General features: G+C 33.5%; 1 protein-coding gene and 1 long non-coding RNA gene across 2 annotated transcripts; one reads left to right on the top strand and one right to left on the bottom strand.

The window, feature by feature from the left end:
• Positions 1-39,406: 39,406 nt before the first annotated feature.
• Positions 39,407-40,128, top strand: LOC127248391 (agamous-like MADS-box protein AGL62). Its single transcript, XM_051270707.1, has 2 exons — positions 39,407-39,583; positions 39,676-40,128. Exons 1-2 carry the CDS (start codon positions 39,407-39,409, stop codon positions 40,126-40,128), a joined length of 630 nt encoding a protein of 209 aa, XP_051126664.1.
• A 30,527-nt stretch (positions 40,129-70,655) lies between these two features.
• Positions 70,656-72,072, bottom strand: LOC127250204 (uncharacterized). Its single transcript, XR_007838578.1, has 3 exons — positions 71,954-72,072; positions 71,765-71,855; positions 70,656-71,150 (listed from the first exon to the last, which is right to left on the bottom strand). It is a non-coding gene; the product is annotated as an uncharacterized LOC127250204 (long non-coding RNA).
• Between the last annotated feature and the right edge of the window lie 17 nt (positions 72,073-72,089).

Below are 72,089 nucleotides of genomic sequence, written 5' to 3' on the forward strand. Positions count from 1 at the left end.
ATTTAAAACGAAAAAAAAAAATTCAAAGTAAACAAAAAAATCCTGGCATAGCTCGGTTTCAAACCAAGTTGTGCCCGGGCCAGGCTGTGCCTATTTGGACTATTTTAAAACCGGGCAAACTTGAATTGCCACCCCTAATTATACCCCCTGCAATGCTCACCTACTCTATAGTCTTTGGTTGTACGGTTGAACCAAGCCTTATTGATGCATAAACTATGCATACATTTATAAATGACAAATCAAGGACTACAACGTGAACAACAATATCCCTTATTGCAAGATTTCCACTTTGAATAACTTCATTTCTTAAGACCAAAACAAATAATTTTAGCATGAAATTGTATTTATATCCTAGTCAGATACAACTTTTGTAGGAAAATTATTCTCCTGCAGATATTCAATGACTTACCACGACATGAATTTCAAAACATTCTTGTTTCAACTTTCATATGTATAACCTTCTCAAACACCAGTCTCCCCATGAAACACCTACACAATTTATGGCCCCAATATTCTCTCTATTTCTGCTATTTTTATTCATTTATTTAATCGATACTTCTAGCTTTAATTATCTCGTAATTAATAATAAATACCTGAGTATAACCAACACTACCACAAAAAATATCTTTTTGTAACGATCAAATATTCGTAACTAAAACCCATTTTTCGTGCAAAATAGCTTTTTGTGTCGACTTTGTTACGCATTATGACCGCTACGAAAAATCGCAGTACAAAAATTTCGTGTCGCAACAAAATCCGTAACAAATATTAGTTGGTCAACTTTCAAAATAAGCACGTGTTAATTATATTTGTTACGTTTTTTGGTATGTAACAAAAACATCAATCATGTTTTTGAACCGACAAATATCCGACACAAATACTGCGGAACAAAAGTTGAATACTGTCAGAAAAATATTTGTTACGACATATGTCCGAATCAACAAATGCGTTACAAGTGTTTAATCTTGTCAGAAAACTTCTTGTTACAAGATGTGTCCGTAACAACAATACATTACAAAAGGACTGCCCCCTAACAAATAAGTTGTTTGTTATGAAATTACTCCGCAACAAAAAATCATGACAATAGTCAGGCAACCATTCATTACCATTTGTATCGGCCACAATCCGTAACTAAAAATACGCTACAAAAGACGTCCCTGTATGGCATTGTAGTTTTGTCGCCATAAATAAATTCCATTTGTATGTATTATTAATCTGAGAGACAAATAATTTAAAACTTAATCTTATCATAATTGTTTCTAAATCCATCAAAATACTACACATGGTCATCAATACAACGATGTTCATAGTCCAGCCAAAAATAAAATATTAGTCGTCAACGGTGCTAACAAAACATCCCAACAAAACACCAATCCGTACACCAACATAACAACCCACTAAATAATGATACGCAAAACCCAAAAGTAATACGTAAATAGATAATTCTGATATCATACAGAAGTACGATCTTAAGGGCAACTCATAAACACTACTATGAATGACCCAGCTAGTCGAGTGCAGAATCATGGAGGCTGCAATCACAGGCGAAGAACCAACTGCAATGTGTTTTTAATAATATATAAGAATTTATTACATAAATTGAAGTAATTTAATTTCCAAAAGAATAAAGTAAATAAAAAATTGCGTACATCCTGGTAAATTCACTCGATATTATCTCCGTCGAGTACATCACCGAGAATTTTCGCTCCAGCATTAGTTGGAAGGATAAGTGCGGTCTCCGGGACCATTACAGCTGTAACGTACACCTTAACAATGGCTAGGGTATCACCTATATAAATAGGTTAAACGAGCGCTAGTTACGATGATGAATATAATAAAATAAAACTTACGCTTTAGCTTGATCTAGGGACCCTATCTTAAATACAAGTATAATAACAAATAAACTCGAAAAGCACTAATAAAATAGGCTAACCTCTGAACATTATCAAAATAAATAACACAACATGGACCATAGGGGCCAACTCCCCTTACACATATACTAGTAATTATAAATCACCACGATCATAGATGGACAATCCTTCAGTAAAAAAAATGAACACAGCTGTCCAATAGCAACCAAGTAACCACCAATCAAGCCCTACAAATAACGTTCAACCATACAACTACCTTAAACCCAAATAGACATGCCCTACAATGATATAACTAGATGTTAGATATAACAATCTTACACATGATCCATTTTATGTCCATTTCACGCTGTACAATTAAATGGCCTCAAATATTTCTTTACATGGAATATTTGGAACTAGAGCATGATTGCAACACAAACATATAAAATAAAGGGAAAAATTTGTTCAAGAATAAAAATTTTCGTGGAACATATAAGTCAACTAACTATCCTAACGACAAATTTGAGATCAAACAACCACAAACTTATACACAATTACTACAATAAAAATAATTCCATACAACAGAGCAAGCTAAGTAAAATTATGCTATAACAAATTAGTAGGCTAAAAGATCAACATTGCCTAAATCGCAAGTTATAAATTACAGCCAACCTAATGCAGCATTGAAGCAAAACTCCAACAAACCAAAAGTATGTTTGTAGATTATACCGGCAAATCATCCATGGTGGCAAGCACAATTAAAGTGGTTAGCAACAATGAGTTATACAAACAACTAGCTAAACTATTAGACTACAATATCCTAAAGACTCAGAAAATGAACCTAACAACATAACTATATCTATCACTAACCAACAACAACTACTATACTTCTATATAAAAGGATTATACTTCGAACAACTAGCAACCAAACAAGGTCACATAACAAAAATATGCAGCAGAAGGCAACAGAAATAAAAAGTAAACTAGCTTGACTAATTATTCCTACAATAGCAGCAGACAAAATTATACAGAGTTACACTAATCAAATTAATTAAGCTATATATTGACTTAAATCTAGTTTCTCCTATGCTAATATTAAACTACTTGCAAACTATCTGACAAATATGGCTACAACTAACTAAAGTAATGAGAGAACTAATGCTAGGCTAAGGACTGAACCTAGAAGGCCAAAACTAAACCAAATACTAACATAGCATGGCTGAATCTATACTAAATTACTTACTACTCTAATATCTAACAAGCTAATCTAGTTGAACTTACAATGCTAGTAGGATGCAAAATACAGATTAGACTACACTAAGTCTAAATAACTACAACACGAATTATCATAGCCAATATTAGAAATAAATAGCCATACATACTCCCCTTTAAAGATGAACGCCTGTAAGCTGAGAAATTTTATTATTGGGGCTAATCATAATTTCCTCGCACTTGAATTTTTGTCCGCCCTCGAACATTTACAGTTGACACCGAGGAGAAACTACAGTTAAACCAAAAAACAAGTCATGAGTAGCTTTTAATTTTTTCCAAAGAAAAATGCAACAACAGCTAAAAGACATTTAACCAAACATATTTAGCGCAAGGGAAATGGCTAAAACTAATTCCAACATCAATCGAAATAAAGCACACTGCAATCATTAGGTATAGCACAATCTAATTTAACTAAAATCGTAAATGAGAACACCTATAAGCCAATATATCACACAACAACTCAAAAAATATATAAAATCATCATCTGGAATTTTAGAGAGGAATAACTAAAACTGCAAAACTAAATGTAAACTCTTAATAAGTTATTGCGAAATTATATGAAAACTCTTCATAACGAAAATAAAAAATAAAAAGGATAGTTCATCTGTGCATTTTCCATAAAAGAAAACGAGAAAACATAAAATCATTAAAAGTGTGTTTGCAATTACTCACTTTTTTTCTAACCATTTAAAAAAGCAAATTTCACCTAGAAGTGGGAAGACAACGAAGAGTTCTTCTTTCACATAGCTAAGTAGAAAATCAGATATTATTTCAAAGCCTTTAAATTCATTTGAGAAGAGCCATCATTCTATCATTACTCTGTAAGATCCTCGAAATAATTGTTCATTGTGATTTATTTAATAAAGAAACACCTAAAAACTATACAAAATGGATACCAAAGGAAACACTCAGTCACCACCAATGCTTATTCACTTCATTATATCAATAGAAATTCAAAAAACAATAGACAACCACCTCATACCTGCTAACAGAAGGGAAATTGAATTCCATTATAAAATCAATACCAACCTCAAAAATAAACCTCAAATTAAGCCCAACAAAGACAATTTACCTCACAAAAATTAAGTCAAAGTATAATTTAAACTCAAAAGGTTTCATATTTGAATCCACCATCAACAATTTTTGCAACCACAAACAATAATTCAAAGAAGACGACTATATTCAAGTTAGAATTAACAATGCCTATCATTATGAAATATCAATCCAAATCATCGAATATGCCTAAAAATAAGCTGATTTCACAAAAAACATCAACTAGAAACCACAAAACAAGAACAAGAACTCCCAAGAAAAACTAAATTCAATTCGAAGTTGTCACTTAGGCAGTATCAGTCCAAAGCAACTAACTACATGCCCCTATATCACACCAATGTTCTAACCAGGCTGAAATTTCTTAAAAATCAATACCAATCTTAAATCAAACACAATGAGAACAATTAACCTTATAATTGTGACTGAGAAGAGGGGAACAAAAAACGAAATTACACCAAAATTAGTGTCCATAAATAAAGCACAATTGGAACAATTTTACCTGATAATCAATTGAAGGGGAAGATAGAAAAATACCCAAACAAACAATTTTAAATTAGAGGAGGAGATGACGGCATTGGTTGGATTTTTTGGGCTGAGCGAAGGCGCGGCCACGGTGGTGGGGACTGAGAAGTAGGATGGTGGTTCGCGGTGGCCTTAGCAGGAGACGATGGTGGACGGAGAGGTTGTGGTCGTAATGGCGGAACGAAGATGGTCTGGGCGGCGTTCCACGGCTGGGGGTGGTGGGGCATCGGGTTTGGGCAGAGGCAGGCGCAATGGTGAGGGGGAGCAGTGGTGCAGCGTTGACCTGTTGAAGTGTCGCCGACAATTGGACGGTGGTGAGAGGAAGAGAAGTAGATGGTCAAGCCGTCGAGGGCACCGTCGATTGGGGTCTGCGGATGGGAAATAATCGATTTGGGGGAAAACCCTTTTGAATCGATGTGAATTTTGTCTTAGTATACTTTTTCAGTGACTTTATTTTTTTATTTATTTTTTGAATTTTAAAATATATTTATATAGTTTTTAAAATTTTTATTTATAATTATAAGATTAATCTTTTTGTTACAATCTAAAGTGCATAACAAATATAATTAGTTAGGATAATATTTCGTTTAATATGTAGTTGTTACGGATAATTATCAAAACAAATGATTATTTTTTTCTTAAATTTCAAAATAATTTTATATGAATTTTTCTATTTTTATAATTAAAATATTGACTTTTTATTACGGTTTGAATTCTGTAACAAAGACATATAGGACGACATATTGTCATATATGTATTTGTTACGAATAATTTATCGAAGCAAAGAAAAAAAAGTTGACTGCTGAAAATAACTTTTTGTATCGATTAATTTTGCAACAAAAACTTCTTTTTGTAACGAACTTATTGTTACGGGCAGTTTAGGTGCTACAAAAAGTCAATTTTTTGGTAGTGCAAGAAGCAAAATGCAGAGGTGAAGTCATCCTCAATCGAAGAAACTTTGCAATAGGGAGGTATGTAGTTAGCTTTATTGAGACTATAGAGTATGGCCAGTGTGATTGCACTAAATAGCTGACATCATTCTTTTCTTCAATTTATTTTCACAAACTACGACAAAAAAGACATTATAGACTAACTAAGAGTATGCACGATATAAAATTACATGACAGCACACAGAACCTTTAGGCCTACTTTAAAGTCTAATATTATAGTAGACTCACAATCACCACGATAACACAACATACCTAGTAAAATAGGTTTTTCACTTTTGCTGAAATCGGAATTGGTAGCATCAGCTAGTGTTGTAACATAAGAAAGAGAGACACAAAACAAGCACATCCTGAAAAATTTATGTGAAAATTGAAGTCTCAAGACGCCAGTGTGTAGTGCTAAAGAAGGCCATTGTTTAATAAGTTTGTTGTCATTTGATTACAAAAACTAAGAGAGAATTCAAAATTAAATAAACAAATAAATCAGATTGATTTCCAGTAATAGAAAAAATAGAATAGACAAATAAGAGTTGTGAAGTTATCTCACTGAATTAGAAGCTTCATCTGCCACTTTTTCTTAGGTAGGGAATGAATCTCGAACCAGTTGTGGATTACATTTGCAACACTACCACCACCGTAGAGGAGTAGGGTAGGGATCAAAGATTAATTTGTGTATTTGAACCAATTTGCGAGAAAGAGGCGGATCCTCCTGCGCCATAGTTGAATAGAGAAGAAAGCTTATGGAGGTCGTCCTGTTTCCGATCATATTGGAAATTAGAATTCCAAAACTTGGGCGGGCAAGCTTCCTAAATACTGTTTGTAATTGTAGTGCAACTATTGTGTGTGTGAATCGGAATCAAGCCAATGGAAATTGAAATTGGAATTGGAATTGGCGTTATCCTCGATCGATCTTTCTACTGCGGGTGTCCAATCATCATCAAACCTGTGTTGAAGTGATAAGCATCAAATCAAACCCTGACAAAATTCATATTGCAAGGTGCTTGTTTTCATATTAGACTTATTATTATTTAACTAAATTTTATTTATGGCTTTTTCAAGTGCTATGGTAGGGTTTAAAAGAAAAATGGCAGTTTTAAAAACTAGGTTTTAAAAACTATTAAAACAAAAAAATTAATATGTTTTGCAATCAATTTTTTTAATTATTTTTGGTCCTATAAAAAATAATATTAGAATTAATCTCATAAAAAAAATTAATCATTTGGTAACGAAAGTAGTGACATCTAATTTGAATAGACTTTGTTGAAACGGTCATCACAGACATGTTTATGTGCTTTTAAATAAAACACTTCAAACTGCATTAAAAAAAAACAAAAAAACAAAAAAACTGACTTGTTTATTATATTACTCTCTCACCGTCAACATAATTTGCCTTTATTTTTTATTTTTGTCTGTCCACATAATTTATTTTTTTTATTTTTATTTTTAAATATGATTATACATTGTAATCGCAATTTACGTTTCATAATTTATAATTTTTTTAATTTTAATTAAATTACTTAGTTATCTTAATTTCAATTTATAATTTTTTATTATACAATAGTTATTTAGTTACCAATACACTTAGTAACTTACTTAATATATTTTACCCAAATTATTTAGAATATTAAATAGTACTTAAAAATTTGAGAAATAAAATCCTCAAATGCTGCATAATATTTAAGATGGAGAGAGTAGAACACAATATGCTTTGAGTTTTCAATCTTCAGTGGATTGTCTCTTTTTTTACAATATGCTTTGAGTTTTCACTTTCTTACATCTATTTTTTTTTTTTTTTGCTATATATAATTGGCTGATGTCTATTAAGTTTAATATATTACACTTGTGCTCTCTGTACTTGATTGAAAACTGGAGATGTATATTGTTTTTATGCATCTCATATACAGATAAGATGTAATTTTCCTAAATGTGGGAGGAATTTTCTTTTGCTGTTTGTGAATTTCCAGGTTTATGGAATTGCAGTTCCTGTTAATGCATAAGATGCTGAAACAACACCAAGATTACGAGTAAACTGTCTTACAAGAGAACAATTGAGAGAGATTTCTGTTAATTCAGAGATGGGAAAAATATCTTACCGTAGATTGTTATTTCTGGTAGAATGACGTGATCTTATCCATTGTTATATTTATAGATATGATGAATTTAGAAAGATTTGTTATTTTGAAATAAACGATGTATGGCTACTTCATAAATGTAAAAGTCACACAATTAAGTTTTTGTTCATATATTTGTTGGCCGTAGTTATGCAATATACTGAATGCTACATGAGATGTTGATCCATATATGAATTTCTTGGTATACATGTTTCTTCTGTAGTAGGCCTATTTTGTTCGTAATTTAGCTTATTTTAGGTTTGTTCCTTTCAATTTCTATATTGATTTTTACTATTAAACTCTTAGTCTTTCAGAAAAAAAAAATAGATATATATTTTTTTCTTCACAAAACATCACTTCAAATATTATTTTAATAAAAAATTCAAACTTCCAAACCCAGTTCAGATTCGAAAGAAACACACGAGCTTTTAGTGAATTAGTGTTCATGCCTAATTAACCTTCTACAAATGAAAGGAAAAGGGGAACACAGCTTCTTCGTTTGGGATTTTGGTCGCCCCCACATTATATATATGAATTACTATTATGTATTTTTCTAATCTTCTTGTTTTAGATGTGTGCAGATACATATGCATATCTGCATTATTCCATAGTTTCAGATATAGAGAATGAGTTACCAAAAGTCTTTTCATGCACTAAGATCCTATTAGCGTGTTTGTTTTTTTGGTATGCTTCGATGCATTTTGATTTGGTTTTGATGTTTTTAATTTGTTTTGAAATTTTGAAAGCTTTAAGAAGTAATGGTCTAATATGATTTTGATGTTTCTACTGAAAATAAGGAATGCAAGTTAAATTTTCATAAGTGAAAATGGTGAAAGAAATACTGACATTTGAACATTTCGAAGATAAATAAAAGTACATTTGTGCATAACGTATAATTTTGAATCACCAAATTCCCTCAATAGTTCGTAACTAGTTATGCTGAGTTCGAACCTGATAATGGGAAGTGATAGAAGAATTTTGGGAGATTTTTTTTAAAAATATATCTTTTAAGATACAAAAATGATATATGTATAAAATGAAAATAGTGTCATGCGTGTTCGTGTAGTAACTCCAAAAAAATCGTAAAAAATAAAAATTCTCTTTAAGCGGTGAGTGTCCGGGTCGAACTCAAGGAATATGAAAAAGTGCAATAAGTTAATGCAATCGAAGAAACTGAAAAGATAAATTGCAGAAATTAAATTTAACTAAAATGTGATAAAATATACATATCTCGAAGCGGATGGAACGAGGTGTTTGTGTTTGATTTTTGCGTTTCTCAATGGCTAGAATTCCATTGATGAAATGAGCGGGATGACAATGGTGTGATAGCGAAAAATATATGTATAATTGCGGGGTGGCTCAGAGGAAGGAGTGTGATCGCATTTGCTCGCTGAAGCCCGATTTTCGACTCGGTTGGTACATGACCTTAGGGGATTTGCAACAAGGCTTCAGCGACACCCGACGAAGAACATTATAAGCAAGAAAGTCTATTGTCACTAAAAATTCTTTGGCCCAATAGATCCACACTTATGCGTAATTAATTATTCTTCCAAACGTTCCGCTAATGGCTTTACCCCTATGTTACTTCTTTTAATCAGAATCGAATTCAGAACAACAACTAAGTAGGTTGACAAGACTCCCGCGTACTTAGCTACGTTGAACTACCTAAAATAGTCAATTCTTCTATGTTCTTCCACTACCTTGTCGAAATCTAGCTTGAACAATTCGAATCGAACATGAAATTTTTAGGTGAAGGTGAGGTGAAGAAATATGATAGGAATTTTATTAGCTAAAATAGTATGTGGGAATTAAAAAAAAAATGAGGGAATCAGCTTGCTCGCGACACAAAGCCGAAAAAACTCATATTATTAAACTAGATAAAAGTATGGATGAAAAGAAATGGAGAAAATGAAGTGTACGGAATGATGGGTAGTGTGTATGGTTATTTATATAATATACAAAGAGAAGAGATACAGGAGAAGGAAGCTTCTAAACGTTTGGCGGTTACATCCGCCCATAAATAACTACCTCGAAAAATAGGAATTAATAACTATTTATTAACTTACTAATAACTACCTATTTTTTAGAAGATTTTAGAATAAAAAATACACAAAACAACACAAAATTGGCTAAATAATGATGCAAGAATTAAATTAAGAGTGCTGAGAGAATGTTGTGTAATAAATGTAGCAGCTGAGATGCAAGAGATATAAATGTAGCAAAATTCTATGCAAAATTAATGTTGGTTGGCACAGTAAATGCGGTCGCTTCACTTGTTTCTGGTCTCACCTGCTTTCCGTGATAATAAATGTGGCGACTGGCTGTTAATGTTTCAGTGCAGCCGCCGTCGCTTCCAGTGTAGCCATCGCTTTACTCAACTCCATGCATGGCCTTCCGCGTGTAAATGCAGCTGCCGCTTGGTTTTCGCACCCACTGACTTCTGCAGCCGTCGCTGGAATTCTGCACCAGCGTTGACCTTTTTCCATTGACTTTGACTTTTATGTGTTGACTTTTGTTGACTTTTGCGTTGCAACTGCTTTTCGCTCATGAAGCTATTTCTTTCGCTTTTTAAAGTCAATTTTGGGCTTTCAAACCAGTTTTCAAGCATTATTTCACCTGCAGAGATGTTTATTTAAATAAATAATACTTATTAAATAATATTAATTTAGCCAAAATTAAATACTTAAATAGCATGTAAATAATGCTTAAAAATATAATTCAAGGAACAAATCAATTAATTTAATTTATACACCAAATAAATTATAAATTACACCTAAAATTAATAAATTAATATTTTATACAAAATGAAATAAATACAATTATTAGAATAAATTAATATAAATAATATCAAAATTCGACATAAATAAATGATTAATTAAATAAATATAAGTTATAAAATATGGCAAAATCAAGAGTTATCAAACTCCTAACACTTAACCTTTATTCGTCCTCGAATAAATTCAATTAGTGAAATTAAACCAAGTATTTTCTAAACAAGGACTCAATATTGTTGGCAATATCAACGGTGGTGTGTAAACGGATCTTAGCTAAAGTTCAGATCCTTAAGCCATTTATGCATTATTGTTCATCTAAAAAGATTCTAAATTATGTCTCCCGAAATATATTCAAACTCAAGTATTCGGAGTAACTTCTAGAGATTATGCGACGACTTAAAGCTTTAAATATACTGCCGTAATAAATTATATGGTACAATAATTTAAAAAGAAAGGTCGTCCAGCTTTGCTACGGAATAATAAAATAATTTTGGCATTTTATTTTTGCGTCGATTTTGTTTTTTTTTTTTTTTTTTTGCCAAGTCAAGTCGCATATAAAGATAATCGACATCCTCCTCACACTATTCGTTCGTCAATCCTATTTTTAAGGAAACTTAATTCATCATCTCCGAATTAAATAGACGAAAGTTTTAAAAATTAGACTAAGTATGAAACAAATAAAAAGAAGTGGATATCGACCAATTTCATCAAAATCCCGATTTATACTTATACTCAAAAGAATTTTAATTACTAAAAAAATTCGAATTCAAACTCAAATTAAGCACAATGAAGATCAATTGACTCAAGAAAATAACATATTTCACGGCTAACTTTATTTTAAATAAAAATAAATACAATAATAAAAATAATTTAATTCAACATAAATTAGACAACAATAAATTTAAAAAAATAATTTACACAAAATAAATTAAGCAGCATAATAAATAAATAAATATGAAAAAATTAGGCCAAAATAATTTAATCTCATATAAATTAATTAGCACACATTATTTATGTGGCTTAATGAATAATAAATTAACCATGCCAAATTTGAGATTAAATCACCTTGAGGCTAGCCTTCCGGTTCGCTTGCGGATCCGCTCACTCCTCCCGTTTGTTTTCACCGCTTGGCTGATGAAGGAATCGGGAGAATCGTGCAAGTGGAGCCTCCATGGCTTCAGCGGTGGCTTCCAACGGCTTAGGAGAAGACAACGGCCTTCTCATCTTTAGCAGCGGTGTAGAGAGGGCTTCGAATCACTGGTGAGCAGAGTTTACAAGAACATATCCGTTTCAATTTTATTATTGTAAAGGGACGAGCGGATCATCGCGTAAGTGTTAAAGGATATCAACCAACAAAACCGACATGATCAATATAATAAAGGTGGGCCTCAATATGTAAATTTATTGGGTCATGAAGTAGATGGGCTCATAAACCATGGGAACCCAAACCTATATCATCTCTATTTCAATGCGTGAGAAAGGGACTAGTACAGTTAGTTAGAGATTCTCCTTTTTGTTTTTTGCTTTTCTCTTTTATAGACAGAAAGGTAGAAGAGGATTTGTAGCCGAGGAAGATGTATTTTTCATGAGCTCAGCTCATTCTCTTTTTAATAAAATATATCGAAGATCTCCAAAGGATCTTATTTTTGCATTTGTGTTCATGGTATCAGAGCTATTTGGTTGATCCTACTTCTGTCAAAGGTTTGGAGCTCAGATCATGGTAGATGGATTCAATCTTGTTGGAGAGGTCATTCTGCCGCCAAGGACACGTCCAGTTAACCCCCTCAACCTGCTCCTACTCTCATAACTCTCTCAGGGTGACGAGGACGAGTGATTCCATCGGTTCGTGGCTTCTAATCCTTTGCAGTGAGATTTAGCCTATTGTTTGTGTTTTACCTGTGGATTGATTTCAGGTCCGAGACTTATTCTCGTGGTTGGTTATCATCCATACTAATTCACATTCTCTGTACTATCTTTCTTCTTCCTTCTCTTTTCTTTTATACATACTCTTAATCCATTTGTTCTATTGAACTTTGTGGGTAAGAAAATTATGTTGGTTATAATTATACGCGGCAGATACTAAAATCTTTGACTGGAACAAGGTATTTTTACTTAGCTTAGGTGATCATCCTGGATTGTCTCTTACTACCATACTCCTGACTGGGACAAATTATATGCCCTGGAGCAGGAGAGTAATCACGAGTTTACAAGCCAAAAGTAAACTCGGATTCATAGATGGAACTATATTTGAGCCTGAGATTGGATCAACACAATATTACGCTTGGATTGCAAATGATGCAATGCTTAGATCTTGGATTAAGAACTCAATATCTGCTGAACTACAAAATAATTTTGTTTATGCAAGTACATCTAAAGAGTTGTGGGATGAATTGAAGGAACAATATGGTCAATTTAATGGTATGCTAATCTCTCACACCATGAATGCTGTAACAAAATTAAAACAAGGGGACGGTTCTGTTACCGAATATTATACAAAGTTGAAGAATCTCATAGATGAATTGAAGGTGTTAGAACCCCCTCTGAGATGTAACTGTGAGGTTAAGCATCAATATGCTGAAAGAGACAATGGGCACCATGTCATTAAATTTGTCAATGGTCTTAATGACATGTTTGATAGCATAAGCAATCAAATATTAATCATGGAACCATTGCCTAATCTATCCAAGGCATACTCCATGGTTATGCAAATTGAAAAACAGAGAGAAGTTTCTGTGAAGAAAGAATTGGGAATATTTAGTGTTGTGGATGACAAGAAGAACATTTGGTTTAAGAAATCTGGTGACAAGTTTTGGGATAAAAGGAAAAAAATGACTGATAAAAGGAATTAGACGTGTGAATATTGCAAAAGGAGAGGGCATGCCAAGGATACCTGCTTCAAGTTGAATGGAATTCTTGATTGGTACAAGGAGCTGACTGAGAAAAGAAACAATAATGTGAACAATAATAACACAACCTCTAGATCTGAAAATGAAGTGCAGGCTCTTGCAGCAACTGTCGAGAAATTGCAGAAAATGGTGATGGGCAAGATTCCAGACTCTCCCGTTGAATTCTCTAATGTGTTGTGTGATTTCTCAGGTACAACTTCTAATTTGTTTGATTTGAAAGTAGGAGATATATCCTGGATAGTAGGCAGTGGTGCTTCTTGCCACATATGCTCTAACAGATCCTTGTTCAACCATGTTAACACCGCAACCCACTGTCAAGAAATTCTCTTTCCAAATGGTTCCTCCTGCATACCTGAACTGATTGGATCTGTTCCCATAAACCAAAGCCTAACAATTCACAATGTTTATTACATACCATCATTCAAGTTTAACATCATATCTGTCAGCTGCATTATACACCAAGCCAAACTTAATGTCTTGTTCTCATCACATAACTGTGAATTTCAGGACCTGGTTACTAAAAGAATCATTGCAGTAGCTCAGCAGGAAAGGAATCTCTACATCCTCAAATCTCCCCTGCCATCTCTACATGTTAAAACCAATGGATCAGCTCTTCTGTTGCATAAAAGGTTGAGACATGCCTCAGAAGACACTCTATCTCATCTATCATTTTGTCCTAAAACATCTTGTAAGCCATGCGATATTTGTCACAAGGACAAACAACATCGTTCCCCTTTCATTAAAAGTTCTTCTTGTGCTTTGAATACCTTTGATATTGTTCATGTTGACCTATGGGGACCTTACAAACAGTCCACCATGAATGGAAAACATTACTACTCTAGATATTGTTGGGTGTACCTTACTGCTAATAAGATGAACATCCATCAGATTCTTGAATCCTTTATCAAATTCATCAGTACTCGATACAATAAAACAATTAGACAAATAAGATCAGACAATGGACTTGAATTTGTTAACCAACAATGCAGAGCCATTTTCTGAGACTATGGGATCATACACAACCTCTCATGTGCTTACTCTCCTCAGAAAAATGTGAGAGTAGATATAAAGCACAAACACCTCCTTCAACTCACCAGGTCTCTCCTATTTCAAGCTAACCTTCCCACAAAATTCTGGGGTGACTACCTCCTTCATGCTGCCCATCTCTTAAATAAACTTCCAACTGTTGTTTTGAACTGGAAATCACTTCATGAAGTCCTTTTCAACCAAACTCCTGATTACAAATCTCTCAAACTCTTTGGTTGCCTAAGTTATGCCTCCAATCCAAATCCTACCATAAACAAACTTGCCACCCGATCCCTTAAATGTGTCTTTCTTGGGTATGCCACAAATCAAAGTGGGTACAAGTTGTATTATCTTGAGTCTCAATCTTACATTGTCTCTAGAGATGTCATATTTTATGAGGATATTTTCCGATTTGCTGAGATACTGCATAATTCACCAGATGTCCTGAAACATCACAATGACTCTCTTCACTCTTGTGATGATGAAATCATTCCTAAGATTGTTCATCACCTTCCCTCTATTCCCATCTATGACCTCTCCCCTGCTCCCAACTCCCCATTACCCTGTCACAGTCCTTCATTCTCATCCTCACCTGATCTTCCCCTAAACCAAACTCCTTCAAACTCACCTGAATCTGACTCTGCTCCCTCACAAGTTGCCAAGCCTGAACCTTCAACCATAACAAGACCGTCCAGAACCCATAAGAGACCAGCCTGGATGGATGATTATATTTGCTCAACTTCCCTAACCCCTCACCATTCCTTGAGCAATGATGGCAAGATCCCTAACACTGTCTTAAACCAGGAGCCTGTCTTCTACTCTCAAGCTTACAAATGTGCAACTTGGAGAGAGGCTATTAAGTGTGAATTGAAGGCGCTTAACTAGAATCACACATAGGAATTCAATTCTCTCCCTCCTGGAAAGTCCACCATCTCAAGTAAATGGATTTTCAGGATCAAAAGACATCTTGATGGGTCAATAGCTAAATACAAAGCTAGACTTGTTGTCAAAGGATTTTTACAGAAGTTTGGAAGAGACTTTAATGAGAGATTTTCTCCTGTGGCCAAAGTCCCTCAGTTAGAATTCTTCTGGCTGTTGCAACAAAACTCAAATGGGAAGTCCATCAGATGGATATCAATAATGCCTTCTTGCATGGGCATTTTAATGAGGAACTATACTTGGCTCCTCCACCCAGCTGCAATGCTCCAAAGGGTCGCGTTTGTAAATTAAAGAAGTCTCTATATGGTCTTAGACAGACTCCCAGACAATGGTACACAAAACTCTCTTCAAAGATTGTTAACTTTGGCTTCCACCAATCTCAACATGACCACTGTCTGTTTCTAAAGACTTCAGCTGAGAAAATAACAGTTCTCCTCGTATATGTGGATGACATTTTGGTCACCGGAAATTATAAGACAGAGATTCAAAGGATCAAGCTCTACCTTGATACAAAATTCACCATTAAGGACTTGGGGTATGCAAACAATTTTTTGGGCATGGAGATCAGTCAATCTGCTTCAGGTATATTTGTCTCTCAACATAAATTTGTCTTGGATATTCTAGAAGAGGCAAACTTATTGGAATGTAAGCCTTCTAGTACACCATTTCCTATTGGATGCAAACTTAAGAATGAAGAAGGACAACAACTTGCTAAGCTTGAGATCTTTCAAAGATTGTTTGGGAGGCTTCTCTATCTCACTACTACAAGACCGGACATCACATTTGTTGTCCAACAATTAAGTCAATTTATGTCTTGTCCCACGGACAAACATCTCAATGTTGCTACCAGATTGTTGAAATACTTACAAGGTACTCCTAGAGTTGGTCTACACTTTGGAAATGACTCAAACTTTACCATCTCTGCCTACTCTGACTCAGATTGCGGAGCTTGTCTTGATACCAGACGCTCTTTGACAGGTTATTGTGTCTTCATAGGATCCAGCCTCATCACCTGGAAGACCAAGAAATAACCTACAGTGTCCAGATCATCCGTTGAAGCCGAGTACAGAGCCATTGCCTCAACCACTGCTGAACTTCTCTGGATATCCTACATTATGGCCGACCTTCAGGTTCCTTTCTCTTACCCCATTCCTCTCTACTGTGATAACAAATCCACCATTTAGATTATTGAAAATCCTGTCTTTCATGAGAGGACAAAATACATAGGAATTGATGTTCATTTTGTCCGCAAACACTACCAAGATGTCTTTCTGAAACCAGTTTATGTCTCATCTGATGCTCAATTGGCTGACATCTTCACCAAACCACTCAGTGTTGCTGTTTTCTCCTCTTTGGCGTTCAAGCTGAACATTCACTTTCCTCATGCTCACCTTGAGGGAGGGTGTTAAATGATATCAACCAACACAACCAGCATGATCAATATAATAAAGGTGGGCCTCAATATGTAAATTTATTGGGCCATGAAGTAGATGGGCTCATAAACCATGGGAACCCAAACCTATATCATCTCTATTTCAATGCGTCAATGTTAAAATATATTTAGAAACAATATATTATATTTATGGTAATTATCTTATTTAAGAGATTCCTAGGATTCTTCTCTTATTTAGACGATTTATATATCACTATAAATATGTACGTATTCTTATGATTGAAATAGAGAATTTCAGTTTCATATTCTAATATGGTACCAGAGCCAAATTCTCTCCGGGTACCTCCATAACCCATTTTATCCAGTATATATTTTTATATTTTATTAATATATTTGCTTCTATCCATGACCATGCTAATATTTTTATGTTGTCTCCGCCTCTACTACTCCACTGACATAGTCTACTTTCGACTCTAACGCCGTTGAGAGTCTTGTTTTTTACTCTAACTCTATTGAGAGCGAAGGAATCCTGTTTTCGACTCTATTTTTGTTATGAACGAGCGAGTCATGTTTCCAATTCGAGCTCTATAGAGTGAGCGAGTCCTGTTTTCGGCTCTAGTTCCGTTGTGAACGAGCGAGTCTTGTTTCCAACTCTAATGGTATTGAGAGTTCTGCGACTGACTCTGATCTAGTGGACGGCTACACCACTTTCCGTCAATCTTGGCGAAGTCAAATTCGTACGTGGAAGATCTCGACTATATCTTTTTCGGCCACTTCTGACAAACTCAAGTTTGTTTCATCATATCTTAAGTTTGAGGAAGGGTGTTAAAATATATTTAGAAACAATATATTATATTTATGGTATTTATCTTATTTAAGAGATTCGTAGGATTCTTGTCTTATTTAGACGATTTATATATCACTATAAATATGTACGCATTCTTATGATTGAATTAGAAAATTTCAGTTTCATATTCTAACAGTGAAAAAGAGACTAGTACAGTTAGTTAGAGATTCTCTTTTTTTGTCTTTTTCTTTTCTCACAGAAAGGTAGAAGAGGATTTGTAGCCGAGGAAGATGTACTTTTCATGAGCTCAGCTCATTCTCCTCTTAATAAAATATATCAGAAATCTCCAAAGAATCTTATTTTTTTCATTTGTGTTCAGGTAGTCCTGAATGTACATAAAATTATGATTAATACTATTTATTATTACTGTTATTATTATTATTATAATATTATTTATTTATTTATTATTACTATTATTATTATTATTTATATAAAAGAAAGAGGCAGCTCCTGCGCATCAATTTATTTAATTATTTATTATTATATATATGTTTAGAAGTTGTTATTATATTATTTATATTTATTATTATTATATGAATTTATATATAGAAGAAGAAAAACAGAGAAATGTTAGACAACAGAGGCAGAACGGAGGCAATGCTGCAAGCGGTTGAAATTTTTTTGAAAAGGATAGATACTATGCAGGTCTGACTATTGAAGAATATCACATTCTAAAAACTTACAAAGCATACCGCTGATAGATTAGATGTTCAAAACAAAAATAAATTTCAGAATTAAAAATAAATTAGCATTAAACTCAATATTTTCCAATTAAAACAAAGATATTAGACTTATTCCCCGGCAACGGCGCCAAAATTTGATCGAAGAGTTTTGGGAGATTTTAAAAAAAAATATATCTTTTAAGATACAAAAAGTGATATATGTAAAAAATGAAAATAGTATCGTGCGTGTTCGTGTAGTAACTCCAAAAACTTCGTCAAAAATAAAAAATTCTCTTTAACCGGTGAGTGTCCGAGTCGAACTCAGGGAATATACGAATATCCTATATTTAATTAGAAAAAGTGTAATGAGTTAATGCAATCGAAGAAACTGAAAAGATATTGCAGAAATTAAATTTAACTAAAAAACGATAAAATATACGTATCTCAAAGAGGATGGAACGAGACGCTTGTGTCTGACCTTTGCGTTTCTCAATGGCTAGAATTCCATGGATGAAATGAGTGGGATGACAATGGTGTGATAGCGAAAAATATATGTATAATTGCGGGGCAGCTCGGAGGAAGGAGTGTGATCGCATTTGCTCGCTTAAGCCCAATTCTCGACTCGGTTGGTATTTGACCTTAGGGGATTTACAACAAGGCTTCAGCGACACCCGATGAACAACATTATAAGCACGAAAGTCTACTGTCACTAGAAATTCTTTGGCCCAATAGATCCACGCCTATGCGTAATTAATTATTCTTCCAACCTTTCGTTGGTGGCTTTACCACTGTGTTACTTATTTTAATCAGAATCGAATTTGAAAAAACAACTAAGCAAGTCGACAAGGCTTCCACGTACTTAGCTACGTTGAACTACCTAGAATCTGTTAATGAATACGACGCGAAACTAGGCTAAAATAGTCGCTTCTTCTATGTTCTTCTACAGCCTTGTCGAAATCTAGCTTGAACAATTCAAATCAAACATGGAATTTTTGGGTGAAGGTAAGGTGGAGAAATATTATACGATTTTTATTAGCTAAAATAGTATGTTGGAATTAAAAGAAAACGAGGGAATCAGCTTGCTCGCGACACAAAGCCGAAAAAACTCATATTATTAAACTAGATAAAAGTATGGAGAAAAAGAAATTGAGAAAATAGACTGTATGGAATGATGGGTAGTGTGTGGTTATTTATATAATATACAAATAGAAGAGATATAGGAGAATGAAGATTCTATAAGCTTGGCCGTTACATCCGTTCATAAATAACTACCTCGAAAAATAGCTATTAATAACTACTTATTAACTTACTAATAACTACCTATTTTGTAGAAGATTTTAGAATTAAAAAAAACACAAAACAACCCAAAAATTAGCTAAGTAATGATGCAAGAATTAAATTAATAGTGCGGGGAGAATGTTGTGCAGTAAATGCAGCAGCTGGGGGTGCAGGAGACATAAATGCAGCGAAATTCTATGCAAAATTAATGTTGGTTGGCGCAATAAATGCGGCCGCTTCACTGGTTTATGGTCTTGCCTGCTTTCCGTGATAAAAAATGTGGCAGTTGGCTGTTAATGCTCGTTGGTGTCCGTGAAGCCGCCTCTGGAATTCTGCGCTTACTCAAATTTCCGCACAGCCATCACTTGTTTTCCGCACAACCGCCGTCGCTTCCCGTGTAGCCGTCGCTTTGCCCACCTCTATGCATGGCCTTCCGCGTTGAGTAAATGCAGCTGCCGCTTGGTTTCCGTGCCCGCTGACTTTTGTGCAGCCGTCGTTGGAATTCCGCACCAGTGTTGACCTTTGATCATTGACTTTGACTTTTGTGCGTTGACTTTTGTTGACTTTTGCGTTGCGACTGTTTTTCGCTTCTGAAACCATTTTTTGTTTTTTAAGGCTAATTTTGGGCTTCCAAATTAGTTTTCAAGAGTAATTTTACATGCATACATAATAAATATCTTATAAATATTTATTTAAATAAATAATACTTTTATTTGCCCAACCATATTCTTTTCATCATTTCCAAATTGACTTACGGGCTTCTTTCAACGATTGTAGTTGCTCGTATCCGAGTCCCACTAGACTTGGGCTTCCAAAGGGTATCAAATTCGCCCTCCTCAAATTCACTAGCTCACTTTGTTGCATCCGGGCCACGTCTCGACCCTTCATCAACTGATTGCTTACATTGATGTTCTCCGGGGTGAGGAACTTGTCAGTGATTGAGTTGATATTGGGATGCCCAAATGAATGAGCTTTGTCTCATAGGGAGAACACTACGATGCTGGCCTTTGCACCTGTTAGAGTGCAAAGCTCGCTTGCTTTTTTGAAAAGCCCGGGTTGGCGCTTTGAGAAAGTTGCTTGAAGGTCACTCTTCTTCTCTATCTTTTCGATTGGGGTTCTTGCGACGGCTGGCCTTTTTTGTTGAAGATTCGGATTGATGAAGTACTAATGATGTCAAAGAATGGATAAGAAGTTAGGCTTGCAAGATTTTATATTGTTGTGTTTTTTCATGCATGTGCTAATATTTATACTAGTCTAGACATTGTTGATTTTTTTATTTTTTTTAGGAAAATGAAATTGATGGCCTAATTCCACTTTTAGTTTATGTAATTATTGTTATCAATGGTAAATTAATTTTGGATATCAAAAAATTTTCCAAGTTTTTGACTCAAAATCTTAAAATTTAGTAGTGACATTGTGATATTGCTATTTTTTCTTGAAAATCAAACCACATAATACTTATTTTCCATTCAAAATATACATAAAACTATTTAGTTCTATTTAGTTCGAATCCCACTTACACCTTCTTGGCTGGCCTGATTTACTACCTCTTTTCTTCAAGGCAAAAATTCTAGAGTAGGCTTAATTGCGCTTTGGCTTTTAACTTATTTTGAATTTAAATTTTTAATGAAAAATAGCTTTTTATTCTTTTTGATGGATAATTGAAATGTCAGAACATATTGAATAACGCAAAATAAAAAACAAAGATACCAACAACTTTTGAATCATAAATTGAAATTAGTGATTTTAGATAGACAAGTACAAGCTATAAACTACTAAAAGACTTTCTTTTCAAGAAAACTATATCCGTGAAATTGTTTTCGAAGTATGAAGGATCTTTCAAATATTAAAATGTTGGTATATATATTTTTTATTTCTAAAATAGATAGACATACATAAGGATCATACAAAAGCTTCTTTTTTCTTCATCGAAACTAAGAAACAATGCAATAAGGAAGTTGATAGAAGTAGGAAAAAAATATCTATTATGATGTAGCGATGACAAATAATAATACGATAGTATTTATAGTGGAAAAAAGTTCATAACTATTTGTTATTAAGCTTGGATTCTCCCCTTATTATTTTCCTATTTATAACAATAAATGTTATTACATATACGAGAATATCGATGTAGATATTGAAAATAAAAAATTGCAAACAAACATATGAAAATGGACAATATCAATTAATTTATGTACACATACATTTATTCAAAATCTAGAGGGTGTTTAATGAACGTGACAAGGAATATCAATAGTAGGTGTAACAATGTAAATATTTCCTTAATTTAATTAAGTAACACAAAACTCCAAGAATAACCAAGTAATATTTTTTAAAACAACATGGTCATGTTTTCTCTTTTTATTATAAAAATTATTTTATAAAAGTATTTTTTTCCCAAAAATATGATACCCATAACTCGTTTTTCAACCAAAGTATCATATCACACATCTATATTTATTTATCTATATAACCAGCCACCTATCACCCTCTCTACGGAGTTGGACCTTTTTATGTTGTTGAGAATTTTAGCCGTTCGATGCCTAACTAATTAGTCACTCGATAAATATAATTAGTTGGCCACTCCTTAGCCCGACTCACCGGACTCGGCCTAAGCCCTTTAACCCAAACCAAATCATTTATGCTAAATCCAAACCCAACCCAATTCCTTAGCCCATTAATTGGTTTGTTAGGTTGTTAATTAGGAATTATAACCCCGTGTGTTGTTTGGGGTAAAATAGAAAGTGGGAGTTTTGGGTGTGTGAGATATAGAGTTAGAGGGGTTTGGTGCAGTGGCGGAAGTAGTAGGGGGCTCAGGGAGGCTGAAGACCCCTCAAGCCAACAAGAAAATCCCCGCGAGTAGTAAAGCATACCCTAGATTCTAATCATTCAGAACCCTCGATTTCGTCGGATCGCAGCTGTGGGCGATGTTCTCCCAGATATAAGAGTTGCAGTGGCGCTGATTGAATTGCGAAGTGGGAAAGATGATAAAATTGGGCTCTTACAGAAGATGGATACTTAAGTGGGCTTTGGATTGATATTTTTTCTACTGTATTGAGCTAACCCACTTATAAATTTAGTAAATTTATAAAATAAATTTTATTATATAAATTTTAGGGTTAGGATTAAAAGGATAAAATTAAATTAAATTTCATCAAATTTGTCTCTGCTCTCACTTGTCTTCTCACTTGAATCGCCTAATCCACTACTGTCTGCCACTGCCCTATACTATTATTTCAAACTAAATTTTCTCTTGAATAGGTTTCCTCAGTTATGCTAAAGGACAACTTGTTAAAGAGATTTCAAATTGAATCGGTCATATTGGTTCATAGACTATTTTGATTCTTCTACGTTCAAATAATGTTTAATTTACCCTATTTTCAGTACAACTATATTGTTGTCTCTTAAGATAAAAATAATTTGTTATATGATTGATCTTTTGAATTTATCTTGTTTATATATATAATAATTGCAATTTAATATATATATATATATATATATATATATAGAGAAATGGCTATATTTACCAGATTTTACAAACCTTGCGGCAATGTAAATTCTTAGTACGAATGTTTAAATTTCTTATAGATTGATTGGTTGGTTTCTTGTATAATTTCTGAATGCGGACAAAAATGTGGGAACACACGCTCGCTAACAAAATTGTAACTATTTATGTTGAGATAAAAAAAAAAAAAAAAAAAAAGTCACGGTTTTAATATAAATTGGTGATTTTTTACTAAAAAAATTATTAAAAAATATACAGAACTATTTTGTGGAATTTTATTGGTGATTTTTTTTTTTTTTTTCAAAATTAGTAATATTTCTGTGACAATAAGTTATAGAATAATACCATGACTTTATATAGCAACATAAGCTGCAACAAATTTCATGAATTTTTAAGATGATGACATTCCAGTGACCTTATATTTATTAAAAAAAAAAATGATGACATTTCTAGTGATTATTATCAACTAATCAATTATTTTTATTTTTATTTTTAAAACTCAATCACTTTTTTTTTTTTCTAAAATATATCGCATAATATTTCAAAGTTAACAATACATTTAAATCTATTATCAATATGATAACTATAAATTGTTAATCATTCGGTTATATTAATGTTTGTAATAAATTAAATTAATATATATTGATTAAATAAAATAAAAATTAAATAAATTTATTTATAATATAACCATAAATAGTTACATTTTTTATATAAATAAATATAAAATTAAGATTTTGCGAATATTTCGGTACTTATGTCGTTATTTTATTTAGTCATGAATAGCTAAAAAAAATTATTCAATTATAATACAAGTAAAAAAATGAAGATATTGAAGACGATTTTGTTATTTTGTTGTTACTTTAAATAGCACACTAATAAAAAAATAATAGTTGTTTTCATTACTTATGTCATGACTTTTGACTTTAAAAATTCATGGAAATTATACCATGCCAATATTTATAATAATTTAAAATGTTGCAAGTATTTTGGTTATTTTTGTAGCAACTTAAAGTAGTCACGAAAAATTATGACAATTTTTGTGACGAAATAGTCAAAAGACACATAATATAAATATCTTGGACATTTTCGTTATATAAGCGGTTACTTTAAATAGTCACGTAAAGTTGTTGTGACATAAATTTGTCATGAAATTATTTTTCGTGACTTTTAATTATCTGCAATAAATTTTCGCAATTATCAATTTTTTTTAGTAGTGTGCAGAAGACTGCAATTGAATTCGAGATTCTTGGACATGCTCTAGGACTTCATCCGAGCAAAAAAGCTTGCAGAAACAAATTAGGCGCGTTTCTGATAAAATCCTTTGTTCTTTTTGCCAATTCAATGCTCTCATAAGATAACTATTATTATTGGAACAGGCTAAGGCTAAAATTTATTACAGTTGGTTTGCAAACAATGGAAATATAATCAAAATATGTGGACAACCTAGGTGAGGCTTTGATAACATAGCCAATGTTATGATGATAAAAATATATGTATGGCTTTTCGGCAATATTAGGGATTTTTGATGAGTTGAAAAATCAGATAGGATCTTGGCTTATATAGCAAATGATCATATATAGAATTAATGAATCTTGACTTATAGCAAATGATCAAATATAGAATTAATGAAAATGATGTTGTCGTAGACCCTTAAATGCTATATCATAATTGATTTTATACTCTTTAACCGGTGAGTATCCAGGTTGAATATAGAGATTATAAGTCATGGAATTAAACCCAAGAAAACAATTACTGAGTGTGGCTGATTTGGAAAAATGGTAAATTGGCTCGTTGACGAGCGAGCCGAAAGCTGCAAATATAGAAAAATAAAAAAAGCAGTAAAAGTGAGCGGGCAGCAGTCGTGAGCGAGGTGATGGCAAGCGAGTGGTGGATACTGTGAATACGCTGGTGAGTGAAGAGGTCAGGATGGTAGTGAGCGATATATACATATATGAAAGATTATTGACGAGCAACGGATGATAGTGATAGTGGATAAATGAGCGGTAGTAAATCAATGGCGAGAGTGGACAAAGATTTTTGTGTGTGATCTATACGTTACTTAATGGCTAGATTCTCATGGATGAAATAAGCGAATGATAAAAGTGAATCAATGGAATATATATATAATACCAAATGATAGAAGAAATGCATGTGATCATATTTGTTCATTTAAATTAGATTTTTGACTCGCTGGTACTTGACCTTAAGGAATTTACATCAAGACTTCAGTGACACCCATATTCAAAACATTATAAGCAAAAAAAGCTATTGTCACTAAAAATTTTTGGAACTCAATAGACAAGCACCTATGTCCAATTAATCATTCTAAAATCTGTTTCACTAATGATTTTATTCTTCTGATACCTCTCTTTAATCAATATTGAATTCAAATCAGTAATGAAGCACATCGACAAGGCTCCCACGTACTTAACTACCATGAACTACCTAAAATTTTTTAATGAATATGTCACGGAATTAGATTTTGATAATCAATTCTTCTGAAGAAACTTTCACAACATATCAGATTCCAAACTTGAACAATCAAATCTAAACTTGAAATTGAGGATGAAATTGCAGATGGAGAAATCATGATATTTTCTTATCATCTAAGAAAAGAAGTAATTCTACATTATAAGAGGATTAAACAAAGCAGTAAAAAGCAATAAATCTACCTACGAAAGCAACTAAAATGAGAGGTCAGGAGAGGAGAGGATCTCCACTCCATTGGTGGAAAAACAATCAGGAGAAAAACTAAAGGTTTTGAGGACTGATCGAGGTGCTGAATTTATATATGATGAGTTCAATGAATTTTTCCAAGTTCAGAGGATTCATCGTGAACTCACTGTTCCTTATACTCCTGAGCAAAACGGTGTGGATGAAAGGAAAAATTAGAATAATAATAGAGATTGGGCTCTCAATGTTAAAGGCAAAGGGCTTATTAAATGACTTTTGTCCTAGAGTCGTGGCTATAGTTGTATACCTCTTGAATTTCTCACCTACCAAGGCTATCTTGAACAAAACTCCACATGAAGCATGGTATGAATCTAAACCTACTGTTAATCATCTGCACATATTTGGATGTATATGTTACGTTGTTGTAAACACAAATAGACACAAGTTTGATAAAAAGAGAAGAACTGCATTTTTGTTGGATATTCCACTATAGCAAGGCATATAGATTGCTTGATGTGCAAAATCAAAAAATAATTGTGAGCAGGAATGTAAGATTCGATGAAGGGAGGTGTTGGAATGATATTCAACAAAACAATGATCCAACAATCATTGCCGAACTAGAAAATGAACAACCAACAATGAGAGATTTGGATACTTCATCAACTCCTCAAAAAGCTACATCTAAAGTTACATCTAGCAATGCATCATTTATTCAGAAGCAAGGTTCATCAAATAGTGCTCCTTCAACTCCACATCAAGGTTCATCGAATAGTTCTTACTCATCATCAAAGGGTTTAACACCAGGGAAAAGATAAAGATCATTGGCTGACTTATATGCAGACTCCATGAAAGAAGAAATTAAAGCAAGTGAAAGAAATAATACGTGGATGCTTACAGATTTTCTGGAGGGTAAGAATATGATAAGCCTCAAATGGATCTTCAAAACAAAATTTCTTCCCAATGACAGTATCGAAAAACATAAGGTGAGGCTTATTGCACGTGGATTCACACAAGAGCATGGTGTTGATTTCAGTGAAACTTTCTCATCGGTGGCCAGTTTGAAACTATTAGAGTATTTGATAACCCTAAATAATAGCATATTTTCGCTTGACATAACTGTGTATTACTTGAAGTTTTATGTGAAAACCATCACAATACCTAATTTATGACATACTTTACTAAATTGTTTCACTTGGTATGATTCGGAGCTCATCTATTAACGTTTTTAGCCTATTTAAGCGATGTTTCTGGTCCAAAAAAGCTAAGTGTTGAAAGTCAAGCGACGGCGCTTTGGCTTGGAAAACGACACTCTTATTGCTTATGCCAGCGTGAGCGCCAACGACCAGACATCCACTGCTACGAAGTGAGGGTGAACCACTTCAGAAATTCACTAAATGTTCATCTCTCAGCGGTCTAGCCATTCCACTACAAGCCAGTGACGACAACATCGCTTGAGCTATGCTGATGCCTTCATCCATTCAGGCAAGCGAGGAAGGTCTGCGCCCTTACATTCTGAAGCGAGCGAAGCGGCTACCAAGGAGTTATGGCCGGTACAACTGCTTCAAAAGATTAACCACTGTCAACAGCCTAACTGCCCAAGAAATTTCAACTGCTTCTAAACTGCTCTGCAACCGCCAATCCCATAGATCTATAAATAGGGCCAAATTTATTTTGTAAATATCACAACGTGACACACGACATACACTACTTTTCTACATATTTTTGTGCTTTCTGAGAGCTCCAAATCTGTAAGGGAGTTCTTTAGATAAGAATGGCCAGGGGAGTTGAGATTTTCTTCTCCTCTGGCCACTCACCTTACTACTTTCTAGAATAGTTTACTGCTTTGGTTTATAGCTTTGATTATTGCTTTCATAGTGTAGATCCTTACTATTTTCTTCAGTAAGTAATGAAATATCAAGATTTCTTCATTTTTCACTTCCATCCATACTTCACATTTGCATCAGAATTTTTAGGATTAATATTCTATTTTTCTGTGGAAGAATAGAGAATAATCGACCATCTTAGCCTAGTTTTGTCTCATATTCATTAACAGATTCTAGGTAGTTCAATGTAGCTAAGTACGCGAGAGCCTTGTCGACCTGCTTAGTTTTTGTTCTGAATTCGATTTTGATTAAAGAGAGGTAATATAAAAGTAAAACCACTAATGAGACAAAGCTTAGGATAATTAATGGGGCATAGACGCTGGTCTATTGGGTCACAAAAATCTCTAGTGACAGTAGAATTTCTTGCTTATAATGTTCTCATTCTGGGCGTCATTGAAGTCTTGTTGTAAATCCCTTAAGGTCAAGTACCAATGAGTCATTTTCTGTGTTAATTGTTTTTGCGCAATTACATTCACTTCTCATGTCATTACGTGATATAAATATATATTTCGCCTACTCACTTTCATCATTCGCTCATTGCATCCATGAGAACCTAGCCATCTAATAAAATACAGATCAAACACAACATACCCCCTTTACCTCTCACCTATTGACAACCATATACATATAATCCGCTTCACTTCACCCGCTCGCCTCTGCTCTCCATCGCTCTCGCTGCACCCATTGCCCACATATTGTCTATACCCAAATGCCCCATCAACCGCTCAACTTTTCCAGATTTTCTTTAAATGCAGTCGTAGTTTAACTCTCTGGCTCGCTCAGCCAGCCTTACTTCTTTCCGGTGCGCTTCACCGGTATAAAATTCTTGATTTAAATTTTGCGACTTAAAATCCCTGTGTTCGACCTGAAAACTCACTAGTAAAAAGAATATAAATAATTGTAATAATGCAATTTAGGGTCTACAAGTTTATTTTCATTATTTATATATGAACATGTCCAATAATACACACTTCACTCATCAAAACTCATAATAAATTCCCTATTTTAGTTCAAACCTAATTTTTTTGCTTATCAGTATTGCTAGCATTTGTTGCACATAAAAAATTGAAAGTGTTTCAACTTGATGTTAAATCTGCATTCCCATATGTGGATTTGAAAGAATAGGTCTATGTTGAACAACAAGAAGGGTTTGTAATTGAAGGATATAAAAAGAAAGTGTAAAAATTGCAGAAAGCTCTATATGGTCCAAAACAAGCTCCAAGGGCTTGATGCAGTCGGTTGAATTATATTTTTCACTGTAGTAAGTTTCAGCATAGTCCAAATGAGCCTACTATGTATGTTAAGATTGATGGTGATGATCTGATGTTGGTTAGTGTGTATGTCGATGATATATAATTTATTTGGGGTCTTCATCGAAGTTAATTCAAGAGTTCAAAGATGCAATGCAACAAAAATTTGAAATGACGGATTTGGGAAAACTACAATACTTTCTTTGGTTAGAGGTTAAACAATGCGATGAAGGTATTTTTATCTCTAAAGAAAAATATGCCTCAGAGTTGGTGAAATTTTTTCACTTGGAACATAGTAAAAGTCCTGCCACCTCAATGAACTCAAGTGAAAAGTTCAAACAAATGACATAATTGATTTTGCAGATAGAAAAGAGTTCAGAAGTCTTGTTGGTCGTTTAATATATTTAAATCATATACGTCCTGACTTGTCCTTTTCTGTTTGTCTGATTTCTCGATTCTATGCACTCTTCAACTAAACATCACTATGGTGCTACCAAACAAATTCTTAAGTATGTGGCAGGAACACAAAATTATGGATTTTGGTATGTAAAGTCTGAAAAAAATTTTCAAGCTGCTACACTGAGAGTGATTGGGTAGGCTGTAATACCCCGGGGTTGGGCCGGTGCTAGTTCAACTCCCATGGATGAGCCGGTGCCAGATCATCCGAAGTTGAATATAGGTTAAAAAGATTGAATAGACTACTAATGTCAACAATGTGCACATTCCTTTTCGGGAGCTCTACTGAAAGAACTCTAGAGTTAAGCGTGCTTGCTTTAGAGTAATTTGAGGATCGTTAAGTCATTGGGAGGTCTCTTAAGGTGGGCCTGAGTGAGGACAGAAGCACGCTGGAATGACTCGTATTGACCTGTTAGGCTAGCCTACAATCCTGATACACTCTACTTTGTGTGGCTTACAGGCCGGGGTGTCACAGTTGGTATTAGAGCCGACCTATGACAGCTCACAGTCGTTGACCGGACTGTTGACGGGCCTAGCAGTTAATGATCCTTAGGGTGCAACTTGGATGTTGCATTCTTAAGTGGGATAGGCTATAATACCGCGGAGTTGGGCCAGTGCTAGACCAACTTCTATGGATGAGCCGGTGCCAGGCCATCCGAGGTTGAATATAGGTTAAATGAATTGAATAGACTACTCATGTCAACAATGTGCACATTCTTTTTTGGGATCCCTATTGAAAGAACTTTAGAGTTAAGCATGGTTGCTCTAGAGTAATTTGAGGATGGATAACCCCCTGGAAAGTCTCTCAGGGTGCACGTGAGTGAGAACAAACGTGCTGGAAGAACTCGTGCTGACCTGTGAGGCTAATCTACAATCCCGATACATCCAACTTCGCTTGGCTTGCAGGCTGGGGTGTCACAGAGGCTCTCTTGTGGACAGAAAAATCACATTTCCACTAGAAAATCATATAATCAATTTTAAACAACTCTGCATTGGTAATTGTTAAATTGAATTAAACTTCTAGTTTGGAATACAATTAGACTAGTAACTTTTTTGTGGTGTTACTAGGGTTCTACTCTAATTAGAGAAGCAGTTAATAAAGGTACCTTGAATGTCAAATATGTAAGGAAAAGTTTGTTATTAGGTGCGTATCGGTAACTATAACTAATTTATTTAGAAATCAATGGAATTAAATATTTAACGATGCTCAAACCCACTATCTAAGTTATTAATTTCATTCATAGGCTAGAAGTTTATTTTTATTGAAGTTAAACTATAGGATTTTTCGTAGATTTTTAGTTTAGTATTTTTATTTTTATTTCTAACTTCTATAATCCTCATTATATCATATCAATAAATATTAAAAAATTAAAAATAAAATCTTTTTTATTCCCTAATAAGACGACATGCTTCATCTATACTACTACGTTATTATTTATTGTGAAAATAGGTCTATTTTATTTATTTTACAATGTGTGACTAACATTGGCATGTATATTTGTAAAATAGTGTTGAAAATAAAACTCACTAACCCCCATATATATATATATATATATATTTTGAGAAAATGATAGTTTATATGTATTTTAATTTTATTTTTATATATAGTGTTTTAAGTTTTTAAAGTTTCGAACGTGGAAATCTGTGTTGTATGTAGTACTTTTTAACAAAAATTATATTTTAAATATGTATTGTAAACTATTATAATATATTATATATATGTATAACTGTGTACAGTGTATGTATTTATGGAATGATTTGTATATGATACATAGTATATCATGGGTGTGTTTACTTGAGGTGATTAGAATAAATAATATTATTTAATTTATCCACCCTAATCACATATTTAGTGTATGTTTATTATAGGGGTATTCGCAATTTATGTCCCTATATTTGGCCGTCTTTTTAATTTGTATCCCTATAACATTGATTTCGTAAAAAATATCCCTTTTTTTTACTAATTTGCGTAAAATCCAGTCTAAACTCTAATTAGAAGAATATTAAGGGTAATTGAAGAACGCCGTTGATGAAGTAATCACGTGCCACCCATGTGACCCTTCATTAGCCTGAACCGGTTCTCCTTAGACCCGGTTCTCCACCGAACCGGTTTGATTCAAACCCTGTTCAGTTTAGAATTGGTTCGGTTCAAATCCGGTTCGGTTTAAACCGCTCCATATCTTCTCCAAACCGATCTCATTCTCCCATTCCTTAGTCCAATCGCGAAGCCCTAGTTCCTTCGATCTTCGCCATCCTTAAACGAGCTAGATTGAAGGTAGAGTTCACTAGATCGTTCCTCCAATTCTTGCCGGATTTCAGAGAATGAGCTCGACATTTTCATCCCGAACCAATTTTTCAAGAAATCCATGGATTGTAGAGTCCCCAATCGAGGATATTCCAAAGTTGCTGTGTAGATGTGGATATGAGCTCCCATTGCTTACCTCATGGAGCACTAGCAATCCGGGTAGGAGATACAGAGCTTATCCTAGCTATGCAGTAATTTCATTTGTGTTTTTTTTTAAAGAAATTATTATTATATTTGTTCTTCATTATGAAAATATTTGATTGATTTTAATTTTGTAGAAACGTGGAAATTACTGTGGTATGTTTGAATGGTGGGATGAGGAACCCACGGATAGATATAGGGAAGTGATCAATGCATTGGTGTCTAAAATTCAACGGCTCAACAATATTCAAAAGCGAAAGAACGTCATTGACGTGGATGACGATGTTGTTGAAGTTGAAGTACAAGAAAACAAATTGATGAAGAAACTAAATATATTGGAAGAAGAAGTTAAAAGGATGAAACACCAGAACAACAAACCTTTGCCGTTGCACGTTGGCTATGTTAAACAACATAGCAGTTTAATATTACTTAATATGGGGGTTATTGTGCTCATTTTTCCACTGTTCGGCTTTATGGCGATAGTCAACACCGCCTCACCTCCAAAATTGGCTATCACCAAAGGGTAATATTAGTGATAATGTGTTGCGTGCTCTAGGTGTTGGATTATTGTTATTATATCGTAAGTTGAAATGTTGATGTATTGTGTCGGTCTATTGTGTTGTAATATTTTTTCTTTGAAACTTAGCTTTGGATTGGTGTTGGAAGGAGCATTGCTTGTTATTGTTCGAAAAAAATGTTGTAGTCGTAATATATTTCGTTTCTTTATGTTTGATCGTGATCAGTTCGTTTGTATGGAATGTGATTACAAATTGGAGCAGCTTGTGTATAGGTGGACCTGTAATTTGTGTATGATTGAGTAGGTTTTGTGTAATTGAATAGCTTGTATATAGAGGCACCAATGCATGATGTCAATGGTGTTTAATTATACAACTCGTGCATGAATGAACCTATGCAAAAACGTAAAATAAACAACCACAATTAGGCAACAATTGATGAACCTGTGTTCATTGCCAAGAAAAAATAAAATTTACTTAAAAGCAGACCACATAAACAAATGCCAATACCTAAATCCCCAAATATTTCAAATTGCATATCATATTGAAATACCAACAATCCATGACATTCACCATCAAAACATAATTCCCAAGAGTTTTCAAACATATTGATTCATAAGATCAAATGCAAATTAAGGGCAATAAAATTTTATTAGGCGCATGAAGTTTCTACTTCTTCTTTTTGGTGGGTTTATCTTGCTTTCTTGGATTGACTCTCTTTTTATCATTTAAGGCACCCCATGTTGTTGTTTTTTTATGTTAGCTGGATATGTGCTTCGATTGGTGCCACGACTGTTGTCCTGCCACCATCTACTCTATTAGAAACACACGATTGAAGGTTGGATAAGGTAATGAATGTGTTTCCTCCTTTAACAATAACAGATGTGTGAATGGTGTTGGACGTCGAAGGCATCTACAAATAAAGAGAGTTAATTTAGTACAAGAGTTGTAATAAAAATAGCATGTAAGGAAAAAAGAAATGTTACTTTAGTTGAAGCCATTTTTTTCCTTGGACTAGTACGGGTTTTTGCTTTTGAACGAGCAGTAGTGGTAGCCTAGAAACACAAACAGCAGACCAGACAGTTAACTTGTGAAATGAAAGTTAATATAAGTAGAATACATTGTCACCTGAGTTGATGTTTTTTTCTTGCTTGGCCTAGTGCATGATCTTGTTGTTGATGGAGCATTACCAATATCCTATAAACATTGAAACCAAAAACGACAGTTATCAAGTGAAATGGAATTGAATTGAAGTTTTACGAAGCATACCATTGTGAGATTATCCGACTCCCTAGGCATTGGCTGAGAGGATGTGTCAAAGCACACTATGTTCTGGACATCTCCTCTCATATCCTCATATTGAGCATTTTCCAGTGGCTCACTAATAGAAGCTCGTTTTGGGCAAGTTTTGAAGTTGTGCCCAAAACTTTGACACATTTTGCACCTGATTTTTTTAGGTGCACCCTTGAGTCTATATGAATTTTTTAATTTTGGAAGGGGTTCATTGGATTCTCTGCGCCTCATGGTTATTGGTCTTCCAACAGTTTTCTTTTCAACCGGTGGGAGAGGTGCTTCATTGACTGTTTTTTCCCATAAATCAGGTCCACTCAAAGTAAGATTGGATAAGCATATGACTTTTTGTATGTAGACACAAAATCGCATTTGTGAACATAAGCCAATGGATCTTCTCCTCTACACCAAATTACAGATACTGCATGCTTACATGGGATGCTTGTTAAGTCCCATTTTCTGCAACCACATGTTCTATCCCTCACATTAACTGTATGTGGGTCAAACGATCCAGTAATCTGAAAATTCCAATTATCACTTCTCATTGGAATGAATTCAGAAGCCTCTTCCATGCTTTTCTTCATTATTTTCACTATTTTCGGACAAAGTGGGATCATCCCATTTTTCAGCTTTCTCCCGATTCAACTGCATCCTCACCATCAACAAGTTTCAAATCTTCTCTAACATAGAAATAATTGGCTTATCTCTTGTTTCCATAGTAAAACTGTTGAAAGACTTACACGTATTGTTAAGAAGCATGTCGCATCTAGGATACACACTAAAGTGTGACCTAGACCAATGATCTGGACTCTTATTTGCTAACCAATTAAACACATCTTCTGAAGCCTTTTTCATTTCCTCCATCATTCGTTTAAACTCCGGAATTGTGGTAGCTTTAGTTGTTGCCCATAAAAGCCTCTTCACTGCAATGCCTGTATACCCATCATGTTTTATGTTTGTATGTAAATGTCTCACACAGAACCGATTCTCAGCCTGGGGCAGAATGGATTTGAAAGCAAGAATCAGACCCTTCTGCTTATCACTCATGAACGTCCAATTATGTCCATCTTTAATATCCAAATCCCTCTTTAACCGCTCTAAGAACCACAACCAACTATATTTGTTCTCAACCTCAACCACATCGTATGCTATAGGAATAATATTGTTGTTCGCATCAATACCCACAACACTTAACAACTGCTCTCTAAAGCTATCATTAAGCCAACAGCCATCCACACCTACCACCAGCCTACATCTTTCAAGAAAGCCTCTCTTGGATGTAGAAAAACAAACATATATCCTTTGAAACCTTTGTAATCCAGACTCTTCATCATCTATAAGTTTCAAAGAGAGAGAAGTGTTTGGATTACATCTCTCAATCTCATTATAGTAATCTCACAACAAGCCATACTGCTCCACATTAGACCCGTGCAACAAGTCTAAAACTTTCCTCCTAGCTCTATATGCCTTCGACATCGAGACCTTACACCTCAATGTTCTACATATTTCATCCCTAAAAGCTCCAGGATCCAACTTCGGATTCTCCTTCAAATTTTTCATAAATGTCTTCCCAATCCAGGAAGACTTAATACTTGTGTTATCATAAGTCCATCCATATTTGCAATGAACTTCATTCATGCTACGCAGCTGCCATGCTTCATCACCCTGCACCTTGGACGCGAGCACAAACCATTCACTCCTCTGTTTCTTGCATGTGGCTCTCAACCTACTCTTGTCAATCTTTGGAAATTTCACATGCATCCCCCTCCTAAAACAATGGCTTTCAATAGCAAACTTAGCCTCAGCCCTCGACTTAAACAACAACCCCAATTTCAGCTTTGGATTTTCACCACCTATGCTTGAATTATATATTTCAAACTGGTTTGTCCCTTCATTTTCACTTCCATAACTTTCCATCCCACTATTTTTTAACTCACTATCACTACCCATGACATCTGCCTCACCATCTTCTTTTTGTAAAGTATTCAAAATATCTTCAGCAATTGTGGAATTATCCATAATAGATTTTCCTTTCATCCTACCTTCAATGTCAACCCCACTCTCTAACTCAACTTCATTATACGAGTCATCAAAATCAGAATCATTTTCTTCCATTTCACCTTCTACACAATCACTAGCCCGAGAAACTTCACCACCTAAATCCTCTATTCCACTAATTACATTGGATTGAGAATCTTGGCTAAGCCCGATATCTATATGTTCTAAGTATATTTCGAGTTCATAATTATCTGGAATATGTTTTGTCATCCACAAAATATCCTTATCACTTTCCAAACACTTGCATTGTCTATCAAAGTTGCTACCGTACTTCATCCATAATCTAACACTATTCACTTCTTTATATCTCAATTTCTCTGCATATCCCCACATTTCCAACACACTTAATTTATCCATATCAACAAAATCAAAATAGTCATGTTCTCCCCCTAAATATTCCCTACGAGGCTTATGCCTCATCACCCCGCCAAAATAAATTTTCAAAGTAACAGAAGAATCTTTATTGAACATCGCCCCTACATTTCAATAATGTTAAGTGTTTAACATAATGTAGTATATTCATTCAAACCAATAGAACAAAAGAACATAAATCAACACCTAACCACAATCTTATTCACTGGACATAATTCAATTTCTAGCACAATATAATCTTTTTTTTTTTTTACCTCATTTTATTAAAATTAAAGCCTTTCATAGATGACATCAAATAAATTAACCACAATCCTAACACAGAGTGAAAAAAAATTATAATATGTAAACCATAAGCATATTTCAAATTAAGGGCTTTCAACTTACTGTAATTGGGGGTGAAATCAAGACCGTGCTTGCTTCTACGCGCCATTGTCAAGTACACACAGGAATCTACGCCTCCACGACATAATTGAACGAACGAACTCCTGAACTAACTTCGCCTTCAATCCAGCTCGACTAGGGATGGCAATGATTGATGAGAACTAGGGTTTCGCAATTGTAAATATGGACGGAGTATCGGTGGGGAAAATGGGGTGACGAAGATCGAATGAACTAGGGCTTCGCGACTGGACTGAGGAATGGGAGAATGAGATCGGTTTGAAGAAGAAATGGAGCGGTTTAAACCAAACCGGATTTGAACCGAACCAATTTTGAACCGAACCGGATTTGAATCGAACCGGTTCGGTGGAGAACCGGGTCTAAGGAGAACCGGTTCTGGCTAATGAAGGGTCACGTGGGTGGCACGTGATTACTCCGTCAACGGCGTTCTTCAATTACCCTTAATATTCTTCTAATTAGCGTTTAGACTGGATTTTGCGCGGATTAGTAAAAAAGGGGGACATTTTTTACGAAATTAATGTTATAGGGACACAAATTGAAAAGACGGCCAAATATAGGGACAGAAATTGCGAATACCCTGTTTATTATACATTATATTATTATAACCTACAATATAGTAAAGTTGGGTGTAATAGTAGCATGAGTAAGAAGTATCAATCTCGTTCTTGTAGTTGGGATTAAATAATACTAACATACTACTAATTAATTAACACACACAAATGAACATACCCATCACGTTGTTTCAAAAGAAATTACATGTTTGAGTCATGCCCTTGATAGCTTTAGTTTAGATTGCATTAGCCATTGCTTTTATGTTCCCAAGTTGCAAGACAATTTGGTATGTGTTGGCTGACTGTTTTACATTTGTGAGTCTACTTTTTATTTCTACCTGTGAATTAATGTGTGGTTTAGTAGCCTATGTATTTACTATTGTATATTTACTAACCAATAGTTGATCCTTATCTCATTAATATTTTAGGTGAGATGCATCATAAGGAATCGGAGCAACATATATAAGAGTGTTTTGAGTGATTTGAGAGAAAATAATTTCTATGTTTTCCATAGTAGATTGTAATGTTTTTCAATTTTTTTTCGATTTCATTTTAAGGCTTGCTAGATGTTCCTTTCAAAATAGGTAGATTGTAATGTTTTTCAATTCTCCAATGGCGGCGCAGCATGGCATCTAGAATTTGATACTTGATGATGTATGGGCTCAACTACGATCATATAACATATTTAGCTCCCACAGAGACACACGGAGACTTTGATTTATTTTCAACGAAAAAAAAAAAAAAGTTGAAAAATTAGAATGACAAAAAATTAAATATTAAAATAATAATAATAATACTAATAATAACCAAATAAAAAATAAAAGAATTATGCCGGCTGTTATTTTTTTTAAGAAAATTATATGTTTATTTTTGGAGTTTTATTTGTTTATTTAATTGTATATACACGTAGCATTTTAATGGTATAATTTATTTTTCTAATCACATTGATTAAACACCTCTATATTTTGTATAAATGTGAAATTGTAAATAAATCAATTGATATTTTCCGTTTTCACGTGTTTGTTTGTCATTTTTTATTTATAATATCTATATCGATATTCTTGTAATTAGATGAAATTAATGTCATTGTTCGCGATTGCAACATACTACATGCATATTCATATCCTAGGAGTTTATCACGTATTTGTTTCCGATTTTTATATTTAGAATATCTATGTCGATATTTTCATAAATATATGAAATTAAATTCATTGTTGTTAATAGGAAAATAACAAGGGAAGAATCCGAGCTTAATAAATATATTTATGAACTTTTCTCCACTATAAATATTATTATATTTTAACTTGGCATCACTATATCACAATAAGCTACTTTTATTTTTTTCAAACCCTTTGATTGATGACTTCTTGCATGTCATGAAGAAAAAAACAAACTTTTCTGTGACACCTTATGTATCTTTATGTTTTTAAAGTATATATATTTAAACTTGTAATTATTTGGAACATACTTCCAAACTTGAAATACAGTATTAGGGCTACAATTTTGTAGAGAAAACTTTTTTGTTTATAACATGTGCTTTGTGCTCTTTCAAATTACTAAATTCAATTTCTTATTCTAAAAGTTTGTTGCATTTTTATTTTCGTTTTTGCATTATTCAATATATCCTAAAGTTTAAATTTTCCACCAAAAATAATATACTATCTAAACTTAATTTTTCACTTAAAACTTTAAAACTCAAAATAACTTTAAAATTTAAGCTCCGTATAAGCCCAGTATTGATTTTTTTTATTATTATTATTTTTTTTCACTACAAAAAAATAATATATTTGTAACGGAATTCCGTCCCTAAAGTTCACGTAGCTAACATAATTTCATTCTTAATTCCGTCTCTAATGTCATTAGTAACGGAAAAAGTAGATTTAGAGACACAAATATTTTGTTTAAAAAATAATTTTTTCTTGTAGTGTTTTTACTAAAAATGAGGTGAAATAAAGTGTATTTATTTGTGCCCAATTTTCTTTTTTTGTTTTAATTTATTTTTGAAGTTTTAAAAAATAAACTAGTTATTTTGTGTATAATTAGAATGGAAAATAAATATTATCCAGTAAAGATTTTAAAAGAAAAAATGATCAATTGAGCAGGTCAAAATAAAAAATACACTATCACAGTGTTATAATGTTACTAGAATACTAAGATTTTCTGTCAAATATATGAAAAAATCATATATCCAAAATTAATTAGTCATTAATAAGAATTATAATTTTATTTATATGATAAAGTTTGCATCATCTAAAAGTAGAATTAGGCCTTCAATTTAGTTTTCCTAAAATAAAAAATGTAGAATCTAAATATTAGGATATTCATCCATTAAAAAATACAACCAATATTACTAAATGCATGTTTCTTTAGATTTTATTTTTCGGGCCTAAAATCTTGGGAATCTACCTTCTCGCATATCATTTGCATCATGAGTACGTTTGGAGATCAATCTGGATATTCAAAGCGAAAGCCTGGCCGTCGCAGTATTTCAATGGAAAAGATAGAAAAGAAAAGCAACCTTCAAGTGACTTTCTCTAAGCGTCGAGGAGGGTTGTTCAACAAAGCAAGCGAGCTTTGCACTTTAACAAGTGCAGAAGCTGGTGTGGTAGTGTTTTCATGACAATGCTCATTCGTTTGGACATCCTAATATCAACTCAATTACTGATAAGTTCCTCTCCCCAGAGAACATCAATATAGGTGAACAATGGTGATCAATGGAGGGAGGGTCGTGATTTGGCCCGGATACAGCAAAGTGAGCTAGATGCTCTGGCCCGAGTCGAGGCAAGGCTAGCTGCTGAGAAAGTACGGAGAGAAGAGCTGGAGAAGTTTAGGAGGGAGAGTATGATACCCCTTGGAGGATCGAGTCTGGAGGGACTCGGATACAAACAACTACAATTGTTGAAAGAAAATATAACAAATTTCGGAAAAGATGTGAAGAATATGTCTGGGGAAATGCTTGTTCCTCCACCAGAACCCAACATAAGCATGAATTATCCATTTGGAGTGGGGCCAAGGACCATGGTTCCATATAATCCATTGTCCAGACAAAGTGGCAGTGGCAACGGTAGCGGCAGCAGCAGTGGCGACGGAAATAACAAAGACAAAGGCAAAGGCAAAGTCTACGACCAAGACTATCATAATGGTTGGTAAATGAGTCGATGTTGGTGGTGGGATTGATGTTGCGTGTATGATTGTGATAATTAATCATGAGTGAAATTGTATGTTATTTTCAATTTAAAAATACTGAGTTTTGTATCTATGTTGAAGACGGTTGATATTAATAAATTATTGGTGTTTGTTTGTAATTTTTAGTATGTTGTTGCAATTTATAATTTTTTTAATAAAATCATTATATGCCGAATTTTATGGGGTTTGTTTGGTTTTGATTTAAACATGAGATTTAATTTAAATAGTATCTTGATGTAATGTTCCATCCAAGAAAATATTATAATTTCAGTGGAAAACATGAGTACTAAATAATGGTGATTTTTATTTGGAATATAATACGAACACACCGAAAGCTTTCAATTAATGTTTGTGAAAGTTGAGTTTAATGTTTTTTATTACTTCTCCTTTATTTTTAAACCCACTATCTTTAGGAATAAAGTTCGTGTTTTCTTATAAAAAATTAGCTTAGTATCTCAAATATGCACTTATCTGATCAATGCTCCAATACTGTAAAGTGTGGTATCTTGATTGGGGCCAGCCTTGTGTATTAATGTACGATAGGGATGACAATAAGTCGGGTCTAGCCAAACCCGAAAGCCGACCATAATACACATTATTAAACCTAATATTCAAATCAGATCCGACTATATCCGGATCTGACCTGACCTTTCCGAAATACCTTAATAATTCTTAAAAATTTAGCTAAAAATTGGACTTGAAGTGAGACCAACATGCTGCGTATATAAAAGATTTAAGTATTTTATTCAAAAATATTATAACAAAATAATAATAATAAAGAAAAACTCAAAATATTTTCAATATAATTATATTATTAAAAAATTTTATTTTTTTTTACATATCTATAAGATATTATTAATATATTGACCAGGTCCGGGTCTGGTCGGATCCAAGTAATTAAGGTCCATCCGAACCTGGACCTTACCCAGACAAATTAGGACACACAAATCACAATCTTCGACTCATATCCGATATGATATTTGAATAGTTAGACCCGATCTCAAATAGATAAGTTGAGTATGGGTCGAATCTCAAGTCTACCAGGACCCATTCCCATCCCTACTGCGCGGGAAGGGCATATGTTGACATAAATTGGACCATCTATTATCATATAACATATCTTACTCCCAAAGAGAGTGCAAGAAAGGCGAGGTTTACACTTTACACATAAGTAGATGCAATTGTTAGACTTGACATTTTGAATGAAAAATGAGTTATGAGTCTCCTATCTATGGATGAAAAAATGTAAAGCAAAAACTTACATATGAAACACGAGCAAGCACGAGAGCAAGAGAGAGAGCATATCTGTTGGATATGGGTCCAAAAGCATCTGAACGAGAAGGAGGCTCAAAGACAAAAGTGGTGCCAGAGCTCATTGGCTACGGAGCCACTCAACAGCAATGGAGCTTCAAGCCTCGGAGCCAAAGACTGTTGCTTCCACAGAACCGAAGGCAACAGTTTCCATTGCATTGTGGTGCTTCCATAAGGCTAAAAGCAACAGCCTCCATGGACCTTAGGGCAGCAACTCCTTGGACTATGGCGACTCCATCCTGGAACAATGTTTCCATAAGGTCACAAAGTGTTGTCTCCATTGGGTTGAAAACAACTACTTCCATTGTACTGCGGTCCTCCCACAAAGCAGAAGAAGGTTGCCTCCACAAGATAAAAAGCAACAGCTTCCACAGATCATGGGATAACTACCTGTGTTGGCCCTGGGTTAATAATTTCATACTTAACATTAGTGGAGGATCTATGCACTCTCATGCTTTATTCAAAAAGCTCCATGGAACAAACCAGTAAGAGGAAAATCGAAGATTCCATTTAACTCGAGGCTGTTGGGGATACATCCCCGTGGACCGGCTAGGAGTACGATCAAAACAAGTCGGAGTAAACAATATATCTGGTCCAGAGGCAATGGAAGAAGTTCAGAGCAAGTGGAACCCGGTCCAGAGGCAATGGAAGCGGCTGGGAGCTAATGGAAGGAGGTTACCAGATGGTTAGGAGCTTATGGAATGAGATTACTAGGGAGCTGATGGAAGAGGGTTACGAGGTGGTTAAGAGGTAGTGGAAGGAGGTGACCAGAAAGTTGGAGGTAGTAGTGGGAGGTTACCAGGAAGTTTGAGGTAGTAGTGGGAGGTTACCAAGTGGTTGAGAGTGGTGGAGGAATAATTGTAACCGCCCCTTTAGTGGGAGAGGTGGTTATTCTAGCTTAGTATTAAAGTTAGGGAAAAAAACACAACACACACGCACAACAGAACAATTCGTCTAATTTTCTACTTTTCTTTCATGTTTTATTTTCGTTTTATGCATTTAATTCGAATTACATATTTTTATCCGTTTTCTAGTAGATTTATCCGAGTTTTAGTAAATGTTAGTTTAAATCCATCGAGATCGGTCATTTAGGCTTGAAGCCTCGTGGATGATCGAAGCTGTGCAGGGTCCATCGTAGGAGCCGCCTCCAATCCGACGACGGACAGGCTCTCTGGAGTACTTCCGAAACCCATACCAACAAATCAACGAACATTCTTGGAACCTCTGAATTTTAGGATCCAACAATTGGCACGCCCAGTGGGACCAAAGTCGGATTTTTTCGAAGAGTGATGTCGAGGTTGACATGGGGTTCATATGTACCGCCTGAAAAAAGCTACGGAATTGTTTCAGAACATTCAATGCTTCAGGCCTTAGGGCCGGGGCAGGCAAGATCAGGCTGGAACCAACAGGGTTGGAACCACCAGTCTGCAGAAGGCTGGTTCCAACAGCCTGCTGATGGTTGGAACCAACAACCTGCAGGAAGCTGGAAGCAACAACCCGTGGAAGGCTGGCAACAGCCTGCGGAGGGCTGGAACCACCAGCCTGCGGAAGGCTGGAACCACCAGTTTGCGGAAGGCTAGCGACAGCCTACGGAGCGCTGGAGCCAACAGGTTGTGGAGGGCTGGAACCCTGTGACCGTTGGATTTTTTAAGAGCAGTGCTGAGCCTCCACGAGGGGCAAGAAAATTTTCAATATTTGGCATGACCCCGCTAGGGCGATTAAGCGCACAACCTATGTGGAATGCGTCAACACTACCATTGGGATGTCATGGTCCAGACGTGGCTAATCTCCAATGGAAGGGGATCATCGAAACACAAAAGCAAGGAGGGCAAGCCGCAAAGATGCAGCCGCCAACCTTCCATCAGCAGGCAGCCGGAGTGCAGCTGCTGATACAAGATCAACGAGAGGCCAAGCCTCTAATGGACGTTGATATCATCGCAGATTGCATAAGGAGGGCATTTTCAAAAAGAAGTTGTGAAAAGAAGACTACTACCACTTTGAGCGCAGAAAATTCGCCTTCATACGAAAAGGAATCTGTGGAGGCAGAGGTTCCAAAAGCCATGGAAGCTCCAGAGTTTGCGGAGGCAGAGACTCCAGAACCTGTGGAAGCTCCATTCGAAAAGGAGTTTGCGGAAGCAGAGGTTCCGGAAGCCTTGAAAGCTCCAACATTTTCCGAGGCAGAGACTCCAGATGTTGTGAAGGCTCCAGTCGAAAAGAAGTCTGCGAAGGCAGAGGTTCCAGAAGCCATGGAAGCTCCAGAGTTTGCGGAAACAGAGACTCCAGAGCCTGTGGAAGCTCCAGCCGGAAAGGAGTCTGCGGAAGCAGAGGTTCCATAAGCCATGGAAGCTCCAAAATTCGCCGAGGCAGAGACTCGAAGGACCATGGAGGCTCCTAACGAAAAGGAGTCTGCGGAGGCAGAAGTTCCAGAAGCCATGGAAGCTCCTGAGCTTATGGAGGCAGAGACTCCAGAGGTTGTGGAGGCTCCCGTTGAAAAGGAGTCTGCGGAAGCAGAGGTTCCAGAAGCCATGGAAGCTCCAAAATTTGCAGAGGTAGAGACTCCAGGGACCATAGAGGCTCTAAATGAAAAGAAGAATGTAAGGGCAGAGGCTCCATATGAGAAGGAAGTTGTAGGGGAAGAGACTCAAGAGGCTGTGGAGGTTGCATACGAAAAGGAGCCTGCAGAGGTAAAAGCCTTAGCGACTTCAGACGAAAAGGACTTTGCGAAGGCAGAAGCTTTAGCCACAAAATTAGCAAATGAAAAGACTTATTTGTGTCCGGAATTGAAACCGACCAAAGGGTTTATTCCTTTTGCTAATACCATGTTGGCTAAAGGGCTGATGAAAGATAGGCTTAGCACTCAGCCGTCAAAACCTTCGGTTCAAGATTATCTAGGACCGAAGGCACCCGCTAAAGAAGCCGTCTTTACAAGAATGACATTTGGTAAAGGCTCAAGTTTGAACGTGAAGGAGGCACGACCAAAGACGGCCAAGAAAGAGCCTAAAGCCGATATCACCGTCCCAAGTACGAAAGCCTCAAGATTGAAGAAGAGGAAAGTATACAAAGGACCCAAGTCGAAGGCCATCGTAGCAGAAGTGAATGTCACAAATAGGAAACGGATTTGGACTGTTACCACAGCTGACCAGATCACCATCATTCCCAAGGTGACACAAAAGCCTCCTATCATAAAAGAGAACAAAAAATGGATTGTGAATTAGCCGAAGCTTTCCACTAGGGGGGGAAATAAGTGGACTCACTAGGACCCAAAAGAGGCGAGCTCAAAGAAGAAAGTTGGAGGCTCGTATGGAGGAGGAAAGGTCGCATGAGCTGCCTCAAAAAAAGAAGCAAATTGTAAGGCCGCTTGCAGAAAGAAAGCAGGCCATGGAGCCGCCAAGGAAGCAAGCAATGGAACCGCCTCCAAAACAGTAGCAGGCTATGGAGCCGCTAAGGAAGCAGACCGTGGAAGCGCCAACGAATCAGGCTGTAGAGCCGCTTCCAGAAAGAAAGCAGGCCATGGAGACGTCAAGGAAGCAGGCTGTGGAGCCGCTTTCAAAGAGAAAGTAGGCTGTGGAGCTGTTTTCAAAGAAAAAACAGGCTGTGGAGCTGCTTCCAAAACGAAAGCAAGTCATGGAGCTGCCAAGGAAGCAAGTTGTGAAGCCGCTTTTAGAGAGAAGGCAGGCTATGGAGCCGTTTTCAGAAAGGAAGCACGTTGTGGAGCCACTTTCAGAGAACAAGCAGGCTGTGGAGCCGCTTCAAAAAATAAAGCAGGCTGTGGAACCGCTAAGGAAGCAGGTTGTGGAGCCGCTTTCAGAAAGGAAGCAGGTTGTGGAACCGCTTCAGAAAGGAAACAGGCTGTGGAACCATTTCCAAAAAGAAAGCAGGCTGTGGAGCCGCTAAGGAACCAGGCTATGGAGTCCTTTCCTAAAAAGAAACAAGTAGAGGAGCCTCCGGAAGAAGTTCAAAAGTTAGAGGAAGTTGTCGTTGACGAAGAGCCTATCTTCGAATGGAATGATGTGGCAACGATGATAAAATATAAGAGGCTCGGGCCTGGCCAAAACCAACATGTCAAGGCTTTGCACATTCGGGTCTCGATGAATGGTTATCCCCTTGACCAAGTTCTGGTGGACAGTGGAGCTTCTGTGAATGTGTTGCCAATTGAGACCCTACGGAAGTTCGGAAAGACTATTGATGATTTGATTTCTACATTTGTGCGGCTTACCGATTTTGTGGGAAATTCTTAGCAACCGGCAGGTATGATCACTTTGAATGTGCAGGTGGGGACAAAGGAAATATCATCAAATTTCATGGTGATTGACGGTAGGCCATTCTATTCGGCTCTCTTGGGACGGAATTGGATTCATGCATGCGAGTGTGTGCCTTCGACACTCCATCAAATGTTGATGTTTTGGGATGGAAATGAAGTCCAAGAAGTGAAGGCCGAGGAGGATCCCTTGTTGACAGAAGTGACCACAATTGATTCAAGTGAACGGCTCAAAGCAAAAGGACATGGGCTCAATGGAAGCAATCGCCCAGCCCTTTTGAGGAGGGCATTGTTGGACATGGGTCCAAAAGCACCTGAACAAGAAGGAGGCTCAAAGACAAAAGTGGTGCCAGAGCTCATTGGTTACGGAGCCACTCAACAGCAATTGAGCTTCAAGCGTCGGAGCCAAAGATTGCTGCTTCCACAGAACCGAAGACAACAATTTCCATTGGATTGTGGTGCTTCCATAGGGCTGAAAGAAGCAGCCTCCATGGACCTTAGGGCAGCAACTCCTTGGACTATGGCGACTCCATACCTGGAACAATGTTTCCATAAGGTCAAAAAGTGTTGTCTCCATTGGGTTGAAAACAACTACTTCCATTGGACTGTGGTGCTCCCACAAAGCAGAGGAAGGTTGCCTCCACAAGATAAAAAGCAACAGCTTCCACAGATCATGGGATAACTACCTTCGTTGGCCCTGGGTTAATAATTTTGTACTTAACATTAGTGGAGGACCTATGCACTCTCATGCTTTATTCAATAAGCTCCATGGAACAAACCAACAAGAGGAAAACCGAAGATTCCATTTAACTCGAGGCTGTTGGGGATACATCCCCGTGGACTGGCTAGGAGTACGATCAAAACAAGTCGGAGTAAACAATATATCTGGTCCAGAGGCAATAGAAGAAGTTCAGAGCAAGTGGAACCCGGTCCAGAGGCAATGGAAGCGGCTGGGAGCTAATGGAAGGAGGTTACCAGATGGTTAGGAGCTTATGGAATGAGATTACTAGGGAGCTGATGGAAGAGGGTTACGAGGTGGTTAAGAGGTAGTGGAAGGAGGTGACCAGAAAGTTGGAGGTAGTAGTGGGAGGTTACCAGGAAGTTTGAGGTAGTAGTGAGAGGTTAACAAGTGGTTGAGAGTGGTGGAGGAATAATTGTAACCGCCCCTTTAGTGGGAGAGGTGGTTATTCTAGCTTAGTATTAAAGTTAGGGAAAAAACACAACACACACACGCACAACAGAACAATTCGTCTATTTTTCTACTTTTCTTTCATATTTTATTTTCGTTTTATGCATTTTAATTCGAATTACATATTTTTATCCGCTTTCCAGTAGATTTATCCGAGTTTTAGTAGATGTTAGTTTAAATCCATCGAGATTGATCGTTTAGGCTTGAAGCCTCGTGGACGATCGAAGCTGTGCAGGCTCCATCGTAGGAGCCGCCTCCAATCCGACGACGGACAGTCTCTCTGGAGTACTTCCGAAACCCACACCGACAAATCAACGAACATTCTTGAAACCTCCGAATTTCAGAATCCAACAATATCGATGTTGGTTTGAAAGATATTATATGCATTCTTGGAGTTTTATCTTTTTACTTAATTAAATTTACAAATTAAAATATTTAAATTTTACCTTGTCACATTCATCAAACACCTTCTAAATTTTGTATGAATGTATATGTATGTAAGTAAATAAATTCATAATAAATTCATATTTTCCGATCATGTGTTTATTTCCAATTTTTTTATTTGAAATATTAATGTCGATATTCTCGTAATTATACAATTTAAATTCATTGTTATAAATAGAAAAATAATAAGGGATGAATCCGAGTTTAATAAATATGTTTATGAACTTTTTTCCACTATAAATATTATTATATAGTTGCTTGGCAGCACTACGTCACAATAAGCTATTATTTTTGTATTTTTTGTTTTTTTTTTCACATATTTTGAGTGATGATTTCTCGATTGCATATTATGAAGAAAAAACTAACTTTTCTGTGATACCTTATGCATGTTTATGTTTTTTTTTTTTTTTTAAATATATATATATTTAATCTTTTAAATATTTGAAACATACATAAAGCTTCAAATACAATATTAAGGCTGTAATTTTCTCAGAAAAATCATTTTTGTCATTTATAACTTGTGCTTGCTATCTAAAATTATTAAATTCAATTTCTTATTTCTAAACGTTTGTTGGAACCAATCTTCGTTTTAGTATTTTCATTATTCAATATATTGTGAAGTTTCAATTTTTCAAAAAAATATATAGTATTTAAAGTTCATTTTTCACCTAAATTTTTTAAAATTCAAAATAACTTTAAAGTCTAAGTGTAGTATAAGCCCACTATTGATTTTTTATTTTTATTTTTTCCATAAAAATGAGCGCAGAATAAAAGTGTTTTATTTGTGCTCTAATTTTCTTTTCTTTTCTTTTTTTAAAAAAAAAAGTATTTTGAAGATTTTTAAAAAATAACTCTAATTATTTGTTTTATAATTTGATTGGATAATAAATATTACGTAGTAAAAAATTTATAGAAAAAAATTATCAATTGAACAGCCCAATGTAAAAGTAACACTATTCCAGTGTGATAATGTTACTCAACACAAGATTTTTTTGTTAAATGTTTAGACAATTCATACATCCAAAATTATTTAGTCATAAATAAGAATAATAAAGTTTGCATTAACTAAAAGTGGAATTAGGCCTTTAATTTAATTTTCTTAAAATAAAAAATATAGAATGTCTAAACCAGTACAAATACTAGGATATTCATCCATTAAAAAAAAAATACACCAATATTACCGCAATGTATGTTTCCATGATTTGCATTTTTCTTTTCTAAAATCTTGCAAATCTACCTTGTTGCCTATCATTGACATCAGGAGCACATCTAATAATAATAAATTTAAATATGACTTATTTAAATATGAAGCCGTATTTTTTAGTTATTAAATAGTCGAAATTATTTTAATTTCTGTATAGTTATATTTTATTCGAGCTGCAAAAGCAATGCAATTAATTAATTGAAGTTCTATTTGTAGTTAATAAATAATTATGTGTTCCATTAGTTGGAAATTAGAGAATCTTTCAAGTAAGCAGGATTTGCCAAAGTTTTTGAAAATAATGTATAACATTTGCTGACCGACTGTCACTGCATTTGCTGAAAACACTTCAAAATTAGGGTGTGCTTCTCTAGGTGTGCTTCTCTAGGGGTGTGGGAGAGTTGGATTCAAGTTTAGTTTTTATTTGACTTTTGAGTTAGTTTGAATTTTAACGTTTCTTTAGTTTGAATTTTAACGTTTCTTTTATGTTTAGATTTGGTTGGAAGTTTGGGGAGTTTTGATATGATTAATTTGATAAGTAATAAATATAATAATATAAATGTGTATTAATTTATATAATTTAATTATGAATTTATATTATATTTATATATATATTTCTAAATTTTTATTTATCTGTATTATAAAAAAAATTATTTTTTATAAAATAACATATATATTGTATATATTTTATTAAATTTATATTTATAATTTAAATTATTGCATAGAGCTTGTTGGGGCAGTAAAAGCAGCCCGGTTTAGCGCCTAAACCCGGGCTAACAGTGGCTCCACAGTAGTTTTGGCCAAAATTACGCCGAAGAAGCACACCCTTAATCTATCCGTTTAGATAGATTTTTTTTTTTGGAAGTTTAGGTCTTTTTAAAAATCTTGAAAATGTTAGAAATTTGAATATTTAATATAATATTTTGTTTAAAGTTATCATTTATAAAAATAAGTGCAATTGTTTTCGGATTACAATGTTAAATATTAAAAGTATTTCGAGTTGTTAGCTGATTCAATTAGCGATTAGTTATTAGTTGTGATTCAATTAACGGTTAGCTATTAATTGATCTCATTAATTTGTTTGACTAGCAGAATATATTAGCTACTTGTGTTAAAGTATTTGGTAAAATTGTTATTTGATATTAATTATTTATATGTAAAATAATAATTAATGATATTTTATATTTTATTTTGTAAAATATTTAGTTGAATTCTTTCGGTGGATATAGTTTTTTAGAATTTTTATTATTAGTTATTGAAAATTATGAAAGATTAAAATACTTGCTTTTTTATAATTGTAATATTTTGTAAGAAAATTAATGTTTTTTTAAAAAAAAAAAAAAAAAGATAGAGTAAGTAATTTTTCATTAGAAATAATGGGTTTGTTCGCTTTGTATTTTTGGGTGAATGTACTTTCTATGTAGTATAGAAAATTTTGTTGGTAAAAAAAATAGTAATATTTGTATTAAATTATTGATTTTTTGTGAGTGAATAAAGTATATTATACATATATTGTGTTAGACTTTGTTTTGATGTGATTTGAAATTGATTTGAAGTAAGGTTTTGTTTGAGTTTTTGCTTAAATAGTCTTTTGATATGATATTTTTTATTAGTAGGCATACTGTGAAGAAAAATTGAATTACTACTTTTGAATTTGAAAAGAAAAAACGAAGTTGAAATCAATGTTAAAGGGTGTTACAAGAATTAGTCTTACAACTGATTTGTGGAAGTCGAATCAAAAGGTTCAATATATGGTGGTGACTGGATACTTTGTAGATGTTAATTGGATATTACAAAAGAGAGTGTTGAATTTTTGTAATGTTCCACCCCCACATATATATGTTATCATTGTTGATGCACTTAGTAGATGTTTCATTGATAGGAAAATTGAAAATAAAGTGTTTAGTATCACAGTTGATGATGCTTCTTACAATGATGTGCGTGTGAAAGAGATTGAAAGATGATTTTTTGGTGAGAAAAAAATTAAGTATTGGGCGAAAGATATTTCACGTTCGTTGTTGTGCACACATTCTGAATTTGTTGGTTCAAGATTGTCTTAATGAGATTGATTTTGTGGTTGATTGTGTTATGGATGGAATAAAGTATTTGTGTAATTCTGAAGCGCGTCTCATTGAATTTAGCAAGATAAAAAAGCAACTTTCTTTTTCTCCGAAGAAGTTATTTCTTGATTGTCCAATACGATGGAATGGAACTTATAAGATGTTAGCTTCAGCTTTACAGTTTAAAGATGTATTTTCTAGATATGCTGATATTGATGTTGGATTTCGTTACGTGCTGACTGAATTTGAATGGAGCCAAGTGGAAGATGTTTGTCAGTTTTAGGAGTTTTTCAAAAGATTACAAATATGATTTCTAGATCTGAGTATCCAACGGCTAATATTTTCCTTCCCAAGTTGTATCGGATTAAAGAGCTTCTTAATGAGAAATCCACACATCATTCTTCTCATATGAGGTCTTTGGCATTAAGAATGGAAGAGAAGTTTGACAAGTATTTGGGAGAAAATAATGTGTCGATATCTTTGGGTGCTATTTTAGATCCAAGATATAAAATGGAGCTTGTTGATTTTGCTTTTCCAATAATTTTATGGTGAAGATGAAGCTTCAACTTATGTTAGTGAGATCAAGAAAATTTTGTATGATCTTTATGATGAGTATGTCATAAGCTACACTTCTGAAGAAAGGCCTACGATTGTATCAAAGCGTAAATATTCTGAAATTGGAGGGTCTTCGACTTCTAACTCTTTGGGATCTAGTGGGGTTGAAAGTGAAGTTTTAACCGAAAAAGCAAAGTTTCATATGCACGTGAGTAAGTCTAGTAAAGCCCCGCCACAAAAATCTGATTTGGATGTCTATTTGAGTGAAAGTAGATATGATTGTGATGCCAATGCAAATCTTGATGTTTTGGGTTGGTGGAAAGAAGAAAGATTGAGGTTTCGAGTATTGGAAATGATGGCAAGTGATATATTATCTATTCCTCTAACCACAGTGGCCTTTGAGTTTACGTTTAGTGCCGGTGGTAGAGTTATTGATGATCGTCAGGCTTCTATGTCGGTTGATACGGTGCAAATGTTACTTTGTGGAAATGATTGGATTAGAAATTATTTGCATGGCCTTAAAAAATACTCCATAAAAAAGGTAATATTTTTCTTATTTTCTTTATTTAATTTTTTATTTTCAAGTAAATTGATTGGATTAGAAATTATTTTATGTTAGATTATGTTGGATTGTGTTGATGTTAAGTTTATGTTGGATTATGTAGGATTAAGATTGTGTTTGATTAACTTTGTGTTGGATTAGGTTGAATAAAGTTTGTGTTGGATTAAGTCGGATGTTGTATTGTGTTGGATTATGTTAGATTAAGTTTGTGTTGAATTGCTTTGATTATGTTAGATTAAGTTTGAGTTAAAATTGATTGGATTATGTTGAAATAAGTTCGTAGTGGATTATTTTTATTATTATTATTATTATTATTATTATTATTATTATTATTATTATTAATATTTATGAATTATGATTTATTGTATGTTTTAATTAAAAAAAAAAATGAGACAAACTAGCTTGAACGAGCTTAACCGAGCCCAACCGAGCCTAATCGAGCCGAACACGAACACGAGCTCAAACATTAAAATTTTTAAATGAGCCGAGCTCGAATACTACAAACGAGCTCGAAAGCTTAACGAACGAGCAATACATCAGGAGACACAAAGTCTCAATTGCTTCTACAATTGTCCTTGATGGTTCGGTTCTGTTTAAAGTGTCAATACATCTTGGTAGTTCTATGATCATACCCATGAAATATCGATATTTAAGTTGATTAGAAAATTATTGTTATTTATTATATAAAGTGACAAACTTAAATCATCAACATCTTATGTATTAATATTGCAAAATTGCGGATTCAAATCCTACTATCATCCATATATAATCATAATTATGAATAAATAAAGTTGATAGGATGCTTACGTTCAAGTGATTCTCTCTCTATATATTATATGTATGAATCGTCTTTTACAATATACTTTATATTTATGTTGGAATTGTTCTTTTACCATTTCTAATTAAAATTAATAATATTCATATGACAAAGTTCCAATAAAAATAAAATTATTTTCTTTCGGAAAATATAATATCAAAATACTATTTAAATACAACTTAAATCAACAATTCATTTCAAATCAGTTTTAAACCACAATCAAACAAACTCGTTATTTTTTTATTTTCTTTTACTATTTTCACTTAAGATTTCACATAATATAACTTATTTATTATTTTCACATCAAATATTTGGAAGTTTAAGATAACGGGAAGATATATATAAAGAAAGTAAGTTACATATAAACACTAAAACATACCAAAAATTAATAGTCACTTCAATTATATATGTTGTGTAATTATATTAGAAAAAAAATACAGTAAAACCTCTATAAATTAATATTTTTGGAACCATAAAATTTTATTAATTTAAAAAGATATTAATGTATCGATAAATTAATAATTTATTAATTACAAGATAGACTTATTAAATTCAGTAAATTTAGTACATATATATATTGAAAATAAATGAATTCATATAGTATGTTTTATTGATTATATTCATGAATCAACCAATTATTTGTAACCAATTAAAATATTCATATATTATATCAATTCATTGTATTGTATACAATTAACTATTATTCATTTAAGTATGTATCAATTCATCATTAATGTATATCAATTAGATAACTATTATAGCCAATTAAACATATTCATGCATAATGAATAAAGCATACACTATCTAAATTTTCGTATGGAAATAAAATAATTCATAACAACCAATCATGTCTTCTTATTTAAAAGGCATTACAAAATCTTCCATTAATGATAAAATGCGTAAAACATTATAGTCACTCAAAAAGATTTATAAGAGTGGGTTGATGAAAAATATCATTTGAAAGTTAGTTAAGCTACAATATCAAACACTCTGAAAAGATCATCTGAGTATCTTTCAGCCAACTTTGAGAAGGGTAGGAGGGATAGTAGACGACACAAATCGGCGAAATATCCTGATATGGAGAAGGTTTATTTATGAATGATTTCTTCAATACGAAGATCGAGTCGATATGACCGGAGATCTTATTTTAGAGAAAGAAAAGGACATAATGAAGCATTTGTATCATCAACGCCCTTCTGAACATCAATTTTCTCAAGGTTGGCTTAAAAAAATTCAAGGTAAGACATGATATTAAATTATTTTGTCGTTTTGAAAAAAGTGGTTCGGTTGACATGGAGGACATGAAAATGAAGGTGGAAGCTATAAGGGAGAAAATAAACCAATTTTTCATGAAGGATATTTGTAATTCAGATAAAACAAGTCTGTTTTATAAGTTACAAGTTGATCACTCTCTTGCAACCAAACAACATGATGGAAGAAAAAAAGACAAAAAAGTCTTACAATTGTTATTTGTTGCAACGAGGATGATTCGGAAAAAAATCCTTTATGGATTATTGGAAAATACGCAAAGTCACGTTGCTTAAAAATTATCAACATGAGGAACATCAATTGTCGTTATTGTGCCAACAAGATGATGTGACCATCATGACGGAATCGGACCCAATCATAATTCCTCCTGGACCAATCACTAGGAGCCGAGCCCGTAAATTTCAATTGGCAATAACAAAGTGTGCCAAACTTCAAATGGATGCCACTGCTGAACTCTACAACGACGATCAAAATAAACCATGCATTCTTCTGGAAATTGGATCACAAGTCCCAAGGACCATAAGGCCAGGAGCACCTTCCAAGGCATTGGACCTCCCCTAAATTACTATCCCTAATTGAAGGGATCCCATGAATCAATATCCCCTAAACGAAGGAATACCATAGATCAAGGGATTACGAATAATCATGGGATTGCCATGAATTATGGGTCAATAATACTAAATAAGGCTAATTATAATAACTATTCCCTACATGATTTTATTTCCTTTAAGAGTGTACTTTCTTGTTTTTAAATTTTCATGGTTCCTCTATAAAAGGACCCATGATTATCATTGTAAGATTTATTCATTCCACAAAGAGATTTTATAAACTGGTTTTTTTTTCAAGAGCGATTCTTGTGCATTTTTTAAGTGTAATCTTGAGTGATTCGGTTACAGCTTCATATCCCCAAATCGAGTTGTTTCGAGTGATTTGAAACAAGTCGTGGCCTCTCGAATAGTACTGGAACTATTCTTGCCTTAGCTTGTATTGTCAGTTTGTTTAGAGGATTGTGATACGTGAGCTTGATCTCTCGTATTGCCTTCCCGACTACCTCTCAATTCAAGAGAGTCCAGTTTATCTCCATTAATATAGATATATATATATAGTCATCCATCCCTTACTCTATCCAAATCTACAATATTCTTGTTACTTATTCTTGTGGAATTCAATCCGAACTGTCATCCTTGCCAAGTTCGCATCACAAGAGGGCATAGATGACTAGTGTGTTTTTTCATAAATATGTTTGTTGGTTTGATCACAAAATGAATGGAAGAAGAATCTTGTTGATGGTTGGAAATTGTCCAATCCATCCACAAAATCTTGAAGGCTTACGAAATGTTGAGTTTTTTTTTTTTTTTTTTTTACCACCTAATATGACATCAAAGATTCAACCATGTGATGCATGAATAATTAGAGCTTTCAAGATGCACTATCGCATGAGGTTCTATAAAAATCTATTGGAAGGTCATGAGTGAGGGTTACGTAATCCTGAAAATATTAATGTTTTAGATGCATCAATTTTGCAGTCTCTGCTTAGACAACCAATGTTTCTGAAGTGTCAATAGCAAATTGTTTTTGATATTGCAAAATCCGTTCAAATGAATAATATAGTTAAGGGACTCAAGTGAGACAAACTTTGAAGAAAACCTACGTGAGCTTGAGAATATAGTTAAGAATGTTGGTTTTGATAATAAAATGAACATCAACAAATTAGTGAACTATCTGGGTGAAAATGATGAATGTTCAACGATTCAAAATTTAGAGAAAATTGTTGTTGATATTATTGAAGATCTTAATAATGATGAAGCTGAAGATGATTCAATACCGTTGGCACCAGTCACGAGAAATGAGGCTTTAAGCACGACAACAACTCTTCACAATTTTTTGTTGCAGCTAAAGAACTCGACACCGAAACTCTTGTCAGCCAGAGGTTTTACTGTAATTGAATATTTAACTATTTATAGTTAACATATCATAATAGTTTTAAATGTATTATTAACTTTAAAATTTTATATGATATACTTAAAATGATTGAGTTTAAAAAATAATTGACTGATTTATATGAACTATGTGTGGCAGGTGATCTGAGGCGTCGGGAGTGACTGATTTGTACTATGTTTTGATATAATAATTGATACTCAAATATCAATACGTAAAAAGCAAATGATAAACAAAAAATATGTACATCTAGAGCTAACATAATGCCACTATTTATTATTTTTTTATTTCTTTTGTCGTATGTTAAAATTGTATATAATTTATTTATAATAAATAATTTTATTTATTTATAAATTTATTATTCATACTTTAACAAATAATAACTAATTTATTATTATGTTTTCTACTTATCCCACTATTATTTTTTAAAAAATTATTTTTCAATAAATTTCTAATAATATCACAATTTATTTTTATCTTATCTTATTTTCATATTAAAAGATCATTGTTGTACAACAATTGAATACGTAACGTTTTGTTGGCATATACGTATACTAGGTGTGGATGTTTGTAATTGGCTAAAAGAATCTATATATATGTATAGCGTAGTGTCCTTGAAAATATATATCAATTTGGTCCACATTTACAACTTTCTCTCTCGCTTCTCATTAATTACACTACTACTACATATCATATATATATATATTAATATATAGATAGTGCCTTATATGCACATATATATAATATATACTTAGAGCACACATACATATACAACACACATACATACACATATATTATATATACTTACCCACTTATATATTATATTATTATTATATAACACGTTATCAGCACGAGGCTCTTGCCTATTTTATTTTTGGTAAGTTTTATTTTTATATTATCTATATTATCTATTTTCTAAACTATGGAAAATTTTGCAAAATTTTCTTTTAAACCTCTGTCTCTCACCGGCAATAATTTTCTGACTTGGTCCCTGGATGTAGAAATGCATCTGGTTTCTATGGGCCTTGTTTATACAATTGCCAGTGAAAATACGGCTACAAACCAAGATCGGGCTAAGGCTATTATTTTCATCCATCATCATTTAGACATTCCTCTACAGTCTGAATATTTGACGGTGAAAGATCCACTTGATTTGTGGAATGAATTGAGGGAGAGATTTGGGCACTTGAAATATATCACTCTCCCCAAAGCCCGACATGATTGGCTTAACCTGCGACTGCAGGATTTTAAAACTGTTACAGAGTACAACTCTGCTATCCATCAGATTACATCTCAGTTGAAACTCTGCGGAGAAAATGTTACTGAGAATGATAAATTGGAGAAGACTTCTCTACCTTTCATGCTTCGAATGTTGTGCTGCAACAACAGTATCGTGAGAAAAACTTTCAAAAGTACTAACAGCTCATTGCATGTCTTTTATTATCTGAGCAAAATAATGAGTTACTGATGAAAAATCATCAGTCCCGGCCCACTGGTTCCAGTCTGTTCCCTGAAGCGAACGTGACATTTTCTGAACGAGGCCGAGGACGTGGTAGAGGCCGTGGACGTGGTCGCGGTCGTGAGAGTCAACGCGGTCGATATACCCCTTACAATCGCCGCAGTTTTGACATTAACAGGATGCAGAGTAAACCCCAACATGGGGATATAGCCGAAAAGGCTAAACAGGGAAATAGGCAAATTGGCATTTGTAACCGGTGTGGCATTGAAGGCCATTGGGCCAATACCGGTAGAACAGCTAAACACCTAGCCGATCTTTATCAAGCCTCACTGCAGAAAAAAGGGGAAGGAGGTCGAGACTAATCACGTTGATAACGATGACGACCCCGATGATGATCTTTTGGATTACGACACAACGCATCTTGATATAGCGGATTTTGTCGTAGATCCAGCAAACCCCCAGTGATAGACATATTATGTCATTTTACATTATGTTTTGTAATATTTAAATTATCGCACACTACCTTTTTGTAATACTTATATCTGTCTTTATTAATATTGTGTTTATTTATATTTGAAGGTTAAATGGATGCCAAACAAAATGATGCAAATATGTGTTTCATTGACAGTGCAACGACACACACTATATTGAAACATGAAAAATATTTCTCCCATTTGAAAAGGGAAAGAATGAATGTCAATACAATAAGTGGCAGTGCGAAATTAATTGAAGGCTCTGGAGAAGCCATTATATTTCTCCCCGCGGGGAAGAAAATTGTGATACAATATGCACTGTTGGCCACTAAAGCTCAAAGAAATTTACTGAGCTTTCAGGACATTCGGAAAAATGGTTATCACATTGAAACTATGAGTGATACCGATGGTGAATTTTTATTGATCACCAATATCATTGATAAAAGGAAATGCATCATTGAGAGATTACCCTCACTCTCTACTGGCTTATATTATGCCAGATTAGGTGTTGTTGAAACACACCTCACGGTAGATCAAAGGACTACTGATTTTCAAATATGGCATGATCGCCTTGGGCATCCTGGCAGTATAATGATGAGGCGAATAATTGAGAATTCGCATGGCCATTCATTAAAAGGTCAAAAAGTGTTAAATTCAAATGAGTTAACATGTGTTGCCTGCACTCAGGGAAAATTGATAACCAGGCCATCACCAGCTAAAGTAGGTATTGAATTACCTACATTTTTGGAAAGAATACACGGGGATATATGTGGACCAATAGACCCACCGTGTGGGCCATTTAAATATTTTATGGTGCTTATTGATGCATCTACGAGATGGTCTCATGTTTGTTTATTATCTACTCGCAATATGGCATTTGCGAGATTGCTTGCCCAAATTATTAAATTACGGGCACAATTCCCCGATAATCCAATTAAGACTATACGTTTGGATAATGCTGGTAAATATACATCGAATGCATTTGATGATTATTGCATGTCGATAGGAATTAATGTAGAGCACCCAGTTGCTCATGTTCATACACAAAATGGCCTGGTAGAATCACTAATTAAAAGATTGCAATTGATTTCTAGACCATTACTGATGAGGTCTATGTTGCCCGTTTCAGCTTGGGGGCATGCAATCTTACACGCAGGAACACTTATAAGAATGAGGCCGACAAGCTATCATAGCTATTCCCCAATGTAGTTAGTATTTGGTCACGAACCAAATATATCTCATCTACGTATTTTCGGGTGTGCTGTTTATGTTCCTATTCCACCCCCCAAACGTACAAAATGGGTCCTCAACGTAGATTGGGAATTTATGTCGGATATGAATCACCGTCAATTATAAAATATCTTGAACCTATGACGGGTGATTTATTCACTGCAAGATTTGCAGATTGTCATTTTGACGAATCATATTTTCCGACATTAGGGGGAGACAAAAACGAACCGAAAAGGGATGTTAATTGGAAAATCCTATTGAATTTTTGTGATCCTCGTACAAAGCAATGTGAACTAGAAGTTCAACGCAGTATACATTTGCAAAATATTGCAAATCAGTTACCGGATGCATTCAATGACTCGAGCAAAGTCACTCGATCATATATCCAAGCTGCTAATGCTCCGGCTAAAATAATTGTCCCTGATGGACAAATTGCAAGTGCTAATGAATCAGCGACACGCTTAAAGCGTGGTAGACTACTTGGTTCCAAAGATAAACATCCTCGAAAGAAAAGAGGAATTAATGATGATAATCATGAAAATATCATGAATGACATTGATAAACCTCAATCTAACGAGGAAGTCAACCCTGAAATAATTGCTCAAGAAGAGCACGATCTTGAAGAACATGATGAGATTATTGAAAACTCAACTAACTATGTTACTTCAAGAAAATGTTGGAACCGTAAAGAGGCAATTATTGATAATGCCTTCGCATACAGTTTAGATATAATGGAAGAAAACGAGGATCCAGAGCCAAAATAGGTTCATGAATGTCGGCAAAGAAATGACTGGCCAAAATGGAAAAATGCAATTCAATCAGAGCTTGACTCATCAAACAAAAGAGAGGTCTTCGGACCAATTGTTCAAACACTAGATGATATAAAACCAGTTGGATACAAATGGGTGTTTGTACAAAAAAGAAATGAGCATAATAAAATTGTGAGATATAAAGCCCGTCTTGTAGCTCAGGGATTCTCACAAAGGCCTGGAGTAGATTTTGATGAAACATACTCTCCAGTTGTTGATGGAATAACATTTAGATACCTTGTGAGCCTAGCAGTGAGAGAAAAGTTCGATATGCGTCATTTAGACGTAGTTACTGCATATCTTTATGGCTCATTGGATACTGATATTTATATGAAAGTTCCTGAGGGATTCAATATGCCTGAAGCATACAAATTAAACCCAAGAGAATCATATTCCATCAAATTGAAAAAATCATTGTATGGACTTAAACAATCATGGCGAATGTGGTATAACCGTCTTAGCGAATGTTTAATAAAAGAAGGTTATACTAATGATCCAATATGCCCATGCGTCTTTATAAAGAAAAAATGGATCAAATTTTGTCATTATTGCTATATATGTTGATGATCTCAATTTAATTGGAACTCTTGAAGAGATCCAAATTGCAATTGAATATCTAAAGAAAGAATTTGAGATCAAAGATTTTGGAAAGACAAAATATTGTCTGGGATTACAGGTGGATCATATGAACAATGGAATATTTATCCATCAATCCACATATACCCAAAAGGTATTAAAATAATTTTATATGGATAAATCTCACTCTCTGAGTACACCAATGGTGGTCAGATCCCTTGATCCCAGTAAAGATCCATTTAGACCAAGAAAAGAAAATGAAGAAATACTTGGCCCCGAAGTACCATATCTCAACACTATTGGCGCATTAATGTACCTCGCAAATTGTACCAGGCCAGATATATCTTTTCCAGTAAATCTACTGGCCAGGTTTAGCGCATCCCCCACAAAGCGCCATTGGAATGGTATCAAGCACATTTTTCGTTATATTTTTTTGGGGACTTATGACTTCGGTTTATTTTACTCGAGTGAATCTCGAAATGAATTAATTGGTTATGCTGATGCTGGTTATCTTTCTCATCCACACAAAGCAAAATCTCAAACTGGCTATTTGTTTACTTGTGGTGGAACCGCGATCTCTTGGAGATCTGCTAAACAGACGATAACAACTACTTCTTCAAACCATGCTGAGGTTTTAGCAATTCACGAAGCCAGTCGTGAATGCGTTTGGTTGAGGTCCATGACTCACCATATTCAAAAAAATTGGATATTTTGGATATATCCACACAAGGAATTGGAATGCGTCGGATGAAAGACATCAAATAAAGTCCAAAACAGGGGGAGCGCATTAATACAAGAATGATGTACTCTTTTTCCTTCACTATGATTTTTTCCCACAGGGTTTTTTTATAGTAAGGTTTTAACGAGGCACATTCTTTGTATAAAACATCCAAGGGGGAGTGTTGTACAACAATTGAATACGTAACGTTTTGTTGGCATATACGTATACTAGGTGTGGATGTTTGTAATTGGCTAAAAGAATCTATATATATGTATAACTTAATGTCCTTGAAAATATATATCAATTTGGTCCACATTTACAACTTTCTCTCTCGCTTCTCATTAATTACACTACTACTACGTATCATATATATATATATATTAATATATAGATAGTGCCTTATATGCACATATATATATATATATAATATACTTAGAGCACACATACATATACAACACACATACATACACATATATTATATATACTTACCAACTTATATACTATATTATTATTATATAACAATCATTATATTTACATTTTTGCGTCTAACATAAAAATAGATAAATTTTGTAGACAAATGTAATATTATATATAATATGAAATCTAAGAAAATCTTAGAGCTAACAAATCAAATATTTCTGGACATTTCTTTTCCAATTCACACACACAAAACTATTATTGAGTTTGTTTATTTTGTGACTTTGGATGGATTTATTTTTAATATTAAATATAAAATATTACATTATTAATGTCAAAAATAATATTGTATTGAATTATTAATTTTTTTATGAGTAATAAAATATATATTGTAAATTGTGTTAATATATATTGTATTTTTAAATAATATTTATAATAATTGTTCCAACAAGAAAATACTAAGTGAACTAAAATACAATATTTATATCGAATTTTTATAATATTTTAATGTTATATAGTGTTTAAGAATAATAGTATATACTTTTTCAAAAATTGTAAAATAATGTAATAAAAAATTACAGCAAAAAATAACTTAAATAAAAATGTAATTTAGACATAATTGTTTTTGTAAAAAATTATACTAGTACTATTAATTTTTCCATAAAATACAACATTCAAAATTAAAATAAAATTTATAAATGAAAATGTAAATCCTTGAAATATTTTATTTACTATTTAAATTGAAATTTTTTTATATAAATAATATTTTAAGAATTTATTGTATTTTAATTTTTAGTGATATATTTATAAAACAATATTTTTTACAAAAAAAAATAAATTAATGTAATAAAAATTGAAAAACATGAACAATTTAAAACTAATTTTCAGTATCATTTTTTTTTAAGATAAAAAGGAATTAAATAATAAAGATATGATAAAAAAATACATAAGTCATAAATCCTATTTTTATTCACTTTTTTTTATTAGAACATATGTCACAATTTTATTGGAGGGAATAGAAATGGTAGAAAAAAAAATTGAGAATAGATAATTTGAGCAAAACAAGTACAAGTCAAGTATTTACAAATTCTAGATTTGAAATTGATTTAGTTTTGGATATTGATGAGTACAAAAATAAATCTAATCTCAACAGTGTATTTACTTGTAAAATTTTGTATTTAATTTTATTAATTTATTTATTTTTTTAAAAAAATATCAATTTAAATATTTATTTATTTTTTATTTATTATATTACATTAAAATTTATTTTATAATCACTATCAAATCAATATATTAATATAGCATGAAACAACTATTTAAATTTAAAATTTTACTATTCAAAATCAAAATTCTAAACTAAAATCTTACGAGTAAACGCTTTTGGAAATTAATTTGATGAAATCTGAGATACGGCGAAATCCGAAAATACAAAATCAGATAGATGCGAAATCAAATTCGACTATTGCGTAGCATGCGGTTTCCTTCAAGCGAATTCGACCCTCCACCGATCACCTCACATGATAGAGCCAATTGTGAACGGAATAACAGATTCTGAAAACCGAATTAGAATGAAAGATAAATTTTCATAATGAATATTATATATATATATTATATCTTTCAACATATTTTGTATTTAATCACGTGTAGAGAAAAAATTGACCACATCTACTGCACGTTGCATTCAGTTGCAACAAACGATTTATTTGATTATTTATTTATTTATTTATTTTTTCAAGTAAAAATAAATTAATCAAATAAAATATGAGACAAATAATTTATTCCTCTTTCACCTATTTAATTAACTACCCAACAAACACACCATAAATCGGATCGATATATCATTCAATTCACCATTCTACGTTGGCTTTGTACATTCAATAAACTCAAGCATTATTGTGAATGATACTATAAAAAAATATCGATATATACACATACACTCTAACAACTACACAAAATCACTTAGAAGCATTTTACATTGGTTAGAACAAAATCAAACACATGCAGCGCATAGATTCTTTCAAAATAAGTTATCCAATTTAGTATGGTAACAAACATATATAGAAGCAAGACAAGTGCTATCAATAAAATGATATAAAGAAGATTCATTATTGAGAAAGAAATTGAGTGAGTTAGGGAGGAGTTAACCTTTATATATTTTCGACTTTTGCTTTTTTATAAATTCCGAATATGGATATCTAATAGCAAAAATGAATGATGATAGTAAAGTTCATCAGAAATGGTTCGTAATAAAGTATCAAAGCTATTTTCTTCGTCCGATGCTGAATTAATCAAACAAGTATTAGAAATATAGCAAGAAACAATATTGATTAACAATGACAATATCATACCGCGGGAAGAACAGCACCCCCTTGGACAGAGGTCTCTGCATCCCCCCAACACAAAAATGGCCTTCGATCAATCAAACTCCGATCATCCGCCACAATACTTTTACATAACATCACCAACCCACCCAACGCAGCTTCCTTAACTTAATAATCCATCTGTTATGCAAATATACGTTCATTTGATCGTGCACGAGTTTTAATAAAAATGAGTGATAATTGTTACTTTTGCTTTTTTATAGTAAAAAATAAGTACATAAGTGTAATAATTTTTTACTTACGAGAATATTTTTTTGATAACAACCCAAAAAAGAAAATGAATATAAATTTGAATGACGAAGAGAGTATAATATGTGGATACCGATCTTTAGTTAATCCCAGGACAACCTTAAGAAACAAACCATGGCCTCACACAATAATCACTCACATTTCTCAACAACCAATGAAGATTAGGGTGTGATTGTCTGGGAGTCTGGATTTTAAGTAGAAATTTAAATAGTGAAAAAATTGAATTGGAATAGTGGTACGAGGTGATATAAATAAGTATGGATGGGATATTTTGAATGTAAAATTGATTTTTAAAATAATATAAAAATAAAAAATAAATGTTTAATTTAATATTTTTGAGGAAAAAAATTAGTATGAATAGTATAAATACTTCCCGATCCTTCAAACAAACACAGGAAAAGTAACTAACCGTGTCGGGGAGATTGAATATACTAAGCACAGAACTCATCACATCAGGGAGAAATCAAATCAAATCAAATTTCGTGTTCAAAATGTTTAACCCAGCTACTCAATTTAAATTTTATTAACAAAATAAATCATCGATCAGATAAACCTGTTATCATATAGAGATTTGACTTTGCAACACTACTTTTGAAGAAACCTTCAGTATCAAAATAAAAAGGACAATTAAGTTTTAACTCCACCAATATCCATTTATGAAAGATATGCCCAACGATTTCATGTAACTGGATGAAATTTTCTCCAATGAAAATCCAATCTATACATACAAGTAGCTGATAATATAAAGTAAAAGCGTCGATGCGTACATTTTCTGAACTGGATTTGCTAGATGATTTGCCGTTTTGCGGAAGATGAATGCGATGGTGCCGATAAAGTAGACGAAGATGAAGCAGATTATACAAATTAAATTCACCAGACCGACGACAATAGAAACGCATGTGAAGAAGAAGAAAGGAAACACGAATAGCCACGGCGTCTCAATTGGCAGTGCGGCAAAACGGAAGATGAAAGAAAGAAAAGAAATGACCTTTTAAAAAAATGGCCTAAAAGTACCATTTAAAAATCTAGCTCTCAAAGGAGTTTTCAAAATTATTATATACAAAATAATAGAAGTTTTGAAAACACTCAAAATACTAAATATAGAGATTTTCGAAATTTTTATTTTCTCTTCCAACTACATCGTACGGTCACATTGAATATACTAAATATAGAGATTTTCGAAATTTTTATTTTCTCTTCCAACTACATCGTACGGTCACATTGAATGTCATCAACATAGAAAGATTATAAGATTTCTCAAAACTCCTGTAATTGGTAATTTAGGAGTTTTGAAAAAATTTTCATATAAAATACTCATCAGAACTCTTATATATTTTGATTATAGGAGTTTTGATAACTTTTATATTTTTTACTTTTAACTCTTAAACTACCATATTCCAAATTTTGTGTATGGTGTGTTCGTTTTTAAAGCAAATTTTCTCTTCAAATATCCAATTTCCAAGTATTATTTTTTTGGCTAAATTATTTTATAATTTTTATACAATATTTTGTTTTATATTGTATATAAAATAAACAATTAATACCAAAATAAGCAATATATAAAAATAATATTATAAAAAATTCACATAAATGCATTATACATTTAGATAATACAATAAATATAAACTTAGAAATTATACCAAAATAAACAATAAGATATTACAAAATACAATCTACAAATACTAAACAACTAACTTATTAAAACTTACGCCAAAATAAATATCATATAAAAATAATATTGTAATCATACAAAAAAATATATATTATATAAGAAAAATAGCTTACTAACAATATAAAACAAAATATTGTATAAAGATTATAAAATAATTTAGTCTAAAAAATAATACCCTCATGTATGATTTTTTGAAAAGAAAATCCACTTAAGAAATGAAAGACATGCCATATATAAATATTTGAAATACAACAAAATTATTTAAGAAAGTTTAAAGGGTAAATTATATTACATAAAACTCCATTGTGTTTTAGTTAAAATGCATAAAACACTCCGAAGGTGTTTTATTTATTACGTGAAACTTCATTGTGTTAATGTAAAATTTGCACGAAACACCATTTTCGTCCAAAATTGATATTTGATTGTAAATATGAACTCAATAATGCAAATTTTATACAAATAAAAATGATAAAATATCTCAAATATTTTTTTGAATAAAATAAATATATAAATAATTTATCAATCCTTCATTTTATAATTTTTTTAAAGACGGATTGTTATCTGATTTTTACAAGATTATAAAAATAAATAATTGGTCAATTATTTTTAAAAGTACAGGAGTTCTCAAAAACTCCTATGATTAAAAATATAAGAGTTTTTAAAACTACTTCAAAACTCTTATATTTTTATATTTAAGAGTTTTTAAAACTCTTACATTTTATAAATATAGTAGTTTTCAAAACTCCTTTCAAGACTAGATTTTTAAAACAATGTTTGACTTGAGTCATTTTTTAAAAAAACCCAATTGCGGAGGCAAATGTGTAAAGTCACATAGAGGTGAAAAATATTTATACGTACTTTACCATCTTTATAAACGGTTTTTAAAAATAATGTCCTAAGTCAAAACTATTTTTTTAAAAAAATAGACTTCATACTAGTTCTATAAATTATTTAATTTTGATAAATTGAGGAGTTAGCAAAATTCTTTGATTGCAAAATTAAGAAGTTCTGAGAACTCCATTTTGGCGTAGATACTTATAGCCCACACCAACCTGAATTTAATAGCAATTTCAAGAGTTCTCATAACTCTTGAATGTCAATTTAAGAAGTTTTGGGAACTCCTTTATTCATAACACAAATATTCTCACTCTTTTTTTCATTCATTGTATCACAACTTTTCATACGATAATTTTTTTCTCCACAACTTCATCCTCCTCGGTAAGTTTTCTTTTTGTTTTTCTTTTCCTTTTTATTTTCTTCAATATTTCTTATATGTATTCATGTAAATTTTATGTATTATTAAAAAAAAAAATTGGATGGATTTAGAATATTTTGTTAGTTTCATAAAATGTTAGAAAAAATTTCATATATTTATACAATATTATGCATTATATATTTATCGTGTTGTATTATTTACTGTTTATTTATTTTGATATTGATAATTTTAATATGAAAAATATAATTTTTTTAATTTTTATATAATTTTATGTGTTTGTTTATGAATGTAGCATTAATAGTTTATTATTATCTTTTTGAATAAATGTCCAGTGTCAATAGCAATATTGATATTTTATTATATTGGGGTGGAAATATTATTCGCAATTCAGGAATAATAGATTATGACTGTAATCCTCAATATATGACTTTTATTGGACGTAATAGTACACTTGAAGATTTAGAAGGTATTATTTTTAATGCGACCGGAAAAGATCGACGTCAGTATTCTATTATTTTGAAAATGCCATACAGTTGGACACATAACCATGGTATTCAATTATCGAGGTTAATTACCATCACTACGGTTAATCTCGAGCATTTCTTGAATCTACCAATGATTACAAGTGTTTGGAATTATTTGTTGAATTCCAAATAAATTCTGAAAATGCAATTGTTGATGCTCCTAGTGTGGATTACAACAGAATACATGATCCAACAAGTGATGATTTACTAATATTAGATGTTGATTGTGAGGGAATCGGTGAAGATGAATGTAGTGAGCCAGAATCACTGTCAGAATCAGATGATGAAATAGCAGGGGAAAAAATGATGACAGAGAAAATACTGGTGTTGTAGAATGGCCAAATCTAGGGTCATCGAGATGTCACGAAACACACACCATACCACTTTCAGGGGGTGAGGTTGAACATCGCTCGACTGAATTTTTTTCAGAATTTGCCTCGGGAAGAGTTTCTACAAGATACATACGATACTCCTAGTTTCAAATGGAATGTGTACACAAAAAATAATGTTGTTATGATTTCTGGGATAACATTCAATGATAAAAAGCAAATGCAAATGGCTATAAAGGATTACTCGGTGCGAGTGGTCGGGAGAGAATATACGGTGACGAAGAGCACCCATACAGTTTTCGGGTAAAATGTAAGCATTATGGAAAAAATTGTTGTGGGTGGGGTGTGACTGCATCATATAAGCCACACTTGGAATGTTGGCAAGTTATTACGGTGATGCCTGATCACACGTGTATTCCGGATAATGCATCCTTGGAGCATAGCAACTTGGATGTTAACATGATAGCGGATTTGTTGAAAGGGTTTGTTAGTAGAAATCCGGCATACGAGCTAGCGAATGTGAAAAGAGCAGTGAAAATAGAATATAGTTTTGATATATCTTATTCAAAGGCATGGCATGGATTAAAATATGCAATTGAGCATGTTTATGGGACATGGGAGAGTTCGGTACAAAAATTCCAGCTTATATAAAGACACTTCAAAAGTACATACCGAATACAATTTTTGAGTGGGCCCATGTAGAAGTAGCGCATCAAGAGAAATACACATTAGGATATGTGTTTTGGGCATTCGGACCTTGTATTGAGGCATACCGTCATTTTCGGAATTTGATTAGTGTGGATGTGACTCATTTATATGCAAAATACAAGCATGTTATGTTGATTGCTGCTACTATAGATGCCAACCATCATGTGTTGCCATTAGTCTTTGCCATTGTTGATGCAGAGAGTACTGAATCTTGGATGTGGTTTCTCCAGCTAGTAAGCAGGTAATTTAGTTTATTAGGTTGTAAATTATATATATTTTGAAAATTGTAGTAATGATATTTATTTGATTATTTTGTATGCAGGTATATTGTGCAGGATAGATATCATACATGTCTAATTTAAGATAGACATGTTGGAATCACGAATGCAGTTGATCGTATTCCTACATTTCACCCACCTCGTGGTCGGCATCGATTTTGCCTTCGGCATATATGTTCTAACTTCAACCAAAAAATTAAAGATGTAAGGTTGAAAGATATGTGTTGGAGGGCAGGAGCATCCATTGATCCGTTAGAGTTTAACAAAACATTTGCGACAATCCAGCTTTTGAAGCCGGCAGCTTATGATTGGCTTATAAAAATTGAGAAGAGTAAATGGACATTTGCCTACGATGAAGGGTGGCGACATGGTATATTGACAACCAATTTTTCTGAATGCATCAATGGAGTATTGAAAGGGGCTCGACGACTACCTATCACTGCTCTTGTACAATTGACGTACAATCGAGTTGTTGCTTTTTTCGTTAAACGACTTCATGATGCTCGAGATAAGCAAGACTCTGGTTATGAGTGGTCCCCATGGGCACGCACAAAGTATCTTGACTCAGAGCAAAAAAGCCTAAAACATATTGCAGTGATGTTAAATGAAGATGAATATGAGGCAAAGGTATTTACACTTGATAGTGTTGGCCAGGTATCAAAAAAACATATTGTTTCGATTAAAAAAGAGTTTTGCTCTTGTGGTCGATGGGCATTAGATGGGGTACCATGTTCACATATGTTAGAGGTGTGTCGTATGTTCCATTTGAATGGAAAACGATACGTGCGTGACTATTACTCAATTGATTCATGGATAAACACATATACTGTTCAATTTCATGCATATCCTGATGAGTCATTTTGGGAATCAGCTTCGGTTCAATTGGTATACAATCCTACCCAACGTAGGATTAAAAGAAGAGGTCATGATCGCACTACACGCATTCGAAATGAAATGGATCAGGGCCAAATACGTGTGAGGCAACTAGCGCAATCAAAAGCGGCCGAGGAAGCATTATCGAGTCGCAACTATTGACTTACATTTAGTGGAAGTAAGTTTTTTTTTTTGCATATAATTATTATAGGGATATATTAAAAATATAATGTTGGCCAGTAATCATAATTTTTGAAATGTATATATGTATAGGTTGAAGATGGAGGAAAATGCGATGAAGCAAATAACCAACTTTATGAAGAGAAATCGTTATGGCTTGCGAAAAATATCAAAGTAAAATTTCGAATTTTCTTTTTTTTTTTGTTTGAACAATAATTTGTTCGGAACATAATTTGATGTCATTTTATTATGCAGGTTTGATGAACATATGCAAGATATGCAGCTGTTGTTGATTTAACTTTGAACAAATATCCAGAGAAAAATATATAATTTGATGTCATTTCATTTTCGTATGCTTATGCTTGTAAGATAATTTTTTTTTTTATCAAAAAATTACCATGATATTATTATGTGTCATTATTATTATCATTATTATTATTATTGCCGTTGTTGTTGTTGTTGTTATTATTATTATTATTGTTGTTGTTGCCATTATTATTATTATTATTGTTGTTGTTATTGTTGCTGGCATTATTATTATTATTATTATTATTATTATTATTATTATTATTATTATTATTATTATTATTATTATTACTGTCGTTGTTGTTGTTGTTATTATTATTATTATTATTATTATTATTATTATTATTATTATTATTATTAATTTTGTTGTTATTATTATTATTATTATTATTCAGCATACAATACTTGTACATATTATACAAACAAACATTCTTGATAATAACATTACAATATGTACAAATATAATATCCAATTAATTTAAATAACATTCCAACTAAAAATATAATATCCAACTACATTAAACAAATATCCAAGTCTATCTACATGCACATACAAATCAAGAGACACATACAGACAAACACTTGCATTCATGTCAATGTCCTTTGTGGCCTCCGGTACCACAATTTGGTGGATGACTTTCATGAGTGCTTCTACGAAGTACTCGTTGAATTTGAGGACATGAGGATTCAACAATATTACATTCAATATGTGAGTTATCAAGTACACGTCCTTGAGATTGCACACGGTGACATTCCAAAAGTGGTGAATAATCAAAATTAGCCATATTACCTTCATAAGGTGTAGTTATGCTTTCGTGCATGCCACTACCTTCACCAGTCTCAAATGCGTGAATAGAATCACTGTGAATATAAAGATCCGGACTTAGGTGGACTTGATCATCATTTATGAAAGTAGTTTCATATGATTCAAATGTCCAATTTTGCTCGATCTTGTGAAACGTCAATAATGTTTTGGACTAGACTGCACGCCTCAATTGATTAACATACACAAAAAATAATAATTATTATAATTTCTTCAAAATGCAATAATTAGATTGCGTTAAATAAAGAACAAATTTACTGCAAAATGATTGTAAGATGGTAGCCCAGGTGGATAGCCAATCCGTGAACGCAATTCAGGATTATAAATAAATCTTCTGGAATGAGTTCTATACCACTGAAGATATTCTGGAGTATACGGCGTATCATGCAAGTTTGATTCACCAATCACCAAGTTAGGCTCATACCACTGTTGAATATATATTTCATAAATTCGCAACCAATTTCTAGCGTCTGAGCCTCGTGAAGAACTATGTGTGTTCCTATTCTCCACTATTGATGGATTATCCGAAATATGTTGAATTAAACCTAACTGTCGAAGTACCCTATCTAAGTGAAGATGCTCGACGCAGCGCTCATAAAATAAAGGTCTTTTATACCGAAACAAGGTTGAAGGACAAGAATGTGGTAAGGAATTGTACAAGTTAGGTTCATAAGGCCGTCAATTAAGTTGTATGGAAAATAAATACAGTATTATATAGATAAATTGATTAAAATGAATACACCACAAAAAGGTTTGCACTATAATTAAAATACCTGCCCATCTCCTTCGTGATCAAGAATATCCTGAATAGAAGATACACAATTATGCATGGTTAGTGCAAAATTATGTTTACCACGACTCCACCTACAAAACAAATGGATATTATACATTATATTAAGAACCACAAATAATGAAATTTTAACATAAGGATGATCGTAATAAAATATAAATAATTTGCGTACTTAGCTCCATAAGGAGCAGCCGGTAGTACTAGACCATTAGGAAGTATCAAAGGGTCAAGATCAATAGATTTAATGGATTTAATTCGAGGAGCTAGCATGTATAGTCTAGACCATGCCCAAACCTGAAATAACAAAG

This window comes from Andrographis paniculata, unplaced genomic scaffold, assembly GCF_009805555.1.
Source record: "Andrographis paniculata isolate CXL003 unplaced genomic scaffold, ASM980555v1 Contig11END, whole genome shotgun sequence".
Classification (NCBI taxonomy): Eukaryota; Viridiplantae; Streptophyta; class Magnoliopsida; order Lamiales; family Acanthaceae; genus Andrographis; species Andrographis paniculata.

Coding starts and splice junctions, on each gene's coding strand:
- LOC127248391 (XM_051270707.1), top strand. CDS start 39,407: ATGAGTACGTTTGGAGATCAATCTGGATATTCAAAGCGAAAGCCTGGC. Junction 39,584..39,675: donor CAAGTGCAGAAGCTGGTGTG/GTAGTGTTTTCA, acceptor ACATCAATATAG/GTGAACAATGGTGATCAATG.